The following is a 72,089-nucleotide window of genomic DNA, read 5'->3' as shown; positions in this document are numbered from 1 at the left end:
AAGCTTAGATCTGAAAAAAGGAAGAACATATATTCTGATGTATGGTGTGGACTTGAGAATTTTATAAATGTGTAAACTGAATAAACATACATGGTAGAACTATGTAAGATGTCTATGTTTGTTTATGGTGGCACCAACCCAAAGTTCTCCAAAGTTCTCCAAAGTTCTCCAAAGCTCTAAAATGTGTAAAGGTTTGAACTACAATATAAAAGATTTATTTGCATGCCAAGTTTTGTATGAAACCATGACAACAGCATTCTGAAGATAGTGATAGTTTTTTCCCCTTTGGTTTATGTTTTTTTTAAACCTCTGCCTGCTTCTTATTCAATTATTGTTGTATACACTTTGCACATTACAAACAACTTCTTTCTCTCAATTCCTTCTGACTCAATGTGATGCAAATGTTAATTTCCTAAAACGTTGTCATTCTCATGAATAATAGGTCCTCCGTAACATGTCTAACATTCTTAAGCCACAATCTAATAACAGTCTAATACCAATTGCTTCTTTTGGTCTGCCTAATACAAAACATGTTCTCTGTGGCATTTTAAATACTTGACCTTACAGTGTCAAGATTTCCTCGATGGTTTACAATGCCTTAGTCATTCAAAAACCTGGACTGATGAATGGATGAACGCAAGTCCTGTATGTTCAGGTGGCATTCCAAGCTCCTACCACAGATTTATAGCAGCCGTGGAACCACACTGACACTTACACTGGCACTCAGGAGAAGTATGAGCTGAAAATTAATAATCCGACCTGACCATCATTTGACCTGTTACACAATGTTCTATTACACAGTCAACAGAAAAAATGTGGTAAAAAGTGATAAAATCAGCATGAGAAGCAAGATTAGCCAGAGAAAACGTCCGTTAAAAAGTGCTTGACTAATAACTTCAAAACATACGACACCTTCCATGTATTCCCTCCCTTACAATCATTGTGTGTAACAAATTCTAAGCAGGTACATGTGCAGCAAAAGGTATGATATGAATAGATGATGTAGCATATTCTGTAGATGCATATTACATGTGATCCTGTAGAATGGAGAAACACGTTGCATCCACTCCATCTGGCTGGTATCTGTGGTGTCACAGGTCTAACTAATCAACTCATGAACCTGCCCGACACTCTGGGTGCAGCATTCATATTATGGTGGGAGAACACACGTTTGGAGGGCTGATAGAAGCTTTGGATGATGGAGGGAATGGATTTTAAAGGAATGAAGTTATTTTCTGAAAATCTTTGAATCTGACCTTAAAAAGCAGTCATTAACAATAAAACACCAAAGGTTTCTTGTTGCTTAGTTTCCATGTGTTTTTTATTACAATGCCAACCTGAAATCCGCATCGCTTATCAGGATATCAGTCATAACAACACTCCCTTGTAAATGCCTAGACCAAAATTGATCTACCACAAAACTGTGTTTTGTGTTGTCTTCTTACAAATGGTAATGCAGGGAAGAAGGTTTCACAAGCACTTTAGAGTGAGGTAGGCACTCATCCTATATATGACAGGTTCATTACCATAAGGCCATAACAGTGCTAGAAAATGTGACAGTGTGATAAAAGAGAATTTCTAGCTGGACAAACCTACTTGCTGGTATGTAAGCCTTAAATAACCATATATATATTGAATGTAGAATCTATACTGTCTGACCAAGGAGGAGGTAACATGGTGGTCTGAGAAAAAGGTACAGAACCAGAACCCAGGAATGCAGCCTGCCCCATGCAGACCTTTTGGGGGAGCAGAACCGACACACAGCAGCTGGCACCCACCCAACCACACACACCTGCACTTACTATTCACCACTCCGCACACAGCAATCACCAGCTCCAATCACTCTCATAGGCCCACTCACCCATTTACTGATGCACTGTGTGCATCCATGTCTTGTGTCTTTTGGGATATCCTGTCCAGCCTTGCTTCACATCAGTCTCAACAGGACACTTTCATGACATTCGGGGTACTACCATTCATGGACTAGGTGCTAGAGTTTACAGTAGCACACGAGTCCTTTTGTATCCCTCACTGTGTAAGTTATGGTTAACCATAATTGAACATGATCCAGTCTGAACTTTAACGTGCCTGAATGTTGCAGACAAGTCTGCTACATTATCTAATCAGTGCTGTTGATCACCAAGAACTGGGGTTGTGAATCTCTCACTTCTCATTTACCTTACTGTACACCTTGTGACATATTGTAACCATAAAATCTTTTGAAAACAATACTTTGTGACCTCTAAGAACAGGTTACTTCAGACATAGATCTGAACAATTATTACATTTGAACATATTGGTATAGTTAACAGCATGTCATGTTTCCAGGCAGCTCTCCACCACAGGTAAAACATGTCTTGTTATCACAAAAAGATAAAAACAATCCCCCTGTAATTGATTTTAGATTTGACACTTCCTTGTAAAAAAAAATGCAATTTGATTTAATACATGTACGACAGTCCTGGAGTAATACGTTTGATGAGATTGATCTTCTGCGGCGTGGCACACCTTCTAAATAAGTGAATCAGTACGGTGAAAGGTAGAAACCAGAAACTGAGATTGGCCTTCATTTCCTCTAATCTTCTTATAACAAATAAACGGCCCACCCACAAGCATCAAATGAGTGTTTATGGCTTTGCTTAGGAATTTTTCCAGCCCTCCAACAGGGCTGAATTAAAGAGAGTGACCATGGAAACAAGAACTGACATGCCAGCATGTAAAGTATTGTGTTACAGTCTTTCGAGCTGTTCTTAAGGAAAGTCTGTGGTAATGAGGAGATGTCCTGTGCCTCTCCTGCTATAGCAGGTAGACTAGGACATCGACAACAGTAAGGTCATGGGTGCATTCCCCCGGGAGCACACAGACTGTGTACTTATCACAGTGATAAATATATGCATGTCACTCTGCATAAGGGCATCTTATGAAATGTTACGAGGAAACAAGTACGGTTCGGCTGTGATAATAGTCAAACCATTTGTCTTTCTCATATGGATTTGCCTTTGTGCAAGAGCTAAAATAATAGCAGTCAAACCTTTGCATTTTACATATTTTATAGGTTTGGATGTTATATATTTTTACATATCTGAAGATGTTTTGGTTGTATAAATAGTAATGACGATACTGTAGCATTAAAAACAAACTAAATAAAAGAACAAACATAGTTGGTTAACATTTTGCACCAGAAAGGCATAAGCAGAAATCAGATGCACAGGTACTGGTGTGTAAAAGCGTTACGGAGAACAGAGGTGAAGTTGGAAATATGTAATGGAAATTATCTAAGAGGGAAAGATTTCAGGCAAAGGCCTTCTCTCAGACTTCATCTAAACATTCGACAAATCAGTTAAGGTCTGAGAAGTGAACACGAAACTGTAGATGGGGGAAAGTACTTGAAGAACTTGGGCTGGAGTTCAGGGCCACATCTGCTTGGTGCTAAAAGACTGGACTTCCAAAAAACTCATTTACATGTAACTTTGATTGCCAGGTAAAGCTTGACAAATTCGTGTGATCGGAGAGGTCTTCATGGGTAGCCAATCCTAATATGTTCCCTAAAAACCTGATGTGCACCGTACCAGCCAGGTGCTGAAGGACGTGCCTGGTGATTGGTGCCCCTAAAGGCAGGGATGATGTCATGGGGAGGATTGGGGAGAGGCAGGAGTGCAAGTTCAGCAAAGCATGAAGGGAAAGCAGCAACATGGTTCAGAGTCACTAGAACTACTAGACCCACGGAGAAGCCACAGTTCAAAGGAAACTTGGATTGTTCAGTGGGGAAGGTATAGAATGGGTCAGAGAGGTGTTATGATCATTGTTGGTATAACATCATCATGAAGGCGGTGTAGCAGTGGTTAAAACATCATCATGAAGGTGGTGTAGGGGTTATAACATTATCATGAAGGCGGTGTAGGGGTTATAACATCATCATGAAGGTGGTGTAGGGGTTATAACATTATCATGAAGGTGGTGTAGGGGTTATAACATCATCATGAAGGCAGTGTAGCAGTGGGTTATAACGTCATCATGAAGGTGGTGTAGCAGTGGGTTATAACGTCATCATGAAGGTGGTGTAGCAGTGGGTTATAACATCACTGGTCTGAGCCACTGCTGAGAAAGTCTGCCATTGGTTATTACTGGCAGAAAAACAGGAAAACAAACCAGCGCGTTTGGGTTGGAACAGTGCGATACACTTCGGCTCATCAATGTCCTTTCAAAGGTACACCGCAAAGTTGGATTCTGGGAGGATGGAGGTGCCATGAAAGGTTTGCCTGAGATCCATGTGTGGGGAGGCAGCAGCTGAAGTGTGGTGCAGTGTGACGGCAGGGCCACAAACAGACAGGCTCTGGCTCCAGAAGACCCCGCTCTGGCAGGGCTGGGAAGAGGTTCCCCTGGAGCTTGACAGATGGGTGGAGCTGGGGAAATAGCTTGTCAAGTGGGAGAGGAGTCTGAGTTTATGTCAAACAGAGAGCGTACAATGCACAGCACAGCACAGGAGAGTTTGTGTGGAGTTTGTGTTTGTGAGGAAGAACAGTGAGGCTGGGGAAAATACATAAAATCAGTGACAGGAAGGTGTTTGTACACCAATCTGACAAGAAATTATCAGGGTGTACTAAGACCTACTAAGATTTGAGGGAAAGAATCCCTGACTACAATGATGGATGTTTGCCCGGTTACAGAGAGAACTCCCTCAGTTTGACCCAGAAGAGAAGTCTACAGGGGGGTATTTTGAATGTTATCTGTAACTCTAAAACAAAACATTTCAGATATAAATCCTGTAAAACCATTTTAAATGATCTAACATGCTGATTTATGTAATGCTTACAACCTTAACACAGATTATTCTCTTTGTATTTTCATTTACATTCCGTGCTATTTTCTTTTAAATCTGAGAAACACTTCTTGTTATTTCTTCATTAGTGGTCTAAATAAAGATCCTTCTCTCTAGTTCATTTGCTGGTGTGAACGCACGAAAACTCACAAACTCATTAGCTTATTTAACCCCCGACCATCTCTAAGGAGTTCCACCAGTGAAAAGTCCCCTGAAGAGCGGTCAGCAATTCAAACTCTAAAATTACTGTTGAATCTGGCAGACTATCACACCACACTGGGCATGGATTAATAATCATAATCAAAGTTTTTGAAATGTTAAAACATCTATGTGACGAGAGTAAATTATCAGAAAATGAGTACCTACAGTTTACTAGCCCTGTTTGTAGTGCCATGGAATTTAAGATAAGACATACCTATCCTACGAGAAAGAAATCTATCATAATGAGCAAAATGCATAAAGCTCCCATGTTGTGTTGGTAGCATTATTCATTAGAAATTTAAAACATCCTTTTCTGCAATGGTGTGGGTTATAAAAATCATCTGCATAATTGCCACTTATTTCATATGCTGAGACAAGTCAGCCCTGATTCCTGTATACTTTCATGTGGTTGAATGGCGCTTGTATGCATGGAGAGGGTCACATACAGCAGGGAACACTCAGTGCATTAACCTTATACAATTTCTTGAAGCCACGTTATATACGACTCAAAACACATTTCCCATTTCTCGTCTCCAAAGACCCCAACACTGCACAAGTCTAGAAGCAGCTCTGGGAAAATTCACAAGCCCACAGTGCCTTTAAACTGGGTGTTGGACGAGAGAGGTGAGGTAAAACGTGCAGTGGTACTCCACGACGAGGGACCGAGAAACGAGGCAGCACAGGGCTCAAAACACTCTTCAGCGCTTTTAAGAGCCATTTTAGATATTCAAAAGCCAAGACGCCTTTCGTAATGAATGTTTAAACCACTGAAATGTTTGAACCACTAAAGTTAATGCAGAATTAAGCATAACTATAAAATTCCTTTACGTGGCCTTTGCCTGAAAAACAGTGGGCGGAGCTAACGTCAAAGCGAGGCTTTGGCTAAGAAGCAGTGAGAGCGGTTCCAACAGCCAGGGTGTAACTGGATGATGTGCAGCTTGTCCGTGCTCGTGAAGAACTGCTGTCACACCGTGCAGGGACGTCCAGGCGCAGGGACACCGAGGTGCAGGGACTCCAAGGTGCAGGGACGTCCAGGTGCAGGGACGTCCAGGTGCAGGGACGTCCAGGTGCAGGGATGTCCAGGTGCAGGGACGTCCAGGTGCAGGGACGTCCAGGTGCAGGGATGTCCAGGTGCAGGGACGTCCAGGCGCAGGGACACCGAGGTGCAGGGACTCCAAAGTGCAGTGACGTCCAGGTGCAGGGATGTCCAGGTGCAGGGACGTCCAGGCGCGGGGACGCCTAGGTGCAGGGACTCCAAGGTGCAGGGACGTCCAGGTGCAGGGATGTCCAGGTGCAGGGACGTCCAGGTGCAGGGACGTCCAGGTGCAGGGAAGTCCAGGTGCAGGGATGTCCAGGTGCAGGGACGTCCAGGAGCAGGGACGCCCAGGCGGAGGGACATGCAGGCGGAGGGACGACCAGGCGCGGGGACGTCCAGGTGCAGACTCTCTAGGCCCAGACTCTGAGCTGTGCTCCAAAGGGGCACCGACCCGTCCTGGATGCAGCTCGATTCAGCAGTTAAATCTTCTTTTTAGCTATGCTAAGTGCCTGAGATTGCATTTGTGGTCTCTCTGAACTGATGCTGAATTGCAGGTTTTAACATTGTTATGGTAAGATGATGAGGAACAGAATGATAATTATGATTCAGGGATTTGTAAATGTGCAGATTTGCTCTAATTACAGAAGATTGGCTAAGCTTTGCTGATATTAAATATTAATATACCCACTCCCTGACGTCCTGGTCCCTGTAGTCTCTGTGTTCTTCCAAACATGCACCTGGTCATTTTACAAGCTAACTCTTATTTAATTTAATATTTTTGGATTCGAGAATATGACAGCGCCTTAACTCAATGAAACCCAACTCAAGACTTCCAGAGTATTTCCTGATCTCATGAGTTTTGAAACTTTTGTTTACATAAACATTTCAAAACATTAGTATTCTCATTACTACACATATCTATTACAATGGAATACATGCAGTCCAACCCAGTCTTAGTGTTGATGCATTTCATGCAAGATTCAAAAGTTGAATATTAACAAATAATAATAAAGAAATTAGTCCAAATCTAAACAGGTGCAAATCTAGAACTGAATGTGTATTGTTGTCTCTGTTCAAAGCTGTGTGTATTACACCCGTGTGTTCAATCAGGTCAGCTGCTCCCTTCCAACATGGTCACTTTTGTACTACTTATCACACTTCTGTAAACATCTCTTTCATAACTTCTGCCATTTTGTTTCCATGAAAATATAATCAATCTGCATATTTAACTTGGAAAAACACTGCATGGAAAAATATTTAGTAGTAGTGGCAGTAATATTTTATGCTTCTAATCAGTAATGGCTCTCTAAAGGCCCTTGTGCCCAGTGCTAAGGAGACACACTGTACTCAGTTTGTAGCTTTGACTGAAAGCCTCAACCTTGGGTAATCTAGCTGTGCTCATTTGCTTGACACATACACACTCACATGTCCTGTACACTTGCTGGACATGAATTGAGAATGTCATGGGTTGAGTAACATACATGGAAAAAAAGGAATCAACAGTGAATAATTTTACATTTCATTGTGTGATGGATATAGTGGAATTAACGTTTAGCATGTAAATGATTATGGCTTTTATAACCTTTATATATGTTTATTACTGTCCAAGCCAACATAAAATCACCACCAAGCGAAGGATTATGTGGTAGACTGTGGTCGTACACTGAACACTTGTAGCCAATGTGAGAAGCCTTTACTGATCACGACCTCTATCAGCACTACATAAATATGCACTTGTGAAGTTCATAACTATTTACAGCACGGTATATAATTACACTGATTTGTAGATGCACTAAAACTTTGCTTTTCAACTTTTTTTTTCTGTTGGACTGGCAACTAATGGCCAGGCTCTTCCTGGCAGTCATTACTGCTAAATAGGGCCAAGGAGAAATGAACTTAAGCTCCTTGGCCATTTCGTGTCCGAGTTCTCGTAGGATGGACCACGAATTTACAGCATATGCAGCCTAAAGGAAGCCTTGTGGCTAGAAGGGAAAAAGAAAAAAAGAAAGAAAGAAAGAAAGAAAGAAAGAATGCAGACCCATCCTGACATTGTGGCAGATGAATAATGGAAAATGACAGTGTTTCCTGGGAGAGCCAGTGCTAACTGTCGTCAGCAGGCAACGTCATTAGCTAGCCCGGTGACAAATGCAATGGCAGACGGGTCAACTTGATCTCCTCATACTATGGGAGCATGTGTGTGTCTGTATATGTGTGTGTCTGTATATGTGTGTGTGTGTGTGTCTGTATATGTGTGTGTCTGTATATGTGTGTGTCTGTATATTTGTGTGTCTGTATATCTCAGAGGCATTTCATCCCTGAATAGTTTCAAGCACAGTCTCAAAACATTCCTGTTTAGATCTGCTTTTAGTTAAGAAACTCTCAACCTTATTTAGTTTATTCTGTTATTTTATTATTTGTCACCTTATTTAATTATTTTATTGTTTGTTTTCTTTTTATACTTTACTTTTTTACATTTTATGTTATTTTAATATTTTATCTTTAATTTCTTTTAACATTTTCTTTTGTCTTATCTCCTTTTTATGTTTCTTTTTAAATTATACTGTAAAGCACTTAATAAAGATTATTATTATTATTATGGTTGTGTGTGTATATGGGTGTGTGTGTGTGTGTGTGTGTGTGTGTCTGTATATGGGTGTGTGTGTGTGTGTGTGTGTGTGTGTGATCCTTTGGGCCAAGAGTATTTCCCCAGTGCATTTTTTCACAAGTAGCTCCCACTGCTTTCTGCACCCCACATGGTGACATATTGAGAAATGTAAAACGGTAATAATTTAACACCACGGCGTCTGGGTGAATCCTGCAGTCAAACAATATTGATGGGTGTAGGTGGCCCGCAGCACATGCTGTGTGAATTGAGCAATGGTTTAATTAAAATGGCATGTGTAGGTGTGAGTGTGGTTTGCACTGCCTATTGTTATGACAATATCGCAAGATGTAAGTGTCCATTAGAACTACTTACATACACACATACACACGCAGGCACTCTTGCCGATGTACTCTGCAGTGTGAACAGTGTGGAGGTGGAGCTCTTTGGTTGTGGAGGGGGGAGTAGTTGGTGAAAGGTTATCTCTTGATTGCCATTTGTGGTAATCACAGTAATTAGCTTGGCTTTTGGCATTTCACTCCAGCCTGTAGGCACACTCTTTAAATAGCACCATAAAGAAACCTACAGAGTGTTCATGGAATAAACACAGGAGACATGGCCACCTCAAACACGAGTACTGAGGTTCTGGACAAAGCTATGACGCATTAACACACACACACACACACACACACACACACACACACACACACACACACACACACACACACACACACACACACACACACACACACTGGATAAGTGCTTCTACGATCTCTGCAATGACTCCCTCAGATTTATTACTGTGTGTGAAAAGCAAATAATTGTTTAATTATGCACTTATTCTGCATTCTGAGGACATAAACGGGATATGTTTATCATACGATCAACTAAATGCAAATTGCTACAACTCAGGTTGTGTAAAAGTTCAGATTTGTTAAGGCTAGGGACAGGACAACATGTTCACACCTTCTCTTAAGACTTCATTGTTAAAGAATCCAATAGCATTGTGCATAAATGCAAGTTAAACATCAAAGTAATAAGGAAGACCATATGTGATTAGTTACCTGGCCTGGTACCTGTCCAGCAGAATACAAGGAGCTCAGCATCTCAATGAAGTCATTCATTTTTCCTTCACTAGGGTTCTCCTCCTAAGAAATGCCACACTAAAGAAAACTCAGGGTTTCTGCTGACACTGATATCTTGACTTTTTTTTTCATATTTTTTGCCTTTTACTCTTTTCCCAAGTGTAATTTTGTTTTCATCAGAGTCCACTGTTGTTTTTGCTTGTCTTGATATCTTGACATCCATGACTGTTTCTACATTCAGCCTTCAATCACATGCAACTGGCTCGTTTGTCATAACAGTAAACACCCTATGGAGCAGGTGACCAGCATCTACAGTAGAAGCTTTAGCCAACCAGCATGCAGATCTTAACCCAGTTATGGTCATGTGATCTGAACATGGTGATCACCAGAACAGCAGATAATAGGACGTCCATTGGACATATCTGTTTTGAAAAATGGTTTTGGGAATTGAGATGTTTTGAGGTTTTTGTTCCAACACAAAAGCCTCATAACTTATAAAATAACTACTTCTTCTTCTTCTTCTTCTTCTTCTTCTTCTTCTTCTTTCGGCAATTCCTGTTTAGGCGTCGCCACAGCGGATCAAACTCCTCCATCTGGCCCTGTCCTGAGTGTCCTCCACTGACACACCAACCACTCTCATATCCTCTACCACTGCATCCATAAACCTCCTCTTAGGTCTTCCTCTCCTCCTCTTGCCTGGAAGTTCCATCCTCAAGACCCTCCTACCAATATACCTCTCCTCCCTCCTCTGTACATGTCCAAACCATCTCAATCTCGCTTCTCTAATTTTATCTCCAAAAACATGCTACATGTGGTGATCCTCTAATAAACTCATTTCTGATCCTATCCTTCCTCGTCACTCCAAAGGAGAATCTCAACATCTTCATCTCAGACACCTCCATCTCCCTCACCTGTCTCTTTGTCAGTGCCACTGTCTCTAGTCCATACAACATATATATGGACTATAAGTAGTATATATATATATACTACTTATATATATTCGTAGTTATAAAATAACTACTAATCCTGACAATGCTTCAGCTGAAATATGTCAGTGGACTTAACCAGGTGTTGCTTTGCCTAAAGGCAGTGCATGTCAGATCTCACACATTCTTGTGCACACACACAGATGTGTGACACATACACAGTGTGCTAACCAGTGGAATGTTGACAGATATGACAGACTTAACAACACCAGGAACCATCCCCTGTCAAAAGCTGTTTCTCTTACTGAGATAGAACAATAGCTGATGAGAAATTAAAATGTTAAACCCAGTGTAAAAGATCGACAGGACAGGCACATTGTAGTTTTTGACACATACATCACTAGCAAAATGATGGCTTGTGTTTTAGTCAGTTTGCGGGTGTCACATAGTAAACCAGACTAAAGAAATTATGATATGTTGCCACTTGCTGGTCGTGTAACGCGGAGGGCGTCAAGGAACGATAGGGAGGACACAAATGAGGAGAAGAGTAAGATTTCATAAAGGGCATTGCAAAGGCAGGGTCGTACAAGCAGGCACTGGTCAAATCCGAAAGGGAGTCAGACATAGAAACATAACCAAGACGAATAGACAATGACAATACAGGCAAGCACAAACCGTAATACACTGAAGAACACAAAACACGATCGTACGCAGGGCTGAACGAACACCTCAAACCTTAGCAATAACATAACAATGAACCGTAACATTACCAAACTTAGGACATAAATAGACCATACTAAAGATGAAACACCTGAATACGCTAACGAGGGGAAGGGTTAGAAATCACGCGGCGGCACTACAGAACGCACGTGGCTAACAAAACATACATGATCGACAAGTAGAGGAGGTGCTGATCGTGGCAGCCCGTGTCTGAGTAACCCTGTCCAAACTTCTCCTCCACTTTTCTTTACTGTCCAGATTCACGTGTCGTCTTCTATTCACCTGATCCTAGTACTTACAAAACTCAAAGTGATTGCTTTTTCTTTGCAGGAAATGAAAGTGGGAATGTCCCTGGAAATCACTATGTTGTTAGAAGTAAAGAACCGGGACGCAGAAGATATTAGGATATTAATTCTCCTTTGGAGTGGAGAGGGGAGGCTTGCAAGGCTTGGCCACAATAAGAAAATGGATTGATGGGTCCGGATGGGAGAGACAGCCTGTAAGCCATGCTAACAAAGGTGGTGAAGCACTAAACTCAACGGAGAATATTGTTGGATGTTGAAATTAACACCTTAACCCCGAGACAAATGGATCCCATACAGGGTGTTGGACCAGAGACTTCTAGGAGAACAGATCCTATCACCCCTGGCCAAAGTCCAGGCACAGCATGGAAGTACTAACACCAAGGTTACGGCTTTGATTACCAGGGAGTGCATCTACTGTGACTCTGATTAAATGCACAAGTTTCTCTGAATAGAGTCTGCTAAATGCCATAAATGTAAATGGCATGGTGGCAGGGAAGAGAGAGTGCCACCCAGGATTGCTGAAACCCTGGATGTTGGTGGTCTGTCTTGGCTAATATCCCTCTACAATATCTCATGGGAACAGTGCCTCAATGTGAATTCTGCGAACCAGCTCTTTACTTTCTCCCAGATAGTATCGGGGTCCACTGTTGTGTGCCGTTCGATCCTTGTATTCTTGGAAGAGGAGTTCTCAGTCTCAGTATTGAAGTCAAGCTGGTTCAGGGTGAGCACCTCGTCTCTGCACCTGTTTCTGATATTCATGGACAGGATAGCAAGACGTGGCCAAGCTCGGGAGGGCTCCTTTTGGGGTGGGGGGGGAATCTAGAGAATGCATAATAATGCTGTTTTTTATGATGTTGTTTTTCTGGCTTCCTCAGTCGGAGGCCTTCAGCAAGCACTTGAGCAGTTTGAAGTGATCAGCTGGTTAAAAGGATCGCATGTTCCCTCTGGGTCAGAGGTAGACCCAGAACTGCTGGAAAGATTACATTTCCCGAATGGCCTATAGGACACCTGGGGATCCCTCAAGACGAGCTGCGGGACATCCCCGCTTAGCCTACTGCCACCGTGACTTTGAACAGGACTAAGCAGAAGAGGATATGAGATGACATAATTGTCCTCTGGTCACCCATGGTGGTTCTTCTTTTATCTGTGCAGACACCTGGAGGTTAACTCAAGTGCATTGATGCTAATAATAAGAATGCATTGACACAAGGCCTACCGCTCGTGGTCTGGACCTGGAACAAAGCACATCTCACCCTGTTCCAATGGAGCTCTAAGGTAAACAACACTTACAATCAAATGTAAACAGATTTTTACATTTTTTACATTTACATTTATGGCATTTGGCAGACGCCCTTATCCAGAGCGACTTACATTTTTATCTCATTTTTATACAAGTGAGCAATTGAGGGTTAAGGGCCTTGCTCAGGGGCACCTCAGTCATGGCCTCAGGTCTGGGAATCGAACCCACGACCCTCCGGTCACATGACCAGTTCCCTAACCACTAGGCCATGACTGCCCTATAGATCTACACATTGCTTTGCTAGACAAACACATCTTAAATAAAACAGCAAAGGAAGTGTGGCAGTATATCTTAAAATTTAGTTAGTTGTTAAAGCTTGTATTGCATGAGTCTTTTGCTGTGATTGTGCTGTTGTGTGCAGGTTCCCAGAATTCATAGTTGATATGGAGTCTGAATGAACGAGGAGAGCTTAAGCAAAAGGGTTTAGAGATGAAGTAGGACGTTTTTCATGACTGATGATACGTCTCCATGTTAGAGTTCAGATACAGTTCCTGACGTTTGGTCATTCTGGGTATTACTCAGTCAGTGATGTCTGTTTTTTTCATTGGCTAGATCAGAAAAACAATGAGACCATCCTCAGTTTAGCCTGCTACTACACAGGAAGTGATCTCAGTGTTCTCTGCACAGTGCACACGTGCATGTGAGCACACACACACACACACACACACACACACACACACACACACACACACACACACACACACACACACACACACAATGTGCCAGTGTTAATTAACACTACAGCGAGTCAGATTTTTTCCTCCTCTATTTACCCATGATGTGTGCCTAAGACATGACCTATAAAGATCAGTTTAGCTGGCTAGAATAATTAAACCAAACAAGTGCCTCACAATAAAGAAAAGAGCCAGACCAAGTGAGAGAAAAACAACAACCTGGGAATTGTGTTACCTCTCCCAGCAGTGCATGGACAACTTGGCTAATCTAAGCAGAAAGACTTGGGTATAAAACAAACCAACAAACAGGAAGTGTCACAATAGATGAGCTGATTAAATATGAAAAATCAAATAATAGTACTAGATCTTTTTATCATCGTGTACTATTTACTAAACCAATAACTAGCTAATTATTACATTTTATGCATCATTGAAAACAAGCTGGACAATAAAAACACGATTGCCTTTAACTTGTGTGTTTAGGACAATCACAACAGTCAGTGATAATGGGCCAAGATCAAAACTAGAAAACACACTAATTAGTACACATGGACATCCAGAGAAAAGTCAAAAACAGTCCGAAGGCAAAGACCAGAGGACCAGAAATACGAGCACAGGGATAATGCAGAAAGAGTAGGTTAAACACAGAATTATATACAGGCAGAAATACAAAGCTCAGTACACAAGAATGGTTGGCTAACGTCCAGGTTTAAATAATATTGATATACACCAGTAAATAAGAAACAAGTGTGAAAGTTCAGAAACAAAAGATGATGTATGAAGTATATCCCAACTGATGATGAGGTGACTTCCTCATGGCTCCTGGGAACTGAAACCTCTATCACAGTCCACAGAGTCGACCAGCAAAAAACACAGATTTAAAAATATTGTTAGCACACTGAAAATGAGCAGGATAGTCCATTATCAGTGAGCTGGTTCCCAGATAGGCAGGATGTAAACCTAAGGCTTATTCACAATCAGATTATTGTGCTTATAATTGTATAAAGGTTGTAATAAATAGATTTACTTGAATTGCTAAGAAAACAGAGCAGTTTAAAGGAGAGAATGTTAGTGGAGTGTAGTATATATAAAGAAAGGTGTGGTCTTTTCCACAAACATCACTTTTTCCCCTTACTCTGTTTGATGATAATCTGACTGGATTCACACAAAGCAATAATGACAATGTGTCATGCTAATGAACCAAACATCACTCACAGATGTTGCCCCAACGAATCCCGCAAAGACAGATTAGAATGGATGATACCAGATAAGATAAGATAAGCCTTTATTAGTCCCGCAATGGGGAAATTCACAATATAGAAGATAGTCACCTCATTTTAAGATCATCTCACCCTACAGGGAAAAGGGGAAAATGAGATAATAGAGAAATGCAAAATTCAACTCAGATGTTGGTCCAACACAATTGATGGCTGGTAGGCAAATTGTTTAGTAGGTGTTCTTGGAGAATCAAACCAGCTCCAAGCGTATCAATAATGATAATACTTTCAAGACTCCCTGGGCCACTGACAACAAAAGTAGGTGGTAGGTAACAGCAACATGGACAAAGAAACAGGCCAGTGAATAGAGGTCAGACATGTGAGCTCAAATAGAAATGGCAAAACTTCAGTCAGGACGAGAGACAAGAAGAAATTATCCAACTTATGCAGAATCAAGCATACCCATCCTGAAAGGTGCCAGGACGCCGAGCATCCCAGTAACACCACAGGGGCTCTTGCTTGAGACCCTTCACTCTGGTTTTGCCCTGCTCTTATTATTTTTATAGTTATGATTATGGACTGTTTATGTTTGCCAAATGTCTGAGTCCACCGTGATTATGCATCTCTTGTACTTACCCTAATAAAGCCATTAAGTACTTGACTGCCTCTGCTCATGTTATAGACAGACATAAAACTGACATAACAGAGAAAAAGACTCCTGAATTTTCAAGTGTTGACGCTGCATTTTGACACAAATAACTGGGAAATCTTTAAAATATATATAATAAAATGGTTAGTGTTACGTGTGTCAGCATACCCATGCTGTTTCCTTCACTGTTTGCTGTCTAATTGATGTCTACTTGGTCTAATTGATCTAATTGTTGTCTAATGATTAATAATTCTCCTTGTTTAGCGCCCGCCAATGGCTGTGTGGTCTAACCCACAACAGGGGCGTGGCTTTGATTTTAAATGGGGAGTAGCGTGCAATGAGAGGAGAGACTTTCAGACCAGTTTTACCCAGCATGCAACAAGCCGAGGGATTTTTGGTACATTGTTGAACAGCGCGCAAAGAGCAGTAAGACTAACAAATGCTGTTTAGTAATATATAAGCCCACTGTGGAGATATTAGACTGGAACGCTCTGGGTGTGTGTAACGGCGCTCGCGCCACGGAGCGAGGAGACGGACACAATCGCTGAGAAGAGCGAGATTTATTGAAGGACATACCATATTCATTGTCGTAGTGGCAGGCAGGGGTCATAACAGGAGAGCCATCAAGGTTTGACAGGTACAGGGGCATAATGACACAGAAAGCAACAAACGACAGCAGGGCAACACGAAACCGAGAAACACATAAACGGTCAGACATCCAAAACAACCGACAACCAGACTGGGGAAATACAGGGACTATATGAACACTGAACTAAACTAGGAACAGGTGGGGACGATTATGACAGGGGCGTGGCGGACAATCAGGGAATCTCAGAGACAACGAGCGGGGCATGGTAAACAGGCACGGAACACAGACACGAGGGAACCCAGAGTGGCAGCTACGAGAGGGGGCGTTGCCCTACGTGACAGTGTGGTTAGTTGTTTCTGTGTTAGTCCTTATTCTGTTATGTTTGTTGTTCCTTTGTTCCTATAGGCAGAGCCGGCCCTGACCAATGTGGTGCCCTAGGCGAGATTTTGGTTGGTGCCCCCTGCATCATCAATCATTGGGTTGATTGTGTCACTATTAAAGAAACAAATAAAAAGCAAATGACTTAAATATTACAGTATAACAAGCAATAAATATAAAGGTGTTGCACAAAAAATATTTTAAAACTATTTTACATAACGTAGTGCAGCGAACAACTTTTAAATATAAATAATAAATGTAAAAAAGGGCAATTTGCCTACTGCAACATTATTATTTCAAAAGTGCATCTGCAATGAACAGAGGACCATATGTGTGTTTTAGTATATATTTATTTTAAGCTAAGCTAATCATAGCACCTACTAGGATTGGGCAGTATGATGACAGTGGCGGTTTTCACTAAGATCATACAGAGGGGAAAAGCCACAATGACGATTGAGTGTTAGTTGTGAGTCAAGAGAGCTGGTTTAAAAGAAAAACACAACAGCTACAGATTGGCAACATTTTGGATTTGTTTCAAATCATGCCCCCACGATTCTAATTCGATAATATGATTGGTTGACAAAACTGCCAATCTATAATAAAAGCTCTCAATGTAAAAGACAAGGGTATGTGACAGATAAACAGAAGTTCCTGGGGGGAGGGCCTTTCTCTCTTTTACCTAGAAACAACAGTGTGAAATATTCTGATTGGTTGATTTTTTATTTCAGCACTAAGTTTTTTTTTCCCATCACATGCACGAAAAGTGGATTTGAAAGCCGATTTATAGGGAAAATACAAATTATTGGTGAAGCGTTTTTAACATATATTACATATAATAGATAAAGCATCCTTTTAAAGATCAATTAACCTTCAGAGAAGGCGTTAAAGTCCCTGACGGTACGCCAATGGTATAGTGTTAATTCACCACATATTACCATTATATTACCTGTTTTTTGCCACCTTTCTTCCTCCACTTTTCTCCTTTTTCTACCCTGGGCACCAGAGGACTTCTGCCTTGTTGACGTCTTTTCGAGGAGATGTCACTCACTCTGTGGTGTCTTTTTCCCCCACAGAGAAACAGTAACGAGGTGCGCAGAGCTCGCGCGGGAGGGCGGGTTGGCGCGCGGGTGATAGGTGTTGTGTGTTGTTATTATAAGAATTATTAATTTGACTAATATTATTAAACAATGAAATTATGATTATGTGGACTTTGCTTGTTTTCACATTTATAAAAAAAAAAAAAAACCGCATGCACGCAAGCGCCCCCCTGGACAGACGGCCCCTAGCATTCGCCTATGTCGCCTAATGGAAGGGCCGGCCCTGCCTATAGGTGGACAGTTTAGGTGGGCCCTCTGACTCTCTTACACCCATGTAGGAATACTGCCTGTTTAGTACACCAGTTTAGGGACACATACCATCTTTGTATTTTTGGTTAGGGAATTAGTTTGAGTTAGGTAGGTTAGTTTCTTTTTCTTTATTTCTTTCCTTTGGCACGGTCTACAATCCACTTATAGTTTGTTTTTGTGTTGCACTCCAGTAAAAACAAAGTCTGGCAAACCATTATATCTGTCTCCCCGTTTTCCAAATTCACTTACACTCCACCGTGTCTTTCTTTGTTCGGTCCTAGACAGGGGCTGGGTCGTAACAGTTAGTTTGTGCACATTCTATGTAGGTGACCATTATAAAAACAGTCTGTATGAGGCTTCACTGTCATTACATGTCCTGGGCTGACATGTACATAAAAAGGTGTGTGGTTAATTAAGAGATGGATGATGGTATAACGTGCATCACACAGGATTGGTGTGGGCAAGACAAAAGTGCAGGAGATCAAAAGGTTTATTAAGAAAACAGACAAAGAACCTAACAATAACTAAAACCCAAAATACAGACATGGAGAAACATACGACACCAGAACTAACAAGAACAGCAAGAACTAGAAAACAAGGTGGCTGGACAACAAACTACAAGCAGCACAGAGACCTACAACTTATACAAACCGGACACAGAACTAATTGAATTGGATCTCCTTGTTTTATCCGACCAGTTATTTTGCCCAGTCTCTCCCAAAAACATTCTCCCAAAACACATAAGACGTGCAATTTTGTCCTTTGTCTTTTATTCATCACATTCAAACCTGTTACTCTACAATAGAAAAATATGATTTAAGGCTTAAAAGCCATAGCACAATGCCAGACTAAAGTTATCTGCTTGGAAAAGCCGAACTTAAGATGAGAGTATCTGGGTGACATGATGTGTGATAAAAGAACGTCTGTGTACACAGGCCATGTCAACCCCACTTTAACATTTCAAGAAAGTGACGTTACAACTCAGCCCACACAGCTGAATGCTGTTAACTGCCACTCAACCCACACAAATGAAAACTGACATAGGTTAAAGAATACACTCAGACCTAGACATAAAGGTTTAAACAGCCTTCGGTGATAGATACTGAGGAAACGAGACCATGAGAACTTTTCATGGTTTGACAACACTAGTCCCGGTTTTTTAATAGTAATTTTGATCATTTCAGTATGCCTAAACCAAAGGTCAGTTCATGATATCTATATCTCTCTCATGAAAAGTGAGTGTTAGAAAAGTCATTTGTATAGTGCAAAGCAATGGATGGTGTAGTTCAGATAATGCAAATCAATCCAAGCAGATTATACCAAAACTACGGCTGCTGTTTTCAGGGCATGAGTGCGGGCGGGAGAACACCCTCTCTGTCGGCGGTGTGTGCAACTCTTTCCTGCAGCCATAATCCCTCCTGACGGACCGCCTCCTCTTTAATGTAGGCCACCATAGGGCAGATTTCATGGATTTATCATAGCTGCCAAAAAGGATGATATCATATGGGAAGCATCACATGAGGATTTTAAACATGTGCTCATGTAAGTCTGATAATTGCATTAGATTTGTGATCCTATTAACCTTGCAGACGCAGGACGGATGTTAATGGCTGACGTTTTAAAGGCAAGGAAAGAGAAAAAAGAATGGAAGGGAAAGTGGGAGAGTTAAACAGAAATTTATGCAAGGAAATTTCAGTTTCAGCACTTAATTGGGGTTGTTAATAAGGCAGCCCAGCACAGAAAAGAGGATATTACTTAGTGAAATTTCATTACCTCATCTGAGTGGCAGTCATTATTTTCCTTTAAATTCTTACTCAGTTTCTGTAATACATAATACATCACATTTTTCTATGCTTCCAAAATAAACACAGACAGAAAGCTGTTCCCAAATCTTTTCAAGTCTTTTGAATATATAAATTAATAGTGATTACTTTTGAAATAAATACAGAATTCTCTGCATCATTGAGCAAGCATGCCATGCAGATTAATCAATTTCATGTATCTCTAGAACTATACGCCTGTAATCCATTTTGGAATGCTTATAAATCTAAAACAGAAGGAATAATCTGTCATGGTCTGTATTTAACCTGTCTGCTATTGTGTAACAGGATTTTTTTAGCCTAGCTATATGCATAGACTGATGAAGTAACCTTCAGGAAAAAAAATCAAAATCAGAAAAATTTGATCATGATTAATACAATTGTGTTCAGTCTAAATAATCAGTGTACTTCAATGTCTTGTTAAAAATGAGAATTACAGCCATTACCCATTTATAAATGCTTGAATGCTGTGATTTCCTCACAAAAAAATCTTTTTATCATTCCTGCTTACAGTCTGGGCATCAGAAAATATAATGGGGTCTTAATAGTGTTCAAGAGAAGAATCCATTTTTGCTGCTATTCTTAAATTATTTAAAATCGTTATTGAAAGGATTCATACAATGGTTGGAGAGGTCCAGGGATTCAACAATACACTAAATTCTTGTAATGTTTTACAAGTGTGACAAATTACATTTGGCTGAACCTGCTGGATTTAAGACATATTAAAAACCCAAGTAAGGCCACAGACATAACATGGCAATAGGAACATTTTGGTGTGGGAACATTTAGTTATTTTATTGACTTTCGTATTGTCATGGTTTTGATAGTTTGAACACAAAAGTTAAGCTCCTCACATGCACAGAACGTTTGGTTTGGATGACATGCATTGAAGATGTTACCGTGTGCTGTCATCAGACATTCATTAATTCTGATTCTGTGTGGGAACACAGGCCAGTTCTGGCCCAGCATGCTCCAGTACACCCTTAGGCATCCCACTGCTTTGTTAGACGCAGTACATCCAAAATATTTCCTGAAAATGATGAGCAGACTTTTCAGGTCATTCAATGGGGGGCTGTTTTCTGAACTTTTAAAATAAAAGTCAGGCTTTACTGGAAATAAGCAAAAGCAGTTTACATTGTACTAAATTATGAAACAAAAAAAGGATTTTCAGTTCAGAGAGTTAATGAAGTATTAGAAGCATACCAGAAGCGAAAAACGTACACACTGCAACCCACACCTTGTACACAGAGGTCCAAATATAAAATTCCTGAGAGAGAGAAACATGTTGGAACAAAGAAGAAAGCAGTTCTGTGCTTTATGCTTTAATACGACTTAGAAAACACGTGCTGACTCATTCTCCGGATGAAACACAACCTCATGGCTAGCAAGTGTTAATTCGTGAGCTCACGTCTCAATTAATCACCCAACAGTGAAATGTGACAAGTGTGACGAGCACAAGCGGGCCTTGGAACGTCTTTCAGACACATGAAGAAAAAGGAAAATAAGTCCAAATCAGAAGTCTGGCAACGTTCCTTGTTAAACAACAGCTAATGTTTCAGCGTCAGTATGACGCTCTCCAACGATCTTTCAGTTATGGGACAGAATGTGCATAATGGAGATCCATGAGGCGCTGAATTTGTGGTTAGTCCGAGGGAACTTACTCGCAGAACGGGCCAAGAATGAGCCCAGTCAAGCGGTGTCTGCTGGGAACATGGATGTAAAGGACAAACTGAAGGTGATAAATGAAAGACAAGAAGTGCCGCTGGTTGATCCGATTGGGCCGCCGTAAGGAAGTCCTTGTCATTTCAGGTTGCAGAACTTTCTCGGACCCTGTGCTCTGCGTCTTGCACCTGCCGCGTCTACCGCACACTTCTGCGTAAGAGCGGGAGCGTGAAGGATATATTGCAATGTCTATGGAAGCTGGCAGGCTTCGGCCTAGAGGCCATTTTATAGATTCTACTGTGTGGATGCTCACTGAACACAGCAAAACCGATCAGCAGACAGCCAAGAGCATCTTCTAAGCAGTTTACCACTTCATTATTCTAGGACTGGCTGCACAGTGAGAAATGAGCAGTGTTGCGCACACTGCACACAGCCTCCTTTCATACAGAAGCAGTTCATGCCTTGAAGACGACGACGTCAACACTTGATCTGAGCTCGATCCTTTCTGTGTTTTTGAAAGAGGTGCTGCGGGGGGGCGGATGGTGAGAGTGTTTGTGCGGAGGTGTAGGAGGAGAGGAAGACCAAGTGAAGGAGTATATCACCGTTAGTGATCACACAGTTTGGGCTTATGCTAAGCATGCATAGCGACTGTAGATCTAACAACAGCGATCAATCACAAAGCAGTTTCGTGACGGACAGGTCTTTTGAAGTGGAAGACTTTTCTCCACCAGAAGCCCTCCAGTGATGATGAGCTGAACAGTGTAATGGGGCCACAGCTTTAACAGTTGACAGTTGAAAGCTGATGGCCCATTACATGCAATAGAGGGAAAAAGTGTGGCCATTTTGGCACGGATTTAGGGTGTGGCTACTGATACAGCTCCATGGAGTTTTCAGGCTATAAGACAGTACAAACCTTAATTTGACTGATTATTATTTATTAATATGGTACATTTTTGGTTGGATTGATGACATGTATTACCAGAATACACATTCAGTGTCTGAATTCAGAAACTGATTTCCAAAAGTTAAAGGTGTGTATTAGTCTATAATCTGTAATTCTTAATTCTTAATCTATAAAGGCATGATTTTGGGATTATTTGGATTTCTGCACATCCGTCTCTCAAACGTAATCTAAGATCATAGATCATCTATGTAATAATACAAAAAACAAGCAATGTTTCACACTACCAAATCTTCATATTCAAATGATTTAATAGTGCAAGTATGCGATATATTACCGAATCAAATATTTAAAACAGTGTTGCTCAAACCAGTCTTCAACCCTGTCCTGGATTCACAGAGTTCTTGGAGAACCCTTGGGAGAGACTAGGCCCTATTGGGGAAGACTCTCCTCAGCTCTGGATCATAAGGATCATCATTATACCCTACGTGAGAGATTTTAGTGTAATCTTTCTAACATTATCCTGAATAGCATTCCGTTTTCTTCGATCTACGTTTTCATTTATGAAAAAATAGTATGAGTAACAATGCAACAGCCCGCGTGTACTTGGAGACTATTATACAAAATAAAGCCGCAAATAAACTCATTTTCAGAAATGCTGGAACCAGTCAGTGGATCACAGCTGTAGCTTTATTAACTGCAAGTTAATAAGTGTTATTAACTTAAGGCTGTTACTGGTTGCTGCTATACTGGAAATAAATCAATGATCAATTGTGGAAGCAGACTCTGTTGCCAAGAGACTGGGTCTAATTCCCAGCTATGGGGGTGCTGGAATAGAAGATATTGCAGTGACATTAGTAGGTCTGATTGTAATAGAAGCACTAGTGGGGTTAATGCAGTAAGAGGTGTTTGGGTTTAGACAAGATCAGAAAAGGGGAAAGGCAGAGGCCCATAAACACACTATGTAGTCACAACTTGGCTCTGACTGCTATACTCCCGTTCATTTTGGATAACCCCTTAATTTTAAGGTTTGGTTGTGATCCTTTGTAACAGACATCCTGGCTGGTTCATGCCCCTGGTCTGGACAGTGTCTCCTAGCTCAAACCCAGGTGCTCACCTGTCACTACATCCGGCTCAACCAACTGTGTTAGTCTCACTTGATCCACCTCTCCTGATTATTCATTCTGTTTAGTTTAGCTTCACCAGTATCATGTGAATACTGAATACTTGGCTCTCTGGTGACTGTGGCAGAGAACATTTACATTTACATTTACGGCATTTAGCAGACGCTCTTATCCAGAGCGACTTACAAAAGTGCTAAGTGTTTAGTCAGAATATGCATCTCTATCTAGAGAAGAAGACCCTGGACAAACTGCTGGGCATTATGGATGATGCCAGTCACCCTCTGAACACTGTCATCAGTAACCAGAGGACTGTGTTCAGTGACCAACTGCTCCTTCCCAAGTGCAGCACCAACAGGCTTAAAAACTCCTTTGTCTTTCAGGCCATTGGACAGTAGCCTACAACTCCTCTTTGCAGGGGAGGAGGGGTCACAGGAAAACGGACTGATAGAAAGCAAAATAACTGGCTATACACTATAACTCCAAGGATCACCAAACATTAACAGTGCAATAATTTTATTTATTTATTCTATTATTATTATTTTATTTTTTAAACTGAGTGCAATAGTTAAATCAGGTGCAATACCCCTTCTGCTGGACACTCTGGCTTGAATATTCTATTGTTTTTACTATTTATCATTATTATTATTATTTAAGTAGTAGCTTTTAGTTATTTAATCTATGTATGTATATCCATTTCTTTTTTTCCTACTGTAATGATGCTGCTGGAAACTCAATTTCCCTGAGGGGAACCTCCCAAAGGGATCAATATAGATCGATCGATCTATCGATCGATTGATCTATCGATCTATCTGTGTCTCTAATTACACTGCTCTCCTCCACTTTCTTTTGGGTTAAGTTTTACTATTTCTGGCTTATATGTCCTGAGCATTCTTTGTGGCTCTGGGTTCTTCCATTCCTAATAAAACCCATTTAATTGCTATTTGCGAGCATCTGCTTCAGGTCCGTAATGTGACTGGACAGGATGTGAAAGGCTCTCAGCTCTCCCCTCGCTTGGACAACATCAGCAATGGTTCCAGGAGTTTATATAGTTATTGCCCCCACAAAACAACAAATCAAACGACAAAAACAGCTGGGCCCTATAGCGAAGAATATGAAGGAACTGTCAGCACTTTTACAATCCATGTGTTCTCCGGAAGCCTCCATAAGTCCTCTAGATATTCCCATAACTTTAGGTCAGACCGAGGAGGGGTTTCTGGTAACCAAGCCTACAATATGATGGCAGACCTAATGAATGCAAGAGGTTTTAAATCAGAGCAGCAGACCTGCAATTTTTTTGTTTGTTTGTTTTTTGTTTTATCAAACTCTTTTGTTGTTACTTGCCTCACTGGGAGGATCATTGATTGGTCTACAGCACCATGGACCAGGAGACAAGTGACATCTGATCTCTGAACAGTTCCCGTGCATCATATGTGGGTAGTAGGGTGGCAGGATCCAATGCTGTTGTGAAATTCAAATGTGCAAGTGGCGTCACTTTGTTCCCCACCATGTCTACCTGGCTGTATGCACTGCTGCAGATTGTTTACCTGATAAAATAGTAAAAACAGACTGAGGAAACACAACATCAACATCTTGTCTCCCTATACACGCCAGTGGTCCATTTAAAGGACCAGTAATACTCCCTCAACTGGTTGTAGCACCAGCATCTAGCTTCATTGAAAAATATACAACTGGATGTAAATGGTGCCCACGCCTCTGTACTAATACTGCTGTCATTAGTGCTTCATTTACATGTGTGTAAGATTAGCCAAACTTGGAGAGTTACATGTCTTGTGTGTGTGTGTGTGTGTGTGTGTGTGTGTGTGTATGATATATATATATATATATATATATATTTTTTTTTGTACTACCATTTTACAGTGGAAGTCAATGGTGATGTATCGTCCATTGTGTATGCAGTCTATGGGTCTGGTACACTGTTAAGGCCTCTGTTATGCTTACTGTGAGTAGCTTACAGCTATGTGACATAACATGCTCTAAATATGTCACCTCCCCTTGGCTTTTTGGGGAGTGTCATATCATTATTATTGCAGTGACACAGATGTGGAGGTGGCATAATATTATGCGTTGTACTAGTAGACATTGATCAGACACACCACTGCTGCTAGAATTTTTAAACACTTCACTGTCACTGCTGGACTAAGAATAGTCCACCAGCCAAAAACATCCAGCCAACAGTCTTGTGTGGGCATTGTCCTGTGACCACTGATGAGGGTCTGGGCCAACATAAATCTGTGCAGCAACAGATAAGCTATCATCTCTGACTTTACATCTACAAGGTAGGTGTGTCTAAAAGAGTGGACAGTGAGTGAACCGTGTTTAACAATGTCTGCATCACTGCTTGTAGTGTAGTATTGTCAGCAACAGTACTTCGACACATTGGTCGTAGATGAGACTAATGTTATAGAACAATACATAACCAAGAGATTTGCTCAAGAGATAGCTAGTTTCAGCTGTTTTTAAGGGATAGCTAGTTCATCTTTATGGTCACATTCATACATTTTACATTACATTTTTTTTTTTGGCATTTAGCAGATGCTCTTATGTAGAGCAACTTACAAAAGTGCTTTGTCATCTACTCACTGAATGAATGTATCCTATGATTGTATCCTAGCCAGTACAGTAGTTTAGAGTTCAAATACCATTGAACTGGAGTACGGCGAGTGAGACGAACTGGAGAGTGGGACGCTGTATTAAACCCACACCCTTCTACCTTCTCAATATAATATCAGGAAGGCTGCTTTCTACTGTTTCCTTGTGTAAATCTAACATTACTAAGCACCTCACATGACTTGGTATGGCTTCAGAGTACCTGCACCGGTGTCTGTATTGCTGCATGTATACTCCATGCTAAGTCCATGCATAACGGTTACCCCGAAGCATCGGTTCCTAACTTTGGCTAAGAAGTGTTACAATCTCCACATCACCTGCCTTTGCCAGCGTCTTCTTTGTGAAGAAGAAATACGGGGACCTACGACTATACGTAGATTACAGGTGGCTTATCTAATCTTCCCTGTCTTTTTAAATAAACAAAACACCATGAACCATTACTATTTGGCTTTAGTACCATGTACATCACTGAGTTGGCATTTTTATGCATTCTCAGTTATCACATTTACTTTACTGTCTTTGGCATCTTCAGAATCTGTCTTAACTCACAGGCAGCATTTGCCAACACTTATCAAAGCCACTCATCACTTGTCTCTTAGCTCTTCGCATGGATACACCAGCACCAATGCAAGACACAACTCACAACACACCTCTCACACAGGTGCCCACAACACACCTCTCACACAGGTCCCCAGAACACACCTCTCACACAGTTGCCCACAACACACCTCTCACACAGGTCCCCACAACACACCTCTCACACAGGTCCCCAGAACACACCTCTCACACAGGTCCCCACAACACACCTCTCACACAGGTCCCCACAACACACCTCTCACACAGGTCCCCACAACACACCTCTCACACAGGTCCCCACAACACACCTCTCACACAGGTCCCCACTCCCCTTCCCCTGAGAACCCATAACCTCTCATCACAGGCACCTGTCAGGAATCATTCCCTGGACATTTAGACGAACAGGTACTACCATTCAGTGCTTCTCAGACTAGCGCTCACACGTTCAGTCTGGCTTACTCCTCACTGGTACCCGGACTCCTTCCTTCCGCCGTTCATGTGTTTGCTTTGTTTTGCCCTTGATTATGTCCGGTTTTGTTCTTTAATAAATTGCCATTGCTCATGATTCACTATCCTCAATTCAGATCACCACCACCACAAAAAAAATAAAAAAAAAAATAATAATAATAACAGCTTTATTCTTTTTATTACTACTGTTGTTGTTGTTGCCTTAGTTTGAATTCCAAATGCTTTTTTCCCCTTTTGTCTTTGTGAAGAATGTAAGGAGAAGCTCTCAGGTTAAGCTGAGGTGGATATGAATAGATTTTAATGTCTCCTGTGAATTAATGCATTGTATCCTGAGTACACCAACATACATTTTTTATGTGTTTCAAAGGCCCTTTAGACACATTAGCCGATATTGCTTTCCAGCCCATACATTCTTAGGTAACTGACATGCGGCCTGCTGGAAGAATTAGGTTTGGCACAGAACACAATCCAGGGATCTCAGTATGGGCCAAGTTCTGCTGCATGTAAATGAGGATTCACATCAGGCAAAACCTGATTTGTTCTGTCTCCGATTTTGAGAAACCATTACAAAATTGTTCAGAACTGACTTTTAGTAGTAGGGAAGAGCTCAGTAAGACATCAAAGACAACACTTGGCTAGATGTGTCCCAGGCACCCTGGGTTGTGTCTTATGAACTTATTCTGTTTAATCTTGTGACTTCTTAAGCACATTAAAAAAATTATGCTCAACAGATCAAGTATTAACTGCAACATACCCCTTAATACAAGATTAAACTGTCTAGCTTTTCACTGCAAAACTGGTCATAAGGTAAATGTAGATCACCGTCAACTGAATTATTATGCATGAGGTGGTATTTTTACACTGCTTTTTGGGTCATTAAATTAAGTTTACATTTGCTTATGCTAACTACAATAATTACAACTTTCAAACAACTGTTGGCTAAGATCATTTGCTCAAGTAAATATAATTTTCCTGAACTTTCCTGAAAGGTTCTGAAAGGTTCTGAAAGGTTCTGAAAGGTCCTGAAAGGTTCTGAAAGGTTCTGAAAGGTTCTGTTTCAACTGGCGTGGTACCCGTGCTGCTGCCAAAATCTTGAAGCGTTTCACACTTGTCCACTTCATAAGAGCTGCTTCACATTACATTTACATTTCTGGCATTTAGCAGATGCTCTCATACAGAGTGACTTACAAAAGTGCTTTGTCATCTACTCATTGAACGTGTCCTAGCCAGCACAGTAGTTCAGAGTTCAAACAGAGTTCAAATGAACTAGAATAGTGCTGACATACATGAATCAATGCTATCGGTGCTATTCAATGCTATCAATGCTAATCAATTATATCAAAATCTATATATAATCTACATATCTATAAATCTATAAATCCATATATATATATATATATATATATATATATATATATATGGATTTATAGATTTATAGATATGTAGATTCCTGAAAAGGAAGCTATCACGTCAAGTCTCAGGGAAAAAGGATGGTTTAATAGAAAGTGTGCAAACCAAAACCCGTGCAAAAGATCAAAATTAAGGATATAATGACCAGCGGTCAACTGGTACAAAGACAAGACATATATAGGCAAACAAACAACCCTCAGGTGAGACGGATCACGGGTTCCGCCCACCTGAGGGACGCACATGACGTCACCAAACAACAACAACAACAGCCGCTGTGGACGGAGGCAGCCGGTAGGGGGCCCCCTCACCGTGACACCTGGATTGTGTTGATTCCACTAATTTTACCTGGATTGCTAATTAGAAAATCTAGCAAGCTTGAGCAAAATCCTGGAGAGGACTTTAAATCGCGGCACCTGGAATTGACAGCACTAATATATATATATATATATATATATATATATATATATATATATATATATATATATATATATATATATATGTCTTTGGTAATTTTTCTCTTTGCTTATAACTTTCATTAAGTTGCTAATGTTCAATTCTGCATAATAAGTATACATTCGTAAAATAAAAATAAATGTAGGATTTTATAAACACTAAGTGAGTTCAATGAGTTCATCATCAGATATATTTTCTAAGCAAGAACTAGAATTTCCAATCGAAGAATGTGATCGATTGTTGTAGTTAAAATAACTATTCATGCCCACAGAAAATGTTTATGTGCTAAATGAGCTGAATAGCATACATTTTCAAAAGACCAACATACAGGCTATGTGTCACGTCCAGCCCCTCCCTCCTCCCTGGTCCTGCCTAGCTCCCGTTCCCATTCGTCCCTCCGTCTGTCTGTCACGCCCTCGTCGTTAGTCTTGCACACCTGAGTCTTGTTTCACCGTCTTGTCTCTGTGTATAAAAACCCCCTAGTGTTGTTCTCCGTTGTCGGTCATTCCCTGTACGTAAGTTCCTCATTGTTCCTCGGTTGTGCCTTGTGATCTGTTCATGCCTTTGCCCTTGTACCCTCTCTGTTTCGTTTCTAGTCTTCGAATGTTGATTTGGTTTCCCCCCTTGTGTTCCGTGCTTGTGTTTACTTCGTGCATGTTCCTTGTCTTGGGTATCTCTTGTAGTTCATAGTCTACGCTATTGTTATCCCAGCATCATTGCTCCCCTCGTTGTATACCTCCCCTTACGTACGTTTCATAGTTCTCGGTCCGTTGGTTTTTGCGTTTACATTTTTCCTGTAGTTTAGCTTACCCGCGTAGTTGGTGTCCTCTCCCTATCGTTCAGCTTAGCTCCCTCTGTTTTCTGTGTTTTGTCGTGTTTTTCACTCTCTCCATTAAAACCCCTTTAAATTCTGCATCTGCGTCATGCCTGCCCGTCACAAGTTTTACACTATGTTCCTCACTCTCTGTTAAAAGAATGAAATATCAATCAATAATAATAATAATAATAATAATAATAATAATAATAATAATAATACTGACACATACAATTGGTACAATTATTTAATTCATGGCAAGTCCAAGATCATGTAGTCTTTAATATTGTGATGGTGAAAAACACTGAAATGAAAGCAGCACCTCAGTGAAGATAGTAATCATATTCAGCGCAGATACTATTCCAGGGTCCGGCTTGGTGAGGTAGTTTTCAACCTCTATTAGTCTTGCTCCTGTGCTGCCTTTATGGTGTCTTTCAGCCTTTTCCAGTCATTGGTAGTGTTTCTCATTAGCAGCCACTTCCATAATGTGCTGGCGGTACGTACTGTGCTGGGGTTTATTGTGCCATGATGGTTCCTTATTCCATATTCCTATCCCTCTCTGGTTGCTGCTGTCTGAGGTATTCACTAAGCACTTCATCACTTGGGACCATGTTCATGCCCTACTCTTGGATCATTGATATTTCACCCTAGATAGTAGATCTCAAAGTACTGGATTTGGGATGGAACTCAATGCCAGTGGATCTATCTCCTCCTTTGGCCAGTTTCTTCTACAAGTGGAGTATCTAATGACTGGTAGAGTGTAGGTATTGATAGCCTGGATGCAGGTCTGACCATTGAGCTGACTTCTCAGGTCCTGCCTCACAACTTGTAGGTATTTGGCACTTGCTACTTTCTTGTGGTCACTTGATGATTCCCATTTGCGTCTGGTATTCCAAGGTGCTTGTAGTTACCCTCAACATCTACTATGTTACCTTCTGGTTGTATTATCCCCTCAGTTCTGACTACCTCTCCCCTCCTTGTAACCATCTGATCAAACTTACCTGAACTTAAGACTTAGTTGTTGTTGTTGCTGTATATCCTGATGAGATTATTGTCTTGTGCTGTTGGTCTGAAGTTGGCCTCAAGGGTCATCTCATCTGGCTCACCAGTCTCATCAAATTCTTGATGAAGGCTCTCGGAGTCCTGTTGATGTCACACAGACTCTAGTATTCCAGGACCCATATATGAGGTATCTGGAAGATGCCTGTTTGAGGAAGTGCTCTTTACTGAAGGCTCACACTGCAAATTGAAATAAGGAGTAACCAAAAGACAGACACATTTGAATCAACTATGTGTAACGTGTATTTTGTGAAAATCCATAATTGGGATCCATAGCAAAGTTCAGAGTCAAAACACTAGTATAGTGAATACTGAAACAACACCAGCAAACATATTAACGAGGTGAAACAAAGCTAAAACAGGTAGGACTTGGTATTTACAACAATCCAAACACAGAAACTAGGAAGGTGCTTGCAACAGTGACTGACACAACAGGAAGACAATTGGTATAAATACACAAACAAAAACTAGGTACAAGAGAAAAGAGTGTGGATATACATGACATACACACGAGGCAAGGGTAGACACACAAACAAAAACAAAGCCACATGGCCCATCTCACCATGGGCCTTATAACTGTGACATATAAAATGTGACACATTAAGGTGAAGAGACGAATGAACACATACACACACAGTCACACCCACAGGAAGTACATAAAAGGAGACAATCAGACGCACACTACACATACACACGCCCAAAGGGAAGGTTCGGGGGCTGTGACATGACAATAACTGTGACACGATAATAAAAATTATAATGATCGTTATTATTACTACAAGTCAGAGGCAGGCTTATTTTTTCATGTATAACAAAAGCAAAGAAAAAATTGAATAGAAAAATATTTAGGTTAGAGCACACATTCGTGACCATTCATTCATTCCTCATGTTGTGTTCTGAAAGACGTGTGGTGGACATCACATCTCACTAGACATGCAGCTTGTCTTTGCCTGCTGCAGGATCCCATCTCTGAAAACCACAGGTGGAATAAATCAGACCGAATCCATTGTGTCAGAATGCTGCCTTGGATCGTCTGCACACTGAGACCACCACGTTTTACAGCATCATCTATCATACCCACAGTCCTCAGTCCACCCATCCAGTCCTTTGAGTTGTTATTTATAGACCTAGCAACCAGCCAGTTGCCTGCTGGTGTGGGGGTGTTGTCTGCTGCTGTTCAGGTCTTGCAATGAAAATGAAACTGTTGTCTGTGAGCATTTATCCAGTTGTTTACCACGAGTTTATATAACCAATAAATAATTGCGAACATTAGATAATTTAAGCTATTACAGATTCTCTAAATCTCTTCCATGAACAAAATCTTAGATGATTAATAAAGTTGCACAGAAACTAATTTGGAAAATATTTGAATCCTACATTTTTCTTTCTTTCATTATGACTAAACAGCAGTGAGAATATATTGATGGTGCAAATCGTCTGTAATACAATTACAGTTAAATGGAAAAAAAAAAAAACCTGAAAATGACTGTCAGTCACACTCTTAAATATTTTTTCCACATTCTAGAAATGCTTTTCTGTTTTAAGACTGATTATCTACTGCTAGTACACTGTCTCTGTTCATTCTGCAAGGCACAAAGTGATGCTTCAGGCCCAAAAACTAACCCCTGGTCCACTTATCGGGCCAAAGATGGAGGGGAGCTGTCAGTGGAATATGGAATCTTATCAACAAAGAGCTATGAAAACAAACATTGTCCAAGATGAACTAGGTTGCAACTCAGGAAGATGTACACAATTATTGATTTTGTCTTTTGAGTCTGACAAAGTTTCTGTTTCTGCCGTTCTATTAATGAGAAGACAAAATGAATTTTATTGTATAAAGAAAAGAACATTTTGATGGGTTTTATATTGAAGGTTTTATATATGGGAGTCTTATAAGATTGCCTATATGAGGAATGTCTTTAGAACCCCAATCTAACATTTTGACCATGCTAATAAAGCTTTTCTTTTGTATAAAAAATAGTAAGGTGTGTTGCTACATTAGGGTTAAACACAAGTTCAGATGATGAATGTTAGCCTGTATAAAACAAAGTTAAACAAAAAATATGATTTTAAAAGCCAGAACTATAAACCATCAATAAATGTCTTAAAAAGCTTTTGCATGGAATGTTGATTTGATGCTATTTGACTAGTACATTTTTGGCATGCCACTATTCATTAAATCAAGTGCAAATAAAAATTTAAGAAGGAAAATAACTTTTGATGTTTTGATTTGATGTTAGACCTGTTTTGTGCACTTGTATTTTACGTTCCAAGTTGTGGCATGATAGTTGTGCATGTGGTCCTCACTGATTTGTTTATCCTTGCTGTTAAGGACTTTAAGAGGACTCAACTGGCCTACAATTGACCCCTCCTGTGATCAATATCATACATTTTTGGCAGATATCCATTCTGAAGGATTTAATGTGAATTGAGTGCTTAATATACCACAGCGGAGAGGGGTTGGGGTTGGGGAGGGGGGGGTAGCTATCTAAAAACTTAACATAAATGAACCAAAGGATTAGTTCTGGCACAGTCTAAGGGTGCATCAGCAAACGTTGCCCCCATCAACCTGCCAAGCCGCACATGAAGAATATGCCTACAGTGAGTTGCTAAAGCTACAGTCCTGACAGCTAGCCCTGTTCTAGTGCCAGTCCTCACGACATTTAGCAGACGCCCTTATCCAGAGAGACTTACACTTTTTTTGTCTCATTTTTTTTAAAAATTTTTTTATACAAGTGAGCAATTGAGGGTTAAGGGCCTTGCTCAGGGGCACCTCAGTCATGGCCTCAGGTCTGGGAATCGAACCCACGACCCCCTCCGGTCACAAGACCAGTTCCCTAACCACCAGGACATGACTGCCCTTTACTGCCCCTCACGAGCGTTTAAGGACTGGAGTGACATGTGTTTGGAACAAAGATGAGTAATGTCAGATAGCCCTGAGCTCATCAACAGATGTATAAACACTTTACTAGTGTAAAGGGCAAACTGTTTTTTGTGAAGCATTAACAGGTGCAATCAGTGAGCTGGTGTTCTCAATCACAGGATACAATCCTTAGAAATGTTTTATTAATTTGGAAACTTGAAAACTTGTAAGCGTTGTATGTAAACTTGATAATCACAAGCTGGACTACATTTCCCAAAAAGCATTGTAGTTGTCACGGTACGGCCCCCTACTGATCGCCCCCGTCTACAGCAGCAGCTTGTCCTGTGGGTGTGGTGTTGTGTTCGTCCCTCAAGTGGGTGGAGCCCGCAATCCGTCTCACCTGAGGGTCGTTTGTTCGTCTATATATGTCTTGTCTTTGTACCAGTTGACCGCTGATTATTGTATCCTTAATTCGGATCAGTTCGCGGGTTTTGGTTTGCGCACTTTACCTATTAAACCATCCTATTTCCCTGAGACTTGGCGTGATCGCTTCCATTTATTTTTGCTCACCCTACCTGTCACAGTAGTTCAACCATGCCAGACCCAGACTGAATCGGCACAATCAGCAATGATACGTTTCACCTGTTGCCATGGCTTCTTAAAGAAGCTTGTGGAGACGGATCATTGCTGATTCGTTTTGGTCATGCCGGTATGTTTTCAGCCCTTCTCTGCTTTCTCTGCCATTGCGCTGTGTTGTGAGGTGTCTCGCCACCTTCCTCTCTCTTTATGTTTCTTTGTAAATCCTGTCACTTATTCGAGTTACTATCTCCTCCTATACGCGACAAGTTTTTTCTGCGTCTTTTGAGTTGCCTTTGTTATTTTTCTACCCCCTCTCTTTATGGGTGAGTTTTGCTTTGTATGCGTTGAGTTTTCCACATCGGTTTGTGTTCTATTTTCTCCCAAGTGTTCACGGTTGAGTTTCAGTTTACATTTACATTTACGGCATTTAGCAGACGCACTTATCCAGAGCAACTTACAAAGTCCTCTGCATCTGATCACTAGGTATTATACTATAGTATTAATCCTAGGTAATAGTACGGATAGGCCAGAATTCAAGATATCATTGAGTCAGACTATTACTAAACTACAGGAGTCAATGTCATTACCTAGTGTTTTGCAAGTTAGATGTTTGCCAAGAAGCACAACTAACCATAGACAGACATACAATGTAAGAACAATGGCAAGTGGTATCAGCTGAGTTAGTGCTCTGGTAAGAACTCAACAAAAAGGTGGGTCTTCAGTCTACGCTTGAAGATAGCAATAGACTCTGCAGTCCTAGAAGCTAATGGAAGATCGTTCCACCATCTTGGAGCCAGGACGGAGAATAGTCTGGAGCTTTGTCTTCCATGAGACTTTTCATAGAGTTTTGAGTTGAGCCAAGCTTGAGGTTCTGAGTGTTCCCTGTAGGGATTGGCTTTTGACCATGGACATCATGTAGGGAGGGGCCAGTCCATTTTGGCTTTGTAAGCAAGCATCAAGGTTTTATATCTGATGCATGGATAGGAAGCCAGTGAAGAGAGCGTAGCAGAGGAGTAGCAGAGGAGTCACATGTGAGAACTTGGGGAGATTGAAGACCAGTCGTGCTGCAGCATTCTGGATTAGTTGTAGAGGTCTGATGACCCGTAGAGGAAGACCTGCAAGTAGAGAATTGCTGTAGTCCAGCTAGAGATTACTAGAGACTGCACAAGCACTTGAGTAGCTTCCTGTGAAAGGAAGGGTCGTATTCTCCATATGTTGCAGAGGAGAAAGCTGCAGGATCTGGTCAGTTTTGAAATGTGTTGCGAAGGACAACTCATTGTCCAATGTTACACCCAGGCTTCGTACAGTTTCTGATGGTGTTAACAAGGCGTTCTCAAAGGAAACTGTGAAGTCGTTGTGTGGGTTTGGGGTTCCTGGAATGTACAGAAGCTCAGTTTTGCTAGGGTTGAGCTTCAAGTGGTGAGCAGTCATCCATGAAGCAATATCTGCGAAGCATGCCAAGATATGCCTAGAAACCTGGGTGTCAGAATGAGGGAAGGAAAGAATTAGCTGGGTGTCATCAGCATAGTAATGATAGGAGAAACCATGAGACAAAATAATGTCACAAAGGGAATGAGTATATAAAGAGAATAGAAGAGGGCCTAGGACTGAGCCTTGGGGGACTCCAGTGGAAAGTTTACATGGATTGGATGTAGATCCTCTCCATGTTACCTGATAAGAACGGTCTTCAAGATATGAACCATTTCCAAGCAGAGCCAGTCACACCGAGGCTAGAAAGAACAGAGAGGAGGATGTTGTGGTTGACCGTGTCAAAGGCTGCAGAAAGATCTAGAAGAATTTGAACTGATGATAGCTTGTTAGCCTTGGCAGCATGGAGCTTCTCGGTCACTGCTTTAAGGGCAGTTTCTGTTGAGTGTGCCCATTTGAAGCCAGACTGATTAGGATCATGGAGTTGGTTCTGGGTGAGGAAGAGAGATAATTGGTCATAGACTGCTCGCTCCAGAGTTTTTGATAGAAAAGAAAGAAGTGATACCGGTCTGTAGTTGTTCATGTCAGAGGTGTCAAGTATTACTTTTTTCACGATTGGTACCACCCTTGCCATCTTGAACACGGTAGGTACATGACCCGAAACCAAGGAGTTGTTGATGATTGCTGAGATGAACGGAAGGAGTTCTCTTGACATATTCTGGAAAAGAGTGGAAGGAATTGGATCCAGTGGGCATGTAATAGGATTGCTAGAAGTCAGAAGTTGATATATCTTGTCTGAGGAGAGAGGGGAGAAAGAAGCCAAGGAGTTGAGTGTTGGGTTAGAGATACTAGTAGGAAGGTTGGGAGCTGGGGAGAAGGACTGATGGACTGCTGCAATCTTCTCTTCAAAGAAGACGACAAAATCCTCAGGAGTGAGAGAGGATGGAGGAGGGGGTGAGGGAGGGTTAAGGAGTGAGAGAGGATGGAGGAGGGGTGAGGGAGGGTTAAGGAGTGAGAGAGGATGGAGGAGGGGTGAGGGAGGGTTAAGGAGTGAGAGAGGATGGAGGAGGGGGTGAGGGAGGGTTAAGGAGAGAGAGAGGATGGAGGAGGGGGTGAGGGAGGGTTAAGGAGTGAGAGAGGATGGAGGAGGGGTGTTGAGTTTTCTGCATCATTTTGTGTTGGTGTATTTGCCACTGTGCATGTGTTTTATTCTTGCACTCACTACTTACATCACGGCTTATTGTGCCAGTTCGAGCCGGCACTTGGGTCCGTCTCTCAGTTTATTTACGCTGTGGTTACGTTACCATACCCACTGCGTTGCAAACAGACTGTTAAGTTACAGCCCCAGGTGCCTCCCCTTGGGCATGTGTATGTGTAGTCTATGTCTGGTTATGTCCAGGTATGTATTTCCTTTGGGTGTGGTCCAATATATGTGTGTTCATCCATATCACCCGTGTCTCATCTTGTCAACACTTTGTCTCATTTATTTCAAGGTACAGGAGTTCCTCGGGTTATGTCAGTCCCGAGTTACAATGTTTTGTGGTTACAACACATCTCCCATTTACTGTATAAAGCCTTGTTTCGACTTATGACGTTTATAACGCAAAACCACTTAACGTGAACTTCGTGTGTTAGGATAGGATAAGTGCTTACAGTATGTTATTTACTTACAGTATGTACGTATGTTCCGACTTACACCGAAAATTGGTTTACGACACAATGTAGGAACAGAACAACATCGTAAGTCGTGGACCACCTGTATTTAGTGTGCATCAAAGTAATATTCCATGCTCGTCTTATCATATATGTCATATATGTTAGTAAACACCTCCTTTGCAAGTGTAAAGCTAATAAAAGCTTTTGTACGTTAACCTCGTTTCAACATCCTGCCTTTCCTTATTGTAACACAGCAAAGATGACAAAGAAAGAACATTTATAAATACATATGTTTTTTGAAGAGAGTTGCTTGAGCAAAAATTGGCTCCAAGTTCTGGCTCTTAATGGAAAAGATGGAAGATTTCTACAATGATACTAGATTATTCTTGAATGAACTACCTAGCAACCGTAACTAAATCAAATGCAGCTGGTGAGTGTGTTCCACCCAGCCTCCAACAACCTAAAGCCTCAAACATCAAAGGAGAGAGTGGATGGAACCATTACAGACATGCCCTATAATGCCAAAATATTTGCTCACTCATCCAAATTATTGGAATCAGGTGTTCCAATCACCTCCATGGCCACAGGTGTATAAAATTAAGCACCTAGGCATGCAGACTGTTTTTACAAACGTTTGTGAAAGCATGGGTCATTCTCAAGAGCTCAGTGAATTCCAGCGTGGAACTGTGATAAAATGCCACCTATGCAACAAATCCATTATAGTATTATAGAAATACTATTATAGAAAATGGAAGTGTTTGGGAATGACAGCAAATCAGCCATGAAGTGGTAGGCTTCGTAAACTGACGGAGTCGGGTCAGTAGATGCTGAAGTGCATAGTACAAAGCGGTCACAAAGAGTCAATCACTACAGACATCCAAACTTCATGTGGCTTCAGATCCAAACCACTGGAGTCCTGACCTCAACCCGATTGAACACATTTTGGGGTGAATTAGAGCAGGCTGAGAGCCAGGCCTTCTCTTCCAACATCAGTATGTGACCTCACAAATGCGCTAATGTCAAAATTTGACAAATGTCAAAAATCCCAATAAACACACTCCTAAACCTTGTGGACAGCCTTCCCAGAAGAGTGGAAGCTGTTCTCACTTCAAAGGGTGGACCAACGTCATATTGAACCCAATGGATTAGGAATGGGATGTCACTTAATCACATATGTGAGTCAAGAAAGGAGAGCAAATGCTTTTGGCAACATAGTGAACATTGACCATTGCAATGAAAAATAGATCTTTATTATGGTGCTATGTTTCAGTAAACAGTGTGACTGTTTCAAGGAAGTTAACATTAACAGCATCATAAATTTATTTGATTATCATTTGGTTTGCCAAACAGAAAAAATCTTGGAAGTGCATATATTTACATAAAATCAGTTTGATACATCTTGACACAACTAATAGGTATTGTGTGTGATTTTGGGTGAATTTCCCCTTTCAAACAAACTGCCCCTTCAGATTCATATCGTAGGGAATTTTATTCTACACAAGAAGGAAGCAAGCAGTTACCGAGTTTGGCATTCTGTCTGACAGTAGACGTGGGTGGAAAGGTAATATTCCATTAGTTGGAGATTAAATGGTTAAAAACTTAATCAAAGGGAAAAGAGAGAGTAGGTTTTACAGAAGATTCTCCCTATTTAGGTGAATCATCTTCACTGAGTAGTTTCTATATGAATCTGTCACAGCTTCAATGACTGCTCAATGAAGGGAGAGTCATTACTGTATCACTGCTGTCATTCAGAGCTCACAGACTGTGGTTGCAGGCACAGTATGCATATAAAGTGTAGATGAAACAAAATGAGTCTTTTTAAAAATGACTGTTATCCTTGCCGACAGCCGAGTGTGCTGTTTGCTGACACGAGATCCCATTAAGTGACTGCTCGTTGCTCTTCACTAACAAAGCTTCCAGACCATATAAGAATTCATTGTGAGTACTCGACACTAAGAAAAGCAAAATCTCCCTGATATTTGTCTTTTTATCTATCTGTAAAAAGGCATTATGGTGTAAAAAATTAAGTATAAGTGAACAAACAGAAAAATGACAGCAAAGTGAAAGCAGTTAAAATGGAGTGAAAAAAGGAACAATAGGTGTATTGGTCTCAGCTAATAGTGCTTGGGCCAGAAGCCCTAGTCTGATTGACTGCAGTTGTGGGGATGTTCGGGGCTCTGGTGTTAGCACCTGCGAAGCCAGTGATGAATTTAGAAGCTGTCTGTGTGCCAGGCAAGCATCCATGGCCCATCTGCTCCCAGCTAACTGCAGGGAGTTGTCAAATAAAGGAAGAGGGAGAGACAGGAGGGAGTTTGCCACAGAGGAGAAGAGGCAACGAAGCAAAACCAGGGAGCACAGACAGAGGCAATATGAGCGAGTGAAACCCCAGACTCTTTAACACGGTGGAGGGGGGTGGAGGGGTGGGGTGGCAGTCCTGATAAAAGACTAAAAGAGCATGACGCATAGGGGAATAAAGAGGGGGTGGACTAGGGGGGCTTCCACCTGCTTGATTGATTACTGGGTGAAAGAGCGTGGCAGCGCTGGCGAGAGACATGCACACAGACATCAGACTCTCCGTTTACCGGCACCGGCCCCCTCTCTCTCCCTGCCTAATCGCTGACACACTCCTGCTCACGCACAGGTTACGTCTGACCCAAAAGAGTGCGCGACCTGCACGTGTTTGTGCTCGTTGCTTCGCCGTGGCCTGTCTCTCCGTACGGCGCCGTGATACACATTACACCGGCGTCCACAGACGAGCAGGCGGAGCTTAGGCGGGTCGAAGCAATGTTGTGTCTCACGCTCCACCCGGCCTGAGAGCCATTCTCCGTCTTTCTGATGCAATATCTCAGAGTAAGGCACAATGCCAGAGCTTGTATGCTGCAACCAGGATACCAGAGACATAAGATGAAGTTCCTGAAAAATAAAATGAACCTGATGGCAGTGTCCCATAGTCCATCACAGGCTGTGTGTATCTGGGGCCTAAATGCATTGTGTTTACAGAGGTTTAATTTGCCCTTTCAGTAGAAGTGAAATATGCCCTTTCAGACCAGCGACTAGTTCTCTGTCGCTCTGGCTCTTCGACTGTTCTTTTTCCTGCACTAGACTGTGTAAATGGCCCAGGTTCTGAGGTGCTAGCGCACTGATGATGTCCGGCATACACGATGCTGCTACAAATTGCTAAATCAATGGTGCCAGCCCAATCGCCCCAATCTGTCCATCAAGCTGTGACAAGATAAATTCAGATCCACTTTGACAATTACCCACAAGCGGGTGAGCAGAGGGTGAAACCTTCATTGACATATTATGCTCATATATTTCTGTCAGGTTTATGTTTGCTTTTGCAGACCCAAGGGAAAGATTTTTAGTCTCATGTTCTCCAAGAGCAATCTTGTAATGGAGTGGTAAAAGAGAATGAAAAAAAAAAAAGAATGATGAAAAACTAATTTCAGGTCTTGTGAAAAGTGAAGTGAAAGTGAAGCAAAATATAAGCACTTTTTCTATTTGAAAGGTATTATGGAATCTGGCACTGCTTTTGTTTTTATAAAGCTGAGAATTTTTTAGTTTTTTGTTATTATAATAGATTTAAAAATCAGCTGTTGTCACGGTACGGCGGGGCCCCTACCGGTCGCCTCCGTCCACAGCAGCAGTTGTCCTGTTGTTGTGGTGTTGTGTTTGTCCCTCAGGTGGGCGGAGCCCGCGATCCGTCTCACCTGAGGGTCGTTTGTTTGTCTATATATGTCTTGTCTTTGTACCAGTTGATCACTGGTCATTATATCCTTAATTTGGATAAAGTCTCGGGTTTTTGGTTTGTGCACTTTTCTATTAAACCATAATTTTCCCTGAGACTTGGCGTGATCGCTTCCATTTTGTTTTGCTCACCCTGCCCGTCACAGCTGTACAGTATGCCACCATCTCAATGTGGAATCTCAGAGGAATGGAAATCTAACCATCTTTTCACGTGATGCAATAAAACTCAAGTAATTGATATATGCTCATATCAGTTCTTCTACACTCTACTAATTTCACTGGAGAGATTTGAGATTCTAATTATAGTAACAGCAATAGCTTGACTAATGGTGCCTAAATTTAATCACTGTGTAAATTAGACATTAATATTAATAATTTCTTGGTTCAGAAGCATTTGTTGCTCATTGTAAAAATTGACAGGTGTCATAATTTGCCCTTGACAGTTATCAGATCCTAACTACTCAGAAGAAAGTCATCCGTGCTTGTTTAAACAGTGACATCAACTGCTCTCTAATTTATAGGAATAAGATAAGGTGAGAATATAATTAGGATGTTAAAAAAATGAATCATGCAAAATTGTTTTGCTAGTTCCTGAAACTGTTTCTCATTGTCTCAGTTAAAGCTGTTTTTCACTTCCAAATTTAAGCTCGAAACAGTTCCTAATGTCTGCAGAAACTACACATGCTGTTTGCATTGTAATGGAGGCACCCCCAGTCATCTTGCGATGGTGTGGTGATTTGTATGCAGACATGAAGAAAATACATACAATACATGACCCACTGGACTTGAGAATGCTCTGAATCCCCATACATACTTTCATATTACATTCAATTTGATTTTGAAGAATTTTGACAGCTATTTGAGCCCACATATAAGTAATACCATAATGCATGAATTCATTCATCAAACTTCTTCAAATGTAACTTCTCCCATAATGCCTCCTTCTCCCATGTCTCCTATTACACTGTGGAAATGTGCCTTAAATGGGTCCTCTGAAACCAACTTAAGTTAAAAGCATGCATTCTGAACATATGGAAATGCACATTTCTACTTACATTTGCATGATGACCTGTGATTTATGTATCGAGCAGAGCATGTAGCAATTATTTCATCATGCATGCAAAGATGCTGAAATCAATATAAACTCAGCGAGGGATGGATGAGGTATTTTCTATAAACAGATCATTGTTAGAGGTAGAGTATCACTTACGTTACTAACTATTTAACATCCCAAAGTTCTGTACGGCAAGCTACAGAATTGTTCATACTTCATATGGTGTGAAGAAAATAAAGCTTTCAGAAAGGAAAGGTCATCAGTTTGACATATACAGAGAAGCAAATTCATTAATTTGCCATTTGTGCCAGAGATAATTTTAATGGAGACTAAGTTATCACTAGTGATATTATATCAAAAATACCCCAAATGTTCTGGATGCTGTTCTGTGAACTGCAGTTTTGGTGCTAATGAAAGTCCCATCTTTCAGATTAGGGTTGGGAGAATTTCAGAACAGGTTCCTTTAAGAATCTTGATGGTGCTGAAGGTTCAACCTGACAGTCTCCACCAAGTGAGATGAATAGTCAGCTAAAGTGTCAATACCCTATACCAGAAGCACTGATGATATGTCAGATGTGCACTGACTCACCATGGGTCACTGGCCTGCTCTCTACAGCTGTTTAGTTTGACAAATATCTTCCTGCTTCTCAACACTAGTACACCTGATACCACATGGCAGGTACAGGATGCCATCTGCTTAAGATGGTTCCTATTAGGAGAACCTGGCGCTCTGAAACAGTAATCTCCCAAACTCATTCAAACTCAAATTCAACCCAAATTCAAAGCAAGAAAATGATTGAACAGAATTTGAAAGACGGAATACTCACAGAAGAAAATGCTGCATATCAAATTAAAACCTTTGAATCATAACACTTTAATAAATATTGTGCTTCATTTATCTTTCGTTCACGTCTGGGTATAAGCATCTATCACGGAACACCATGTTAGCTTTGGAAAAACAAAAATCTAGGATATAATAACAGGCAAAGAAGGATTGCATAAATCCTGGTAGTTACAGCATGATTCTGATGAGCTTTAGTGTGGTCCTGGGCACTGCCCAGCGACAACTCACAAGGAAGAGCTTGTGTACCGTCATTAAATCTGGGACTGGTTTGATCAGCCCACACACCATATGACGCAGGCATCTTGAGCCTGTAAAAACGAGAAGATAAAAAAATACTGACATGCTATGAGAATTTTAATCCATGAGAAATTAAAGCTATGTCTGTGATCATTACGATTCATTTGAGGATCAAAAGTTCAAATTTAATTAGATATCATGGGTATTGCAATATCCAATTTTCTTTTTTTTTTTTTTTTTTTGGGGGGGGGGGGGGGGGGGGGGGTAAAGACATCACTAATGCATCAGTCGTTTTCTCTGCTTATATGCCAGTATGTGAGCTCAGTCAAAGCCTATTTGCCATCATTAACTAAATATATACACTCTGATCAACCACAACATGATGACATTCAAGCCCACCCTCTAGCTCCCCCAAACCTCTGTAGAAGCGTCCACTTCTGTCGTTACTCCCGTTACTTTTCTTATGAGTAAGCAGTATAAGTATGATGGCTCACCAGACAACTGTCGAGTACTCATGCGCCAATGTCATTTTTTATTTCAGTTGTACCTCACTTAGTGTCGATCACATCAAAAAAGCTTTTTGTTACATCCCGCCTTACTGACAATGCTCTTCACCGGGCTAACGCTGGTTAGAATACTACCCACAGTTCTACTCATAAGAACGTCCACCCACATGTAGGAGAAGCTTATTGAGAGTTACTTCCTCCGCTCTGTTATTGGTAGTGGGTCAGTAGCTGAGCATGCTCGTCAGACCCACATTAAGGCAGCTAATGTACTGTAGGAGCTGGACTGTAAAGATGGTCTCAACCTGCACCAGCTCATTACTCTGGCCATCAGGTTAGACCACTTCCTTAAGAGTGAGGTTTCTGTCAATTTTTTCTTTCCTCCTCCCATCAGCTATTTTTTACTTTTGCCAATTGCGTCTACTGGAATCTCTCTGGACTATTTCTCTTGGACCGAAAGCCTGACATTTAACACTATTGGCTAGCGACACACAAACACTCTCATTCTTTCTTCCGCCCTTTCACTCTTCCAGCCTCACAGCCTTGGTGAGAGACTTTCCACCACTTGCTAAGCTGCTGTCTATAAATATGATTTGTTGGGTACTTTAATTACTTTCCTTCACTCGGTTGCTGGGTTTGGCGCTGTTGGGTTGGGTCATGTGGTGAACGGTCCTAGTTTTAGTGTATTTAGTGTACTTCTGTTAATATATTGCTCTCCAACATCATGTGCTAATTTGCCGTCTAAGCTAAATTAATTTCTCACAGTAGCCTCATCTACTTCCTCTGCTGTTATGTTGTTTTGCGGCTTTAATTTTCGTGTTGACTCTAGCTGTGCACTTTCTATTGAGCTACTGGATCTTTTTGATTGTTGTGGACTCACTCAGCATATCAGCGTCCCCACTCATACTCATGGAATCTCATGATCTGGGTTAGACCCGTCCTCATTGGCCAATCACAGGCCTATCTCCACCTTCCCCTTCCTGGCTAAAGTCATGGAAAGAGTTGAAGCTGAGCAATTACATGACTTTCTATCAGGCAACAATCAGTATGAGCCCTTGCATCCTGGTTTTCACATTGTGCACAGCACTGAAACTGCTTTCATAAAAGTATGCGATGATTTGCAGATGTTAACAGATGCTGTATTTCTTAACATCCTGGTTCGCTTTGATCTCTTGTCTGCCTTTGATACCGTTAATTATGACATCCTCATTTCCTGACTACCATCTGTTGGTGTGGCCTGGCATACTAGCATCTGCACACGAACTATCTGAGACTCATTGCTGATTAAACAGAAGTATTATTAGTCAGAGCCAAATCACTTTCCCATGTTTCATACTTCTCTGTTGGTAGAGTGCTCCTCTATCAAGCCAACACAGCCTGCTAACACCTTTGGCACTCTCACACTTACCTTTGACCACACCACAACTGTATTTTTCCATCTGTATAATATTGCACTCTTACACCACCATGCTTAGTGGTAATGATGCTAAAATGCTCTCTTGATTTGACAAATGCAACTCTCTTTTTTATGGCCTTCCTATCAAACTAATCAATCATCTCCAGCACATCAAAACTCAGCAGCTAGAATGTAACAAGTGCGACGTAAATATTACACCTGTCCTTTGGCAGCTGCACCGGCGATATGTCACCTGTCAGATAAACGAAAACATTCTTCTTTAAACCTTCAAAGCATTACGTGGTTTGGTCTCTGTTTATCTTCATGATGTTATTGTCCCCTACCATCTTGGACACTTAGATCTTCTAACAGTGGACTTCTCATTGTCCCTCAAACTAGACACTCAACCATGGGAGGCAGAACAGGATGACAGAAAGAAGATCCAGTGGCCGGTTCCGACTACCAAAGAAGTTACAGAATTTTCTAGGTATTTGCCATTTGTTGACAATTCAGCAAAGACTGTAGTGGCAGGCTTCTCTCCCTACTGCCTACGTTACTCCTGCAGAATGCGACTACCATGTGGAGTATAGAGTGGAGGACCCGGGTATACCAGACACCTCCTGGCACAGGTAAAGACTGTGTCAATAAAATGGGAGACTGATGAAGAGATTGATGAGGAAACACAATGCATTGAATAGGTTTTACTGAAAAATAAGGAGATGAATGACTATCACTGAGTGTTTGAAAATAGAAAACTTCTCTTTTGCTGACTTACTGCCATTCAATTAATCAAGTGTTGTTGCCATTCAAGTATTGTCGCCATTCAACTCTGCATAGCAAATGGTCTTTCTGTTGTTGATGTAGATTGTAGTTGCTGACCTGGTATGTTTCTGGTTTAGATCTGGGCTGGGGTTTTTTGTCATTGTGTTTTTTGGCTGTCTTGCGGGTTCAGCTCTGGTTTTCACCCTCGCTTTTGTTATAAATATGGTTCTGGATTATCCCACTATTTCTAAAGTGTCTTATTACATCAGCAAGCATTTGATTAGTTCTGTAATGTCATGCCATGCCTCAGTGGCTCTGAGCTGTTGTGATAACATGAAGGGAACCACACAATATTAGGTAGGTGGTTTTAAAATTATGGCTGATTGGTATCTCTCTATTCATTTTTGCTCTGGCCATGTGTTATGTTGTGCTACCTTGACTAATAGACTGACAAGCCAGGAAAAAAATTAGATTCGATCTCCATTGCTTCGTCTTTACTGTGTGGTGTCGTGGGCAAATTTGGGTATATATTAATAACATATTATTCATACTTGCTGACATACATTTTTTTTGCCTTGTTAAGGAGTTAATAGTATGTCTGTTTAAAGCGAGTGCTTTTTAAAAGTGAGCAACAGCCATTTTCAGAAGAAAATGACTATCTTGGAAGATTAGCAGAGAGCAGATGAAAGAACTGCCTGCAAGTTTTCTAAAGGGAAAAGCACTTTGTTATTACTGCCTCCTTATGCTCACCTATTAGCAGATGAATGACCGTCGAGGAGAGCTGTTAGTAGTTGGTTGACATGCCAAATCAAGGCAATGTTAGAATTGATTATCACAGAAGAGTTGAGCTATTTGCTGTATGCAATATTTAATATATATATTTCTTATACACTATATTGCCAAAAGTATTCGCTCACTCATCCAAACTATAGCAATCAGATGTTCCAATCACTTCCATGGCTAGATGTATATAAAATTAAGCACCTAGGCATGCAGACTGTTTTTACAAACATGGGTCGCTCTCAGGAGCTCAGTGAATTTCCTCATGGAACTATCCAGTCATGAAATTTCCTCGCTCCTAAATATTCCACAGTGAACTGTCAGCTGTATTATAAGAAACTTGAAGTGTTTGGGAACGACAGCAACTCAGCCACAAAGTGGTCGGCCACGTAAACTGACAGTGACATAGTGCGAATAGGTCACCAACTTTCTTCAGAGTCAATCACTACAGACATCAATTAGACACTACAATTTCAATTTAGCTCAAAAACAGTGCGCAGAGAGCTTCATGGAATGGGTTTCCATGGTCGAGTAGCTGCATCCAAGCCATACATCACCAAGTGCAATGCAAAGCGTCAGATGCAGTGGTGTAAAGCACGCTGCAACTGGACTCTAGAGCAGTGAAGGTGCCTTCTCTGGAGTAACGAATCATGTTTCTCTATCTGGCAATCTGATGGATGAGTCTGGGTTTGGTGGTTGTCAGGAGAACGGTACTTGTCTGACTGCATTGTGTCAAGTGTAAAGTTTGGTGGAGGGGGGATTATGGTGTGGGGTTGTTTATCAGGAGCTGGGCTTGGCCCCTCAGTTCCAGTGAAAGGAACACTGAATACTTCAACATACCAAGACATTTTGGACAATTCCATGCAGTTCCAGCAGTTTGGAGCTGGCCCCTTCCTCTTCCAACATAACTGTGCACCAGTGCACAAAGCAAGGTCCATAAGTACATGGATGGTAGAGTCTGGTGTGGTGCCTGGCCTGCACAGAGTCCTGAAGAGTTGAAGCTGTTCTAGCTGCAAAGAGTGGACCAAAGTCATATTGAACTCTATGGATTAGGAATGGGAGCTCATATTATGTGAGTCAAGGAAGGTGAGCAAATACCTTTGGCAATATAGTGTGTGTGTGTGTGTGTGTGTGTGTGTGTGTGTGTGTGTGTGTGTGTGTGTGTGTGTGTGTGTGTATTCTAGAGGTGTGCTATACTGGGTGGGTAATACATACATATATATATATATATATATATATATATATATATATATATATATATATATATATATATATATATATATATATATATGTATGTATGTATGAACCAATTATATTACCATAATATGATAAAACCTGGCTAAGTACTAGCATTTTTCATTTGATTTTCCTGGTCAACGTTCCAATATCATGCTATTTTTTCCTACCTTTGCAAGCCTCACAAAAATTCCCCACCCAGTAGGCCTATAGAGCACCTCTAGAATCCACTTAGGAAACTCCGTGTACTTTTATGACTTTGAAAAATCAGTTTATGACCCTCCATCTTGCATTATCTCACTTCCATATCTAACACAATTTGTGTATATTGCCATACATATTGCTGCTGTACTGAATCCTGAGCAAACCACTATGTGGTAAATGTACATATGTACAGTCTACTCTTGATAAAGGGACAGTGTCTAGGCGAGAGGAATGGATTTATGATGTGGATCAACTGTTTGTATTACTTCTACTAAATCTTCTGACAGATTATAATCACACCTGTTTTCAAATCAAGCAGAACACTTAATCAAAGAACAATTCTTACAGCTAGCATTGTTAGCATTGTAATAGGCCTGCACTTCAAGAGCACAGCATTTATAATTAAAATTTATTTGCACCCTCTGTCCCCAAAGAGTGAAATTTTGTCCTGCCTGTATGAACCATTTTAATTCTACCCTAGGTCAGGTGGAGCATTTCCTATAAAATGAAGGGGTAATTGCTTGTAAACATTTTGAGTTTGCTCCCATACTATAAAAAAGGTGAGCGAAAGTGTAGATTTCCTGATGTTAAGAGACAGACAGGGACAGACATCTTCTGCTAGGTGTCTCGCTCTCGCTCGCTGTCCTTCTGTGTGTGTGTGTGTGTGTGTGTGTGTGTGTGTGTACATACACCTGCATAAACACATGTTACCACCTTGCTAATTGCTTTTGTAATGAACTGATGCAGTGCACTTTGAATAAAAATAGGTAATTGTGCAATTGAATATTCTATTAACTGAAAGAAGCAGAAAATTATACAAATAAACAGACATCAAAGGATTTTGAGATCAGTTCAGGGTTAAATATTCAGGTAGGCCTACTGTGTAAACAGATGTCCCATCACTTTCCTAGATTATGTCCACGTGGTGTAAGGAGGATTATACACTGCACAAGGCTACACTGCATGCTAAGAGACCACTCCTCTTCAAGATTCTCTCCACTGGGTGTCCACTGTTTTTTTATGTGCTGTTCCTCACCCTTCTGGCTGTCTTTCAGAAGAGTCTGCTTATCCCCATTGGGCCTTGGCATATGCAGCAGAGCCAATGTCAGAACTCCCCATTGATGCCGCAGAGCTGATCCAGAACCAAATGGCATCTTTGTTTGCCTCCGTTCCTGTGACTTTGCCTCTAATCCTGTGTATAGTGTGAATCTACTGGGAAGGCTACCAGGCTTTGCTTAAACAAAGATGCTCTCTCTCTCTCTCTCTCTCTCTCTCTCTCTCTCTCTCTCTCTCTCTCTCTCTCTCTCTCTCTGAGATGTGTCTGTGCTTCAGCCTTCAAACTTCTGTCCCCATCCTTCTGTCCCCAAGGGTTTTTCACAACCCAGGCAAAAAAAAAGTGTACTGAAATATACTTAATTTAAGTGCACTTAATATACTTCAGTGCATCATGATAAATATACTAAAAATGTGCTATTTTCACACACTAACTTTGTACTTAAGTGTGCTGTATGCATGTTTTATTACTACTAAAATTGTACTTAAACATAATTAAATATACTCAACTGTACTATTTTGAGACACCATTAAGTCTATTTAAGTGCACCTATAGTATACTTTCTCCCAGGCAAAAAAAGTGTACTGAAATATACTTAATTTAAGTGCACTTTCAGTGCATCATGATAAATATACTAAAAATGTGCTATTTTCACACACTAACTTTGTACTTAAGTGTGCTGTATGCATGTTTTATTACTACTAAAATTGTACTAAACATAACTAAATATACTCAACTGTACTATTTTTAGACACCACTAAGTCTATTTAAGTGCATCTATAGTATACTTTCTCCCACCAAATCTTTATTTTAAAAACATACTTTGTGTGAACTTGGAGTATGTTTAAATCCACCTTTAAGATTACTATTAGTATATTAATAAAACATAATAAATGTTTTATTAAGCACCATTGGTCTTTGTAATGGCACTATAGCATACTAAGAACATATTTATTACACAATAGCACATTTATCATAAATGCATTACAAAATATAAATGTAAGTGTACTTTGGTGTACTTTTTTCACCTGCGGGACAGCTCTACTGTGTGTTAGGTATTGAATTTAACTAATTACATCAACACAATGCCCATATATATATTTTAAAGTGTTTTTATTGACTTATAAAATGCTTTGTGTATTTCCACAATAACCAAACCTTTTAGATACACTGAAATACAGCACAGACAAGTGTTGTGAAGTGTAGCTTGTAGTGCTGTATATTAGATCCAAACAGAAACCTAAACAGTTGCTCTTGTATTCAGAACAGTTCTGTGTCAAATTCACAAAATTTACATAAACAAAACATAACTTAATAACTACATAACTACACTACATTTTATACTGTTTGTTTTTGTACACAAAACTCTCATTATTGCATTTTCTTCTAATGGCTGCTCTCACTTCTGACACACTTGTACCAGGAAACTCCAAAAGTACAGCATCAGTACAAAAAGAAAATAACAAAATGATAAATAATGCTTGTGAACTTTGTAAGGCATATACCACAAATTACACATTATAAAACCTAAATAAACAAGTGACAAGTGATGAGTATTAATACAATGCATTCAAATGACTAAAACTGCTTTGACAATAGCTCAGGCATTGGAACAGGCTAGGGTTAGGGTTAAGGTTAGAGGTATCCCAATTGCATGTCCTGTAGCAGGCAGTTCTGTTGTGTTAGCATTTTTTTAAAGATTTGTTTGCAGAATGGTAAAACAGCCAACAGTCCTTCTCAAAATGGTTTGTGCTAATTCATAGGCATAGTATTACCTTTTTTGTAGATTTATTGTAGATTTATTCAGTTCACTGGTTATCTCAAATGGTCTAAAAACACTGGTTCTGGAGAGCTACCTTCTTGCAGAGTTTAGTTCCGTCCTGTATCCAATAGGCTATCCTGCTCCTTACTTAAACCAAAACTGTGTAGCAAATTGTGGTTGTAACTAGGCTCTGAGGGAGGTAGCTCTCTAGAACCATAGTTGGTCATTATAAAAACACCAAAATGAAGAAAAATCAAAAATACATACTAACAAGGGCACTCAGCTTTTCCGGGTCTAACTGATCCTTTGGTGTTCCAAGTGCTGAATTTCCAGTTAGACTTGAGGAAGCCAACACATCCCTCCCAAAAAGAAGCATGGCTAATTCTTGGGTGAACAGTGTCCGGTTTAATCTTCGGAAGCAGCTTTTGCTGACCTGCACCCTTGTGTTGCCCAGGAAAATCTGTGTCCAGAAAATATATTTACATCCTCTTTAATTTTCTATGGATTTATGTAACAGGACATAAAACATCTGCTTAGAAAGTCATCACATTTTAAAAAACACAACCTATGATGAACAACACCTTATCACAAATTACTGTGTCATGATTCATTTAAAATATGCAAAACTGCTAAATCGGTACATGAAAAATTAAGTGCACCTTTACCTTTTTCATTTAGGAATTAAGTTTGGCCAAAACTACGTCATGCAACAGGACAATGATCTCAAGCACACCAGCAAATCTACAATAGAATGGCTAAAAAAAAGAGAAGAACCAAGATGTTGCAATAGCCACTCAAACTACAGACCTCAACCCAATTAAAATGGCAGGACTTTAAGAGAGCTGTGCATAAACAAATGCCCACAAACCTCAATGAACTAAAGCTACGTAAACGTGCAAAGAACAGTGTCCCAAAATTCCTTCTGAATGATGTGAGACTTCTAAAATCATTCAAAAAAGATTTCTTCAGGTTGTTAAATGCTCATTGATTCATGTGGTGTACTTCATTTACACACATGGCTTCTGCCCTTTTGCAGTTTTTTGTAAATAATAACTTATTGTAATTTGTCATGTTATTGATCATCTGAGATTTTATTTTCCTAATTTTATCACCTATGGACCAGATATTAATAATTATAATAATAATACATTTTATTTAATGATGGCGCCTTTCATGGCACTCAAGGACACCTTACAACAGTTAATAAATTAAAATCAGACAAACAGATCTACATATATTCAAATACTTTCAGCCAGATAAAATATAAGACACACAGGGAGAAGTGAAAATGAGGAGTCAGAAGTATGCTAATGTGAATAGGTGGGTTTTAAGCAGAGATTTGAAGGTAGATAGACAGTCAATATTGCGGATTTGAGTAGGAAGGGCATTCCAAAGAAACGGGGCAGAGTAGCTAAAAGCTCCCACAGTAGAAAAAAAAACATATTTAGCTACTTATCAATTTATTTATATAATATCAACCTTTGGTTTGCTTCCATCCACTGAGGTGGTACACTGTGCAACCCCTCTCTTCTCAGCTGCCATCATCCACATGTCCTCATTCCTAAGAAAGGCCTTTTTTCTCTATCAAGACCTTATAGTTGTCTGTGAATATCAAACATAAAAGGTAAGACAAAATATCTACAGCATGTCTTTTCAGTAACTTTGTCAAGATTCCATAAAAACGTAATTACATATAAAGCAAGGTATTTACAGGTAGCCATAAAGTAAAGTCTTAGTAACAAACCTATTCCTTTCTACCATAATATATATATATATATATATATATATATATATATATATATATATATATATATATATATAAAACACTTCGTGTTCAGATAGGAAGCAACACTGATTGTGAATCAATTTCAACTGCTCTTGTGCAAATGGAACAGACAACAGGTAGAAATGAGAGATTTTCAACTGATTTCAAAGATTTTTATTCATTGAGATCTAGGATGTGTTATTTTAGTGTTCCCTTTATTTTTTTTAACAGTATATATATATATATATATATATATATATATATATATATATATATATATATATATATATATATATATATATACACACACACACACACACACAGTATATAATGTAATAGTCTATTAATCACAGTTAATTCATTGGTTGGAGGTGGGGGTTATCTTTACAATTACTTCAAGTAAAATGGAGTTTATAGTGCTTCTCATGTGTACCCAACCACGAGAAGCACCGTTCTTAGTTTTAAGAACGGGTGGATTTTTTGTCTGCCATAAAAACATCCTTCGTGTTTTCTAAGCTGTGCACACAATTATAAACGAACGTTTACTTGAAGCAATTGTAAAACATTGCATGTATCTTTACTGGAAAACACGGAGGCTTTGGCCGACCAAACGCAACTTCCAACGGGAGTACATTTCATGGCGGGGGTGACATGTTCTCACGTTTGGTTATTGTAGAAAGCATATCCATTCAACTATTTTATGGCGTGTGTCAATTCCAAGACAAAAATCGCGAGCGAGGAAAATCACTTCGCGCAAGGAAAACCGCTCACTCATACTAGATAGTTTACCTCGCTCGCTATTTTAGTCTCAGAATAGGTATGTTAGGTATGAAGACTAGAAGCCTACAGGAATGCACTTATGAGAATACATACCTCCTAGTAATAGCAGTTTTGCGGCCACCTTCTTTTGTGGGTCTTTCCTGTTAGCCTGGTACACGTCAATCCACCCGTCGTCGATCCAAAGATCCGGCCTGCTAATACCTGAACTAGCTGCTTTGTGTACTGGAGTGTCACAATGTCAGTACTTTCGACATGAACTGATTTGTCCCTGAAATCAAATATTCCGAACTTAAACGGTGCCGTTTTCTACTGGAAATATTCCCCGAACTGTACCCGACCTTATGATACACTTACAGCTGTGACTGAGTTAACAAATAAATCCTAAGTACCCATGAACACATAGTCTGCTGTAATTGGCTCTCTGTATCTTTAAAGTGATTGGTTGAAATCAAACGAGGACGTTTAAGATACTATGCGCGCGTTTTTATGAGAAAAATACAACGCTTTGCAGCAGACATGGCATCTAAAAGACAATACAAAGAATATCTACTGGATGAGTCGAAACAACCTTCAAGAGCTACCAAACACAGACGGATTGCAAAAGAGAAAGAGGTATTTCATGTTTTATATATCTTCTCTTATTAACAACAACAATAATTATGAAAATAATATTTGTATTATATTGTAATATGAATCGTTAATTTTGACCACAAGGGAATGTTTTGTTCATTGCAGAATACTTCATACAGTAGAGAAAATTACAAGAAATACCTGTATTGTGCAACCTCAGACACAAACACAAAAAGAAAGGTCTTAGAAGAGGTATGTTATGTTTCCATTTACAAGAATACAAATTATGGATGTTTTAATTAACGTATTACACATTGACATTGTAACTGCATTCCTTAGATTCCACTTTCATTTAATGGAGAAGAAAAATCTTCTTTGGAGGCATACTCAAAACTCATTCCCACATGTGACATGCAGGTAAAATCAATAAGATAAAATTCAATAGCAGGAGATTTAATTGTCAGTATCTGTGTGCTGTTTCTTAATTTTATTAGTACAGAGAATCTGCAAAATACTTTACTCTTAAGTTTTCATTCATTCAGAATTGTATTCGTTTGTTATTATATAAAGATTGCTTAATACATCCATGAACTGTCCCATGATCAGAATGTTCCAGATGAAGAACCTTTTACAGAAGAGGGAGCAAGCAGTCAGCCATATGATGAAAGCATAATAAGAAAGCATCATGTCAATTCAGCAGGAGAAGAGCAGCAGCAGGAAACACCAAACAAAAGTTCATCAGAGGTACTAAAATGTCAGAATTTGGAAATATGTAGATTCATTCATGGGACTGTGTTGAATTGTTGTTGCATTATTGTCATTCCAGTAAGATTATATGAAATGGGAATATTTGTGCATTAATTTTCCCTGTCATGTGTCAGAACACTGATAAGTACGGTCCTTGTATTTTAAAGCTGTGTGTCTTTTCTTAAAATATGATATAATCATGTAAAATTGCTGTTTCTATTTCATTTGACAATGTTCTATTATGTTGATTGCACATATTATGCAGCTAGCCAGAGACGAAGAATGCAGACAGTCCCACTCAGTGCTGGAATTGCCACAGACAGCATACCCAGACAGCACTTTCACTTATGCAAGAGGGGATCAACAGGATATGCAAACAGAAGTACAGGTAACAGTTACTCAATGAAGATTTTTAAATATAACTGAAGCTCTAAAAAAATAATAAGCTGTCACTAGTATGAAAATTGATCTAGAAATAAAGGTTATTATTATTACTATCATTAATATTCCCATAATAATGATATATTAATTGTCAACATCAACACTAGTTTAAATATTACAGATTTATAAATATTTCTTACAGGAATTATATGAAACGCAACCAGAACACATAGACTCTGCCACAACATTTGACCAGCAAGAGATTCCAAAGAGCAAGGTTGTTAGCTTTTATTATCGTATGTTTTGAGTACAAAAGCAGTCTTTTTCTGTAGATGAGTTATTTAAAGTTATTACTATGTAATATCTTCACAGACAGACCCTTTGGATGGAGATGATCTTGCATATCCTGGAGCACCACTGACAAAAGGACAAAGTTTGCTCTTACTCATGTCTTATGTACTAAGGCACAATCTGACATCGGTGGCACTGGAACATCTATTAAAGATTTTCAATGAGCATTTACCAGGCATGGCACCAGTGACCACATATCTTTTTCACAAAGCTTATGGACAGTATGGAAATTATCAACCACATTTTTATTGTCCAGCATGTGGAAACTACTTAGGGGATAATACAAGTGAACTACAATGTAGTGCTTGTCATGCAATAACTGATTCCGAGAGCTGTCTTAAAAGTGGGTGTTTCTTTCTAGTGCTTAAATTGGCTTCACAGCTCAAAACATTGCTTGAACAAAAACAGACAAGTTTAAACAAAGATCAGCTGTCTGCAGATGAGATATCAGATATACAATTTGGAGAAGAATACCGTAAGCTAAAAGATTCTGGTGAATTGGGTGAGGATGACATATCTTTAATTTGGAACTGTGATGGGATACCAGTGTTCAAGAGCTCAAAGTATCAAATCTGGCCCATTCAATGCCAAGTCATAGAACTTGAACCTAAAGAACGTAAGGCAAATATCTGTCTTCCGTGCCTCTGGTTTGGGGAGAAGAAGCCCAACATGTTAACATTTCTGAAGCCATTTGTAGATGAGCTGTTAGTTCTAGAAAGAGATGGCATTAAGTGGAAAGACTCAGCAAACATAGAGCATGTCTCCAAAGTGTATGCTCTCATATGTAGTTCAGATTCAGTTGCTCGCCCACTTCTAAGAAACACCAAACAGTTTAATGGGTTTTATGGATGTGATTTCTGTTATCATGTTGGAGGTGGTCCTTACATAAACAAAGCCCCAAAGCCACATCTCAGAAATGAAGCTGAGCACTTTCATGATGCAATGGCTGCAACACCCGAGAATCCTGTAATGGGAGTAAAAGGACCTTCATTATTAATGAAACTCAAGACATTTCAAATGATAAATGGATTTGTTCCAGAGTATCAGCACTGTGTCTGCCTTGGTGTGACCAGACAACTAGCCAAACTGTGGTTTGACTCAAAACATCATGACAAAGAGTGGTACATAGGAACAAAAGCAGACAACATTGACAAAGAGCTCATTGCAATTAAACCCCCAGTTGAAATAACTAGAGTACCACGATCTGTGGCAGACAGAAAATATTGGAAAGCATCAGAGTGGAGGTCATTCCTCTTATTCTATGCTCTGCCAACATTGAATGGGGTTTTAGTGAAGAAATTCTGGAACCACCTTTTTCTGTTAGTGTTTGCTATGCACATTCTTTTGGGACAAAAAGTGAAACACAGTGACATTGAATTAGCGGAAAGAGCTCTCAAAAAGTTCACTATGCTGTTTGAAAAGTTATATGGAGCAGCAAATATGACATTTAATGTTCATCTACTGACACACATTGCAGCAAGTGTGAGGAATTGGGGGCCTTTGTGGGCCACATCAACCTTTTCCTTTGAATCGTTTAATGGCACTCTGTTACATTACTTCAGTGGAACCACACATGTTCCTGAGCAAATAGTTAAAAGATTTCTTTGCTGGAGGAGTCTAACACAAAAAGCAGGAAAGATAATGGCAGATGCTAATGATGGGGTTAAAAACGTTTTTTCTGATCTCATAAACAACAAATTATCAACCTCTAATTCATCTAGCCTAAATGAAAATGTCAGGGTTTTTGGCACACCCTGTCATGGCAAACTGTCTGCGTTACAAACAATTGCTATCAAAAACTTGCTGGGTGTTACCGTCAGACACTGTGAATGTTATCACCGTTTCATTATAAAAGGCATACTCTATCATTCAAGCAGTAACAGAGGTCTAAAAAAAAGAATTAACTCAACAGTGGAATTACAGGATGGAAGATTATGTAGAATTCTTAGCATGGTAGTATTCAAAAGACAGCATTTATCAATGCACTGTGTACTGGTAAAAGAGCTCATGAAGACTAGTAGACAGCTCTGCAGGGATGGTCAGTTGAACATTGCTTCCACTTTTGTATCTGAAGTGTTGGAATCCAAGAATGTGTATGCAGTGCCCACTGAACTGTTCTACAGGAAAGCTGTTTTGGTCCAATCAAGAGGCAACGAGTATGTTATTCCTCTCCCAAACAATGTAGAGAGAGATTAAATAGTAACTGAAGAACTATAAGAAAAACCTTACAAAAAATAAATTTCAAGATTGTCCTGTTATATGCATTATTTATTATTTATTATTATTATGTATTATTAGAAATGCTGGTGACCACACAGGCTTTTAGTGTATTAAAAAGTGCTGTATGTTGCTGTTGTTGTTATTGATCCTGTTTATTCCAAATTCATTTTTGTATCACATAAAAAAATAGGTGACTTCAATTTAAAAAAATAACCCTAAGGTATATTTGAATAAAAGTAGCTAACTAAAGATTATTTACATTTAAAAATAAAAATGGATAATGCATTTATATCTTTTAGCACTTTACTATTTTACTGATAAACTGGTGGAGTATTTCAAAACATTAAACAGAAAAGGTCAGTTAAGGAAATGTACTTTTATTGTATATTTGTAAACACATCAAAGCACACTTTAAAATAATGTACCAAACGTGCACTAGGGTAGTATATTTATCTGAATACACCAAAGATCAATTTAAATATGAATTCAAATTAGTGTACTTATATGAAGTACACTGAAGTACTGCTGAGATAAAATGTACTTGCAATTATTGCATTGGAATTTGCACTTAAAATAATTCAGCATTATTTTTTAAGTAGTATACTTTCTCTGAATACACTAAAGATCAATTAAAATATTAGTTCGAATTAGTGTACTTATATGAAGTACACTGAAGTACTTCTAAAGTAAAAATGTACTTGAAATTAATGCATTTCCATTATATTTTATTTGTACTTATATTAAGCACACAAAAAAGTAATGTACTTGAAATGTATTAGCTGAAATTAAAATACATTGGTAGTACATTAAAGTATACTTAATTTTTACCTGGGAAAGCAGGAAGCGAGACATTTACCAGCAAGCACAGCAGAGTCAGAAGGCCCCACAAGAACAATACAGCATAGTTAAATGTAAATACTACCTAACTGGTTCTGTATCTGTTTCCAGCGCATCTACACTCATTATAAGCAGTTCTCAAAGCTTTCACACAGAGCTTAATTCACTACAATAGTAACACTACAAGAGTTATTGGAGATGTTATTTACACTACAATTGTGATTTGGAGTTCATGAAATATTGTAAAACAGTTGCTTTACAGGGTGCATCAGTGTTTGTTCAAATATTTAATAAAACAGCCACAAAACAAACATTAACCATTAAAAAATATAAATTTAAATGTTGAGTGGGGCTACAAATGATATCAAAAGGCTTTAAAATAATAAAAAGAAGAGCATATATAGGGATAAATATACAGACATTGAATGCAGAGAGATGCAGCTCTAGGGTGAGACAAAACTAGGTGATATATTGGGACTGGAGATGTCAATACATGACAGCTAAGATCACTGATAATGTGTGACACGTCTGATTCTCGGTATATTCTCTGTACTGGTTGACATGTCTTCTGTTCAGGTCCTTCTGTTTAACCCTTAATTCAGGTTAAATCTTTACATTTAGATGGGATTTGTTACATTACACAAGTTCTATTTCTGGAGATTATAAAAATATGCTTCTACGTGCTTTATAAAAATAAAAAGCTCTGAGGATAATTTCACACATATAACACATGCATGCGTGCGCACACACAGTAACCCCCTTCGATAATCAACCCTTGCGGCGAAGTAAATGAGCAGATGTTCTGTGACTTCCAGCTGCGTGTCAAAGCCCCAATGACGTCTCAGCCAATCTACACATGACAACTCGCAGGAAGCTTGAAACCTCCAATAAAGGAAGTGAACATGGGGTGAGCGCCATAGCCTATAATTCTTACTCCAAACGGCGCTGAGACACATAGCATGACAGACAAAAATACACACTAATAACCAAATACCCCTCAACCCTGAAGCTTGTGATAGATGTGTTTGCTGTCAGAGAAGCAGCCTTGAAACACCTTAAGACAATAAAAATAAAAACTAAATGAGCGTGCCACATGGAACATATTACACGAGCTCTCTTCATCCTTTCAGATCCTCGATGAACTCTTTGCTTTCCATTAAAAGTAAGAAATCATTCCCAAGTTTCCCTGGCACCTGTAAAAGGATCGTGCCGGCAGTTCACCCCAGTTCGAACCTGAGATGATCCAGCTAGTGTCGTCAGGGTCACGCCTCATCTGCTTCTGCACTTAAGCTGTGCTTAGTGTCGTGCGTTTTTTGTTGTGTTATAAATCCTCTGGGGTTAATATCGTTCTGCTAACGCTCTCTGTCTCCGACTCTCCGCCCAGTAGCTGCCACTCAGTAATGGAAACTGCACTTTGAAACATGGATTGACTGTCACCAAATGGGCTGGTGTTGTTTTTCATATCTAAGGAGGAAATGTGTCTTCATGTAAAGGCCAGATTCGTAGTGCTGGTGGACCTCCAATTTAGCCTAACAGCAGGACCCAGAACAGGACACCAGGCATTGATAGTGGCCTCTTCACAGTCCTGAGTAACACTGCAGGACACGCCTGCCAATTCTTAGCGTCTACACTCATGCTCCTCATCCTGGATATGACAGAAGGTCCTTATTTTTGCAGGATGCCATGCAACGGTCCTGATATATCTATTTTTTCTATTGTAATTTAGATGCCGGACTGACCCAGATCTAGACATCCTCCTGTAACTGTCTCAGTCTCATAATCGTCCCCAACATTTTATTATGAGGTTCTCTGGAAGAACATTGGACTGAACCCAAATCAGGGCTTTTTGTTTGTTGGTATGTGTGAGGCTGAATGGAGGGTTACTGGGTTGGAGTCCAATTATCCTGTTTTTCAAGAGGCCATTACCATATCACAAAGAATAAAGGCCCGTTATTCTCTACACTTAAATGCACAATATTTGATGCCCAGTAAAAAATTTGATGCCCAATATTCTCGGATGCAGTAAATAGGATATGACACACAGTGGAAGGAAGAACTGGAGGAATTTTGTGTTTAGTCTTTGCTCTATGGGGCATCTAAACAGCTTCAGCATGAGCACTTAATAATCACGATAAATGTTGAAAACAGCTGACTGTAATGTTACTATTCCAGGTGACTTTTCCCACTCTCCTTTGTAAAGTGTCTAGTTAGATGCATATAGTGTAAATCTCCCAACTTTGGTGTATAAGAACATTTCAAACAGATATTCAAATAAATCCATAATATTCACAAAGCTCACATCAGAACTTCAGCATGCATGTATATGAATTTGTTTAGTGAAGCTTATACATTAAAATATGAAGAAATGCCCCACGGAGAAACAAATTCGTGTACAGCGTTGCACAGTACAGTGCGGTAGAGAAAGTTATTTAGAAATAACACCTCTCACTCAAGTCCAGTGAGCCAGTATGTTAGTTTATTACAGTGGCCGATAAGGTGAGTATATATAGTGTGTTGCTGTTGACTGAATCCTGGCCGTGTACCCCACTCTTCATGTTGTTTCTCCTCTGTTGGCTGGCTAAAAAAAGCAAGTGCTACTAAATGCAGGCTTAGCTTTACGAACCTAAAGAACGCTGAACAGGGAGAAACAACCTGCTTTATTTAGTCTGCCCAGCATGCTTTGATTCATCAAGGATGCAGGATGGGTGTAAGGGAAAGAGTGAGAAGGAGAGAGAAAGGACTGGTGGGTGTGAGGGAGAGGGAGAGAGAGAGAGAGAGAGAGGGATGGCGGATGTGATGAAGAGAGTGAGAGAGAGAGTGCCAGCGGATGTGATGGAGAGAGTGGGATAGAGATGATTGGTGGGTGTGAGAGAGAGAGTGAGAGGGGGAGAGAGGATTGGTGGGTGTGAAGGAGGGAGTGAGAGGGAGAGAGAGAGGGCTGGTGGGTGTGAGTGAGAGAGTGAGAGGGAGAGAGAGGGCTGGCAGGAGTGAAGGAAAGAGTGAGGGATTGAGATGATTGGTGGGTGTGAGGGAGAGAGTGAGAGGGAGAGAGGGCTGGCAGGCGTGAGGGAAAGAGTGAGGGATTGAGATGATTGGTGGGTGTGAGGGAGAGAGTGAGAGGGAGAGAGGGCTGGCAGGCGTGAGGGAAAGAGTGAGGGATTGAGATGATTGGTGGGTGTGAGTGAGAGAGTGAGAGGGAGAGAGGATTGGTGTGTGTGAGGGAGGGAGTGAGCGGGAGGGCTGGTGGGTGTGAGGTAGACAGAGAGGGCGAGAGAGAGGATTGGTAGGTGTGAGGGAGAGAGTGAGAGGGAGAGTGCTGGTGGGTGTGAGGGAGAGAGTGAAAGGGAGAGAGAGAGGGCTGGTGGGTGTGAGGGAGAGAGTGAGAGGGAGAGTGCTGGTGGGTGTGAGCAAGAGAGTGAGAGGGAGAGAGAGGGCTGACAGGTGTGAGGTAGAGAGGGAGATTGAGACGGCTAGCGGGTGGGTGTCAGATATTATTTGACCTGAGTTGTGACTTTGTTTACACCTCAAACTTTCAAAGAGTTTTAGAGAGGAGAAGCACGGCCTGCCTTCCTGTTTCTTTGGTATGAGCCATAAACTCGGGAGATTGCAAGTTAACCATGCCTGTCCTTGTATTTCCAGTCATCAGCATGGTAGGGAGGGCATTCATCAAACTAAGACAGGAGCCCATGAAAGATTATGAGCAAGAGTTTCCTTCCTCGTTTTCTGTTTCATCACTATGTTTAATAGCTAATTGCTGAAAATGTGCAGAATGTTCAAATATCAGTACCAGGTGAATTCACAGTGCTCAAATGCCGTCCCTCTGCTAATCCACTTCAAGCATGTAATGAAAAGGCACAAGGCAAATCTAAAAAAAAAGAGAAAAAACCCACAAAATCAGTGATGTGCATAAACGTAACAAGAAAACAGGGAACAAACAGCACAAGCTATAAAAGGAACTCAAATTCACAAGGCCAAAACAAGCAGGTCTGTCCTCTGATATCTCAAAATATTTAAACATGGCAACTACAAAATCATTTTACACAGTAAAATCAAGTAATTGCTTCACGTCATAACGACATATCCCACACTTACTGTAAAGCTGAGTCATTCTGCAAACCCATTCGATATTACTAGCCAACTCCTAAGCCATATTCAAGTTTTTTTTTTTTTAATCTGGTTGTATTTAACTTCAATTTGTGAGCTCTTCTTGTGTTTTGCTATCAGGTGATTAACATGCATGTGGATAATCCAAGTTGGGCTTTTGCTAATAGCCTTCATTCTCTTCTCCATGCTTTTGATCTCCAATGCACAGTTTCCAACTCATTTAACGGGCCAGAAACTTGATCCAGTTTGAACCTCTTAAGTGTTTTCAGCAAATCCCTCTACTGAAACTTTTCCTCTTTCTACTTTTATTACATACAGAAACTTTAAGAGAATTCATGCTAATGACCTTATACATTTTAATAATCTCTTTTCTTGATTATTCATCTGCCAATTATCTGGTCTCATTATAAAAAGACCACACAGCAGTTTCTTTCAAAAATAGCACCTCCTGGTTCAGCTCAGATCTCAGGGTAATGGCAATTCCAACATCCCCAATCAGAAGATTGTATTTGCAAGTTAACAAACTTCTAAAGCCAGTATATTTCATATATAATTCTGTTCTTCCACATTTTCAATCAAAAATACAAAAGATACATAAAGTATTTTATGACTTCACTGCCTACCTGGATTAATGTCCCTTCCCTTTAAAAGCAGAATTATCTACTTTCACCCATGTTACGCTAATCTACATTACTGAAACATTTAGAAAGGATGCTAGTTCTCCACAGTGATTTATTATAAAACAATTATTGTCCCATTTCACATCTTCTATTTTTGCCTAAAGTCTTAGAGTATGTAGTTGCTAGTCATCTCAAAGCACATTTATTGGCAGATGATCTCTGGGATTCTTTTCAATCAGGGTTTCATACCCTTGACAATCTTAAAATGGCTCTTGTAAAAATGACAAATGATCTTCCGTTAGCAGTTGATTTAGGGCTACTTTCCATTCTCATTCTGCTTGATCTTAGTTTAGCTTCTGGTGTACTTTGTCATAAATGTCTTTTGAATCAGATTGCTTTTATAGGTATCACCAATCTAACTTATAAATTATTCACTTCACATCTTGCAAATTTGAAACACTTTAGCTATGTTCCCGAAGCCTAGGCTACAGGATCGGTCCTCGGTAAGACTGTTCCTTATTGGTCACGCAGATGAATAGTCCAATGAGGCTGGGTGGTGGGTGGTGACATCACCAGAAAGGTGGGCATTTGTATCCTGTATTTTGAAAACTCAAAGATCAACCTAAACTGTTGACTGTGATTCAAAAAATAAACTACCACTAAGTACATGCTACCTACATTAGAATTTGCTATGGTAGCTATCTTATATGCCACGAAGCTTATGTTGTACAATAATGCAGTGTTTCAGGAGCAGTCAGGTGCTTGCAGATGAACGTGTAGCAGATGAAGAATCACAGTCACAAGATGATAGAGAGTCAAATCCAGCACAGGGGAACTTCCAAAACCAGGTGGCATCAAGAACAGGGTAAAAATACAGGCCAAGTTGAATACCAGTGCAACATAAATGCACCCAGAAGAATAATCCAAAGCATCTGAGACAAACATGATAATCCAGAAAGAGGCAACATGAAAATACATCTTGGTAGGAAGGAATTTATGCTGCAATATGCTGCAATACTACAAAACAGAGATTAAACTGACAGGTTTAAATAGGCAGTGCAAATGAGGAACAGGTGTGGTCATTATTCAGGTGAAGAGGCTCCTCTGGGCTGAGACCTATTAGCAGGATCCTTCGCTGGGAAATGTGACCTAGGCTTTGGAATACAGCTAATCCACCGACGGACTGAAATCTAATATCACTGATGTTCTACATGGGGTCCCCCAGGGGTCAGTATTGGGCTCTCTCCTTTTTATCATTTATCTCCTTCCAGTGGGACATATTATGAAACATTATAATATTGATTTTCATTATTACACAAATGACACCTGAACTTATACAGCATATCCACATTGCCAATAGCTCCTTCTCTACCTTCTAATCTACTACTATGTCTATCAGAAATGAAAACAATTAGGATGACACCTGAAATGTCTGAATTCCATACAGTATTTCATTTAGTGGCATTTACTCTTGTCATTTAATGTATCAAAATAACTCCTACATTAAATGACTCACTCATGCCTGTTTTATTTGCATCTTAGAAATAACCCAGACTTCCAAATTCCTTTCAAAAATTGGTACAGAAATATTCATATATGAATTGGAAACATTGAGGCTTAAGATAAACCTTTATTAGTCCCGCAATGGGGAAATTCACAAATTGATTATTGTAATGCTCTGAACTGTTTGCAAAAGTCAAACAAGAGTGAGCTGTGATGGCCCTTTCATCATTCTCATCTTCTGGGATTAGCCACATTAGCTCAGGGGATCATCAGGGAATCACTGGGATGGGAGTTCTGGGTCAGGTGAGTAGCATGGCAACAAAAGGACACACACACACACACACACACACACACACACACACAGGAATGTAACATCTGATACAGCTCTGGTAAATGTATTGGTTCAGCTTTAGTTGGTATATTTTGTACATGAAAGCATACTCAGTGTCCCATGTATATCTGTAATGAAACAGACCTCCAGCTATTATCTCATCACTCGCTAAAAATAGTTAATGAAAACGAGGATGGTGACTGATGGCCTTTTGCACTTCTGTCAGCAAAAAAAAACAAGAAGCTGGGTTTGCTGCTAAGAATGCCACTTACTGGACAGTGGAAGACTTGAATAACACTTCCTAATCTAACAAAAGCAGTTCCTGCTGCTCTGTGCTGATTGGTTGACTTACATGTGGACACAATCACGAGTCCAGGCATCAATCATTGTGTCTACATATGTGGTGGAGGTGCCGTGATGGTTTCAGGTGTTTTCATTGTGCGCACTATGCAGCTTCTTAAAAGTGGAGAAATATTTCAATGTTAAGACATCGTAATATGCTCCATCATGTTAGAACCCATCGGAATAGAGGATGTTAATTGGCAGGACAGTATCCTGTGACACATGAGCAGGAGAAGAAATTTTAAAAAGATGATGAAGAAGATAAACCCCCCCCAATGGCTTGTTCAGTAACTATATCTCAATCTGACTCCAAATCTGTGAACGAGAACAATTCACAACAATTCACTACCCGCAAAGTCAATATGTGGGCACTAGGAAGACCATCATCACCTCATTGTGGCCATGCTGTGGTGAACTGATGATGTGCAGTGGCCTAGAGAAACAGAAACGGAGCTGGACAGTCAATAAAATATCATAAAAACCAAACACTGGGTTATTCCACACAGGCTAATCTTCAATAGGTCTGATTATCCTTAGCTTACCCTCTGCAGTTAACTTCTAATGTTTCCTGTCATTAACAGAGTGGAGCACACATTACACGTGTGATCTATAAATACATAATTTTAATCATTAAATGTGGAAATGTTTTTTTATCATTGTTTGATACTATATTGTGGTTTCATCAGTCTAAAGTGTACCAAATATTGAGGAACGTAAATAACGTCAGAAACTTAGATTAGAGTGTTTAATGGCATTGTCGAACCTACTGTTTGTTAATTTCAGATTGAAATCTGTGTTCCATGTTGACACCCATGGATAAATAAATATCGCAGCAGAAAAGAGTTGAGTAGAATCTTATTTGTTATAGCATAACTAAGTAAAATGAACTTCTGTAGTTCCTTCACAAGAATTTCCATTCTAAGAGTTATTTCATTTTTTTTTTTTCATTTTTAGGCTGCTTGTTTTATTTTATTTTTTAGGTTAAGCTGTACTGTTTGGAGACATGTGTAAATTTAAAATTGTAAAAAGTAAAACATCTGTAATGAGAAACTGGCAGACTGCATTTTTTGTTAACACCAATTTAAAAGCACCCACCCAAGCATCCTATAGATAATAATGCAGTTTCTATATTAAACCAAATGGCAGACCCCATTGTGTAACTGGGTTCACTGCACGTTACATTGGTTTTAGTGAATAAGTTAGTTCCGTAGTAGAAATTAACTCGCTTCTCAAAATGGGGTCATGCTTAGGAGTTGATGGATTTCACTGACATACATATGAAATCTCTCCCATGCATATGAAAACTCCCTTAATAATACATACTGCAGCACATGTAAGGCAACTGTGCCTGAATATGAGAGTGGTAAGAGTAGGCTAATGTAAGCAGAGTGTGTTGTTAAGGACTCTCTCTAGAGAAGAAGCAATTTCTGGTGAAAAGTCCAATCGATGGCAATAGCTGATTAGTTCCTTGCTTTAGAGCCAGGGGAAAGAGGGACCACCTGTATGAGAAAGGTACTGGAAGACACCTGTACCCAGGGGAAATGAACACGACAGCCCCTCCACGTGAACAGTGAAGTGGATGCAGAGGACGATCCCTTCCACTTCACTGGAAAGAGCCGATCAAAATCCACCATCATGAACACAATCAACCCAGAGGTTTTCAGATGCGATTCGGAGGCCTCAGTAACAACTACTCAACAATGCACATCATATCACATTCCCTTTGGGTCAGCCTTAACAGTTCTTTTTAACATATCTACATACCCAGCAATAGTGGGAATCATCCTTTCATTCTGGTCTGGAATCAGATTTGATTTCTTGCAGTCCACAATTTAAAGTAATGATTCACCACGCTACTTTTTCTCCCTGTGTATAATGAAGCCTGATTTAACCATGGCAAACACTGGCCACAATGGTTTTTTAGAGTGGTAGATAATAAAGTGAAATATGACCTCCTGATTGTTTCATTTTTCTTTTTTTAACATCATTATTTTTTCTGACTCCAGACAGTACCGTGTACACAGTGCGTCCTGGGGATGTTTGATCTGCATTGCAGTTGCATGTCACTTTATTGCCTGCTGTCACTGCCAACTGATAATGTTTAAAATGACGCTGTGCCACAGTGTGGCATTTTCTATCAGAACAGATATCTTAAAAACTTTGCATATAAATTATGTGACGTGGTCACAGGGTGTGCAAGACGTCTGGGTGACATAAATGGACCCATTTGGACTGTTACGGTTTCAAAGCAGACTTGTCTCTGATGTTCCATGGCTTTGTTGCTCAAAGGCACGAACTTGTTCTCAGTCTTCACATGGTACGCTTCTCCACACAAACATAGTTTGCAGTTCCATAAATTAATTCTGAGCAGGTCCTTTGAAAAGTAGGCTTCAGAATGGACAAGATGTGTGTCAGGATGCCCGTTAACTATCCCACACCAAACTACACTTCCCAGCATCCTCAGCACAGAGGATGGGAGAGTGAGCCAATAAATAGACTGAACAGTTCATCTTCTCCAGAATTATAACCGTTTCCACCTGACTCCTGCTTAATTGTAAACCTATGTATTCCCTCACACAAGGGGTTAATTGCGAAGTATCACCATGGTTCATTCTAAGTGTACCAAGTCCTCTCTAGGTATTACTGTTTCTGGTTGTGTATGACTCTCGGTTTAACTTCCCTGGATCATGATTGTCGATTTGCTCTTTATAAAAATAAAAAAAAAACCCGCTTGTCCTCTTGTGCTTCAGCGTCTTCACAGCACATAACAATGTGGCCATTAACCGCAATTTTGATGTCAGCTGGGGACATGTGACACTCATTCAATAAATTATGGATGTGTGCAACCATCAAAGTGAAAAAACACCACCCTTGTTGGGATATTCTGCAGCTGTCAAATACAACACACATAACTAGGTAATAGCGAACTGCTTCTCAGATTGTATCACTCCCAGCATATACTGATAAATGGACTCTGGCCCAAGTACTGATGTACACTAACACATGTATTATGGCAAAATACTCCTGGTATCAGATCATGAGCACAAAGATGTTATGCCTAAACACTGAAGGTACTGAGGGATGGGCATCATGGGATTGGGGACCAGTCTGTAGGGATGGGCATCATGGGATTGGGGACCAGTCTGTAGTGATGGGCATCATGGGATTGAGGACCAGTCTGTAGTGATGGACATCATGGGATTGAGGACCAGTCCGTAGTGATGGACATCATGGGATTGTGGACCAGTCTGTAGGGATGGGCATCGTGGGATTGGGGACCAGTCTGTAGGGATGGGCATCATGGGATTGGGGACCAGTCTGTAGTGATGGGCATCGTGGGATTGGGGACCAGTCTGTAGGGATGGGCATCATGGGATTGAGGACCAGTCCGTAGTGATGGACATCATGGGATTGTGGACCAGTCTGTAGGGATGGGCATCGTGGGATTGGGGACCAGTCTGTAGGGATGGGCATCATGGGATTGTGGACCAGTCTGTAGGGATGGGCATCGTGGGATTGGGGACCAGACCAGTCTGTAGGGATGGACATCATGGGATTGGGGACCAGTCTGTAGGGATGTGCATCATGGGATTGGGGACCAGTCTGTAGGGATGGGCATCATGGGATTGAGGATCAGTCTGTAGTGATGGGCATCATGGGATTGAGCACCAGTCTGTAGTGATGGGCATCATGGGATTGGGGACCAGTCTGTAGTGATGGGCATCATGGGATTGAGGACCAGTCTGTAGGGATGGGCATCATGGGATTGGGGACCAGTCTGTAGTGATGGGCATCATGGGATTGAGCACCAGTCTGTAGTGATGGGCATCATGGGATTGGGGACCAGTCTGTAGGGATGGGCATCATGGGATTGAGGACCAGTCTGTAGGGATGGGCATCATGGGATTGGGGACCAGTCTGTAGGGATGGGCATCATGGGATTGGGGACCAGTCTGTAGTGATGGGCATCATGGGATTGAGGATCAGTCTGTAGTGATGGGCATCATGGGATTGAGCACCAGTCTGTAGTGATGGGCATCATGGGATTGGGGACCAGTCTGTAGTGATGGGCATCATGGGATTGAGCACCAGTCTGTAGGGATGGGCATCATGGGATTGGGGACCAGTCTGTAGTGATGGGCATCGTGGGATTGGGGACCAGTCTGTAGGGATGGGCATCGTGGGATTGGGGACCAGACCAGTCTGTAGGGATGGACATCATGGGATTGGGGACCAGTCTGTAGGGATGGGCATCATGGGATTGGGGACCAGTCTGTAGGGATGGGCATCATGGGATTGAGGACCAGTCTGTAGGGATGGGCATCATGGGATTGGGGACCAGTCTGTAGGGATGGGCATCATGGGATTGGGGACCAGTCTGTAGTGATGGGCATCATGGGATTGAGGACCAGTCTGTAGTGATGGGCATCATGGGATTGGGGACCAGTCTGTAGTGATGGGCATCATGGGATTGAGCACCAGTCTGTAGGGATGGGCATCATGGGATTGAGAACCAGTCTGTATATGAAATGAAAACAAATCACACATTTAGTTAACAACCTAAAACTCTAAATTATACTTAGATTACTAAACTCCTTGAATTTCTAATTTAGACTTGATGATGAAAATAACCACAAATTAAGAAATCTATAACACAAATCCCGAGTTACACTATATGTAAGTGTACAATCCATCACAGCAAAAGGGTCTTGCTTCTACCAGCATCAACTGTGGGGAAAAAATCACACAATTTCAGACATCCCACCACAATACAAATCTACAACAGCATACATGAAACTGTAATCACACTCACTCCAAAATGCAAAATGTAGCATCTTGTCTGCTAAGAATAACACCGGCATCCAGTCCAGTGGAGATATGAACAAACGTACAGGAAGAAAGAAGAAGAAGAAAGAAGTCAGATTAAAGTTTGTTTTTGGTATCTGCAACACCATTTTTTCTCTGTGTAAACACTGAAATCAACTGAGAAATGTCTAAAGATGTTTTTCATTTCAAGCTGTTTTTATCAGGATTTCTTCATCCTAATCCAATTAAAAATAAATTGTTTTGAACTAAAGTAGTTCCATTAGCCAAGGACCCTGCTGTATCTGTAAATTCCACTAAATTACATTGTTAGTGCAATGGCATTTTTTATGTACAATATTTTGTTAATAAGGTTTCTGCAGTGTTAATTTCCTTAAATAACCATCTGGTTACAGGTATGGTAAAATGATCCCACAGGTATTTTTCTGTCATTTTAAAAATAAATAAACAATACACAGTGAATTCATAGCATTCACAGCATCACATGCTTAAACATGCACATTAACCAGTAACATTACATAAATATATACTTAAATACCCCTGAGACCTTTACATCTCATCTTATTCTTTTCATTTTGCCAAAACATCCCAACTTATCTTCAAACTGTTTATTAAGTTTGATCACAGTAGCCTTGTAGGCAGTAGAGCCAATGTGTATATTTTCCTTGAAACATATTACTGCAGGCTTGACATACACGTACACACTTGTGCGTGCATCACATGGTGGGTTTAAGGCTGTCCTTCTGTACATCATCCACAGCTGCTCTGTGAACCACTCCCTTGAGCGCCATACAGAGGAGATCTTCCTTATTCACGTCCCAGTTATCTTGGGGAGGTAGGGAATGAGAACGCTAGGAATGAATAAGAGAGTTTGCAAATGGTTTGCTTCAGGTGTTATGACATCCACCCACATACAGGCCACCCTCTAGAGCTTTGGTTTGGGGTTGTGTCTGTCATATGTAACAATTTGAAACAAAGACGTGTTCAATGCAGATGATGTTGTAGAGTCAATACATCGCAGAAAAAATACAGTTGATTTATTTAAAGAGTTTAACATTTAAAATGCTGAATATGTAAGTTTTCTTATATATCACACTTGTCTGAAAACCCTGGGAGTAAAGAGATTATTTTGCGTATGACACTCTGTGAACAAATGACTAGTATTGACACTGCGTTAAGTTTATCTCTATACTCTCACTAATTAAAGACCTGATAGAATTCTTTTTTTTAATTTTAAATACACAACCTTCCACCACCACCCCTCCCAAAAACAGGCAGGAATAAAAGCTGACATCCTGTATTCTGTATGAATTAGTATTATACTTTAACTTTCATAGTTAACAGAACTTGAATAAAAAGATTGAAAATAGTCCTCTTGGAACCTTGTAGGCTACTTATTTTGTAATGTTTATTAGTCTAAAAGGAGATGAACGACACCAGCTAATCAAAAGCTGCGATCATGATTACAGTGTTGTGTTGTTCAATACCAATGAGCTCTTGAACTGATCAGCTCCTGAAGTGATTAATATGAATGGTTAACATATGGATAGATATTCATGTAGTGCCCATAAAATAATGGAACACTGTGAATAGCCAATTAGAAACAAGGTGATTAGCCAATTATCGTACAATCACTGTGTGTGATCTGATTGTCTTGATCAGTAAAATATTGTGGTTTTAAAATAGCACAGTTGTTCTTAAAATTTCAACATGATGCACTGATATTGAAAACTCCAACTGCAGCCAGCCCTGGCCAAGTTTACATGTACATCAACACTCTCAACCTGCCTACTACAGTTAATTCCCCCAAATCACTTCAAAGTGTCAAAACAAAACCCAAGAGATCA

General features: G+C 40.3%; 1 protein-coding gene and 1 long non-coding RNA gene across 3 annotated transcripts; one reads left to right on the top strand and one right to left on the bottom strand.

The window, feature by feature from the left end:
* Positions 1-50,201: 50,201 nt before the first annotated feature.
* LOC143508559 (uncharacterized) lies at positions 50,202-53,646 on the bottom strand. Of its 2 annotated transcripts, XR_013129378.1 has the most exons (4): positions 53,506-53,646; positions 52,347-52,469; positions 51,533-51,622; positions 50,202-51,327 (listed from the first exon to the last, which is right to left on the bottom strand). It is a non-coding gene; the product is annotated as an uncharacterized LOC143508559 (long non-coding RNA). The 2 variants fall into 2 exon arrangements; XR_013129377.1 differs by lacking the exon at positions 51,533-51,622.
* Positions 53,647-53,865: 219 nt separating this feature from the next.
* Positions 53,866-57,810, top strand: LOC143508558 (uncharacterized). Its single transcript, XM_076997174.1, has 7 exons — positions 53,866-54,024; positions 54,148-54,234; positions 54,322-54,399; positions 54,589-54,726; positions 54,995-55,117; positions 55,313-55,387; positions 55,483-57,810. The coding sequence occupies exons 1-7, from the start codon at positions 53,899-53,901 to the stop codon at positions 57,655-57,657; spliced, it is 2,802 nt and encodes a 933-aa protein (XP_076853289.1). The 5' UTR covers positions 53,866-53,898; the 3' UTR covers positions 57,658-57,810.
* Positions 57,811-72,089: the final 14,279 nt, after the last annotated feature.

This window comes from Brachyhypopomus gauderio, chromosome 2 (genome assembly GCF_052324685.1).
Source record: "Brachyhypopomus gauderio isolate BG-103 chromosome 2, BGAUD_0.2, whole genome shotgun sequence".
Classification (NCBI taxonomy): Eukaryota; Metazoa; Chordata; class Actinopteri; order Gymnotiformes; family Hypopomidae; genus Brachyhypopomus; species Brachyhypopomus gauderio.
Note: the sequence above shows the minus strand (reverse complement) of the source record. Positions and strands in the feature narration are given on the sequence as shown.

Bases quoted from the DNA above. Each gene is read 5' to 3' on its own strand.
- LOC143508558 (XM_076997174.1), top strand. From the start codon at position 53,899: ATGAGAAAAATACAACGCTTTGCAGCAGACATGGCATCTAAAAGACAA. The intron at 54,235-54,321 runs GTATGTTATGTT...TGCATTCCTTAG, and splicing joins AAAGAAAGGTCTTAGAAGAG to ATTCCACTTTCATTTAATGG. The intron at 55,388-55,482 runs GTTGTTAGCTTT...ATATCTTCACAG, and splicing joins AAGAGATTCCAAAGAGCAAG to ACAGACCCTTTGGATGGAGA.